Genomic DNA, 59,861 nt, shown 5'->3' on the forward strand with positions numbered 1-59,861 from the left:
CGGCAGTCCCGCAGCCAGAACGCGCTTTGACGGTTTATCCACGTGATGCTGGTTAGGGTGGGATTTTGAGCTCGGATCCTCCAAGGATCGCGGCCTTGTGACCACCAGGGGAGTACAGGCGAGTCCTTTACTAAACACTTCAAACGCAGACCTTGACCAAATGGAGCAAAGCGTAAAGGTCACCTGCAAGCATTAAGTGTCCCCAAATGCAAGACTGGGTCCCCAGGCTGGAGCCGGACGCGAGGGAGGGAAAGGCCGCAGCCAGCCCCGGGACGCAAACCCAGCCGCAAGCCCCGCTCTCCTCCGGCCTCCTCCCCGCCGGCCCCAGGGAAGGAGTTATTCCGAAACCCTCAGGCCCAGCTTGTCCCTTCAGATGGCTCTGCCCACAAGACCGAGGGAGAGAGACCCCGCATACGTAAAAGCTGGAAACATTCGCTTCACCCAGCTTACTTCACTGCCACTCCCAGCTCTGATTTCTGGGAGAGTCTCAGCAGTTCAGTGGAAGCGGAGGATATATTTTGTCTGAAGATAATAAATTTAGAAGAACACGTGTCTTTCAAATAGCAAGTGGAATGATATACGATACTATGATATATGTTAGCTAGAAAAAAAATACTCCCTCCGAATGCATCATCCTCTTTTTGTTGTTACCCATTTACCAGGCAACGGAGCTGTAACGATAGATCAAATAATGTCCCAAGTTATATCCTCACCGAGCCTAAGCAGAGTTTCACAAGCTCAGTATGCTGGGAGGACAGTTACGAAACTGCCAAGAACTGTGCAATGATTGGGAACGCGTTAATTATAAAAATATTATGTATTTACACAGCACATTTAAAGTAATTTAAACATTTGGATTAAAACAGTTGAGTAGTATTCCCATTGTATAGACGAGGAAGTTAAGGCACGACGAAGAAAAACCCCGGCTCAGCACCGCTCGGAGTCAGAGGATCGCCTACCTTCTCGGAAACACAACAGTTCTCATTTTGGAGAAGTCTGAAGGTTTCTGCCTAGGAGGAGAAACAACTCAAACCGAGACAGATCGGGCCTTGGCGTCATTTTACAAGAGACACGCACTGGAATATGTATCACATATTGAAGATTAGGCTCAAAGCAAGACCATCTGAAACGAATCTGCTGGGACAGTTTCGTACGTAAACCGCATCTGGGTTTTTTTCCTGTTTGGCCTCCAGTATCCCTAGCTTTTAAAACACATACACCACTTTTCCTTCCATTTTAAAGGCTGAAAACCGACACGAGAAATGTCTTGCTTTGCAGAAAACAGTCTTCAATGAAGGATGATACCAGCTAAAAATCATGAAAACAGTAGCCAGAGCATAAATATTTAATATAAATCTTTATGATTCTATATACTAGAAATGATTGCAGAAGAAACACAAATTTGTAGAACATGAGTTCTCTTCCAACTGTATTTTACAAGATTCAGCCTATCAGTACAATGACATTTTTGCAAGTATCAAAAAAATAAAGCAAAACAGTATTACATTACACGCTCAAGACAACCAAAATAGTGATGTGCTTCACAAAGTCTATACAAGTTAATCCTTAGCAGACCATCCTTGCTTGCTTCCAAACAAAAACGCTTGCTGCCAATGTTTTGGGTTTTTTTTATTATTTTTTGTATTTTTTTACAAAATCATGACTACCAGCTAAGACAATGATGCACCTATGCTACCCCTCATCAGCCATTTATCAACTCGTTTAGGATTTAAGTAGCAAGAACCTAAGATGCAAATCTGAAATGCCATGGGTTCGGCGTAATCGAATCTTTGAGAACAGTCCCTTAGCGTCTTCGGGGTACAGCGACGCTGTTCTCCAGCTGAACGAATTGAATGCAACCGTTATTTTTCCGGAGAAACTGTCTTCCCGTGTCCCGTGGCTGAGCTTCGGCTCCACGGCAGCTTTGACCGACCTAAGCTCGCGTTGCCACAGTCCCACCTTCGCTTCGTGGTCGGGTGTCGGCGCGCTCGGCTCCCGGCGCAGGCCCGCCACGCGGCTGCACCAGCACCGGCGCCGGCAGAGGGAAGCGGGTGGCGAACGTGAGCCAGGGAGGGAAGGCAAAGTAGGCGAGAAAGCCTCCCCGCGCTCAGTCAGCCCAGGCTGCTGGGGAACCCGGCTGCAATCCCCACTTTGTACTGCTCACAGAACGGATTTTAAAGTCCCTTTTAACTCCAATCCTCGAAACAATCCTTTTGCCTGAAGATACCGACGGAACGCCCGTGATGGATTGCTTCTCCCAGAAAGAGGCGTTTGTCTGCTAGAAACGAAGACGTTTACCTCGCTCTCAGGAGGCGAGGACCAAGAACAAGGAGCTGTGCGCTGCGGTCTGACGCTCGCCACATGGCCTGTGTGACTGCAATTCCTTTATTTCTTCTTGCATCGGTCTTTGATAATGAGTTTAACGAAGTTTAATGGCACGAAACATGGAACTGGCATGGCTGCCGATCAAAGGTACCATCTGTCGTCTTTGCCACATAGATCCATAGAAGTCCAGGAAAATACTGCCTGCTTAACGTAACGCTCTACTTACAGTGGAAGACATTGTTTGAATCTAAGAGTGACTGGTTTCTCTTGGCACCTGCTGGAACAAACTTGTCCAGCTGAGCTGATATCACAGCAGCAGGTATTGCCAGGTTTTTAAATTGACAATAGGTGGTGAATGTTTGCTTTCTGGCCTTCTTGAATTCTATGAAGTTTTAATTTCGCTATCCGTACTAGGTTCATTTCAACTATGCAAGCCTTAATTGTACATTGAAATGTTAGCTTTGCAAAGGTGGGCTTCCAGTGGAACGCAACGGGAGCATCACGCAGCGAGGGGACGAAGAAGGCACAGTTAACTTTTCGAATTCCCTACGCTTCGGCGTACTCGGTGTAGGCCAGTCCTCACTCAGAAGCAAGAGGAACGACGGCAAGGGTCACACGACTGGTTCGGTAGCCACGATTCCTGCGATACAGGCATCTCATCACAGGCAGGGGCTCGCCTTAGCTTTCGTGTAAACTGTGAAGTTACGGATCTCATCATCTGCTTCAATATACTAACGGTACGTGGTTGATTCAAGGTGGTTTAGACAAAGAAGAATAAAGGGTACGATTTGCAACGCAATGCTATAAGGAAGCCAGAACCAGGGGGAAAAATAAAGGAATCTGGGTATTTACTCAGTAGAGTCACAATATTTTTCTGTTTCTGGCCAGCTTTCCTTACTGAACAAACAAGCTCTACTGCTAACGGCCGTTTCGGACTGCGGGCCCGCGTTACTGCTCTGCCGGTGGCAGACCGGGTGATGAGATTTCCACCCGCGCCACCTTCTCCTCCTCCGCTCCTTCCTGGTCCCTCTGCCCATCGGGGCTCGATGCGTTTTCAGCTCGCCATCAGTACGACCGCCCTCGAACTCGGATGTCGGGCAGAGCTGCGGCCGGGGAGGGGGGACGATGTGCTACAAAAAGGACGCTGGCTTCTCGCAGCGAGCGAGAGCGAACCGCTCCAACAGTTCTGCTGCCAGCGGCGGCCGGAGCCGGCCCGCTCCCGCCAGCGCCGCGCTCTGTTCTCCTTCAGCACAGCGCTCGCACGCCTGATCGTTTCTGATAACGCGGTTAAGTGCTTTGTCTAAAGAAGATGTGTCTCCTCAGCACGCCTTTGGTTGATACCGCTCTTGTTTTGGGAGATTTTTAATTAGGTCTCGAAACATTCAGGCTTTCTGATACATTTCAAAAGTAATGATAAAATGTTTTCCTACACAGATGGGAGGTGAAATGAATCAAAGGTGGAAAGGAAGCAAATAATACCGAGGTGAACGCTACTGTAGCTATATAGCAACTTAAACAAAAAAAGATTGAACGTGTATTGCCAAAATAAGTACGAAAGACGTTATTTTGCTGTCAGAACCAAGAATGCTCAAACCTAGAGCAGAATACATATGGACACGTAAAATTAACACACGATTACCATGATCAAGCAAAAGACCACAAATGAAATCATTAAGAACTTTGGAAATAGGATGCTGTGTTTTCTAAAAATACATAACATCGGAATACATGATACAGCTACAAGATTAACTGCTTAAGTTGCGCAATTCTACATTCAAGACTCGAGTAATGCACGTAGTTGAGACTCCCCCGGTTGTCAGTGTCAGTTCTGGTGTGCACAATTTGAGCCAGACTCATGTCAGAGACAGAGTTAAGTCTCACCCTCGAGACTAGTAAGACTAGAATAAAACCTGATGGATTACAACTTTGCTTCATGCAAAGACCGCTTATGCCAGAAGTGTTTGACGTTTTTAGGAACCTACATTTTGAAGAAGGTAGACTCATTCTGCAAAGAAAGTTCAGAATGATAAATACCAGACTTGCAGCACATTAAAATATTAATATTTAATATGTTTACTAAGCAGTCTCTGTTATTTTCGTGTGCATCTATGGAGAGCTAAATCCCTCAATTTACATTTTGATTTCCCTCACTGATCTGATCGTCACAACACAGATACAGCTGTAAAGTGCAATGTATGCTTTGGTTTCCTTAACTAAAGAAAGCACTTTTAGAATGGTTTTAGCCAAAGATAGGACCCACGTGTTTAAGGACATTATTTGAACAGATGACCATCTCTTTTTACAGTCAGAGAAAAGCGATGAACTACTGAACAAAAACCGTTTCATTCTGGTAGACTAGTGAACTTTAAAGCAGTCCTATTATGTCAATTACTTGGAGAAATTTGGAAGAATTCCACATTAAACAAGGACTCGCTGTTAAACTAATTAAAAATCTCAGGTTTAGATTTACATTTTGACGAACAACTAAAAAATAGCTGGCAAACCATGTAGCAATTCAAATACAAGCCGACCGTTTTCAAAATCTATAAATATTTCCAGAACCATCTTATCAACATAAAAACAGGAAGGAACGGGGATGGTTACAGGGGTCACACGTCTGCGCAAAAGCATATATAAAGGTAATGTTATGTACATTTTATTTCAATAAAGACATAAGACAAACAGCGTAAAGATGCCCAGATGCCCTAAAGATAAATACATTTAAAAGATTCTCATTAAAATGAATCTGTAGTATTTCTTTCCTGCAAGCAAAATACCTTTCTTTAAATACAAAAAAAATCAGTATTCTGAATTGCAAATGTTTTCACTTTTTTGCAGAAAATCTGCCATGATGATTTTTTTTTTAATGAATAAGGATTTTCCACAAAACAGGCTTGCTCTACATGCTAATTTTTTTAAACAGTTCAGTGACACAATGTGCTAGCTACATACACAACAGATAATATAGTAAGAAAACACTCAACCTGATGAAAAGTTAAAATCTTCATTAATACACTGGAAAAAGTTGACATAACTCATGCCTTTTAAAATCAAAAATACAAAAATTAAATGTTTTCCTAAAAAGATTTTCCTTATTTTAAGGACTCATTTGAAAATGAAGCTGCATGTAATTTGTACAATAAAATTGTACAAGTAAACAGGTAATATACATAAAAAATTAATTGACATACTTCTCAATTATCAGTTGTCCACCTTTAATTTCCAATACTGTACTTTCTTAACAAGCATACAAAATATCAAACTTCTCTTTAGAAAAAGTGCCGTTCTGTGACATCTTTTACACAAAAACAGTCTGAGCCTGTGGCGTGTTAATGCAGTCGAGAGGCAAAGCATCCTAACTTTTACAAATTATACCTTCCATAAAAAGCCTCCTGAAAAGGAGATTACACACCATTATAAAAATATCAGCCTCTTGCGGTAGCTGCATTAGAGAACCCAGGCTGAAAGACTATTTCCATATAGCATAGAAAACCACTATGATAGCAGACTGCCTGCGGCGGTGGCGTGGGAGTGTACTGTACCACAGGAGTATGCATAGTTACTGCCGGGTACCCTCGCTGTCACACAGAGTCTCAAACTGATTGTAACGCCGAGTGTCACAGGGGTACCGCGGCCCATGCAGGACAGCTTACAATACTGAGCCGCTGCGCAGAACACGTCAGTCTTGGCGGAAACAGAAGGCAGCAGTAATTGGATTGCATCATACCTAAGAGGTGACCGAGCTAGTTCTCCTTGCAAGACCTGCATGCACAGCATAGTCTGAGGTATTCCTTGTCCATCAGTTGTTTGTGCCACTGCAAGATACTGTCTGTCCAGAGTACATGCCATCACAATGGTTTAAAATATTCTGAATATTAGTAATTCTTATATTCTTCTTATCTAGCCAGTCTCTTGATTTTTTGAAAAGATTTCAACTACAGTAGAATATTACAGAAAGAAAATATAAATGCAGGGGTTTTCTTTCTAAATGAAACTTACGTGGGCTAAAACTAGAGAATATTTTTAAACAAATATACAGTATGCAGGCAGACGAAGCAGGAAAACGGCCATCCAACTGTTTAATAAAAAACTAAGAAAATTTGGCTATTTCCAGAAAAACTATGAAGCGCCTCAACTAAAAGGAATGCATAATGAAATTCTAATCTAATACAGGTCAAAAATGTAAAAAGGTTATAAACCTTAACAGGAAAAATAAAACGACTTTTACTGGCCATTCCTGTTGAAATGAGAATCTTAAAAGTAACAGAAAAGTGGCTACAAACCCACTTAGAGCACCGAACAGAGAGAAAATAAGAGTCCATTTTCAATCTCTGTTATATCATAAAATCCTGTGTTTCTACAGGTCAAACTGCTGGTGGCAGAAACAGAATTCTTTATAAACTGCAGATGTCCTGTACATAAAAAAATTTCATTGGAGTTGCACTAGTTCTAAAGACTTTTCTGTTCTAGCCTACCTACTGCGGTGTACTGTATTGTACTGAATGTATCCGATCTCCGATATATAAAGTCTCTTTCTGTAACCCTTGATTATTGTTGGGCACCAAAGATAAGAAAAGCAAGACGGGGTACAAAAATGCAAAATTTCAACAGTAATGGCAATGTTTTGTTTTAGTCCAAAAGGGTCCTGCATTTTCTCCCCCTTCAGTAACTGGACAAAAGGCTTTAATCTGGGGGTAGCAAGTCATGCAAGCGAAATCTGTCTCTGATGTGAGGTCGGACATCTTCGTTCTGTGGGGGGGGAAGAAAAAAGGCGCCGGTTTTAGGAGAACGAACACAGCTATAAATCAGATTTTAACAGGGTCAATTTTCCAACACCCGTATTTTGATGTAACAAAAGATAAGCCACGAATATATGTAATTACAAGAGACTTGCAGAAATAACTACATGAAATTCACAACAATTTAGGAGTAATTCATTTGCATTTTAAGAGTCAAGGCACACATCGCAGCCAATAATAGGCATTATTTAATCTAAATGCCTACAGATTCTCAGTTTCATTAGAACTGATGTTACAATTCTCCATGTCTTGATTAAAAGCACGGTTAGAAATAATGCCATTCTGTCTTTTGCTATGTAAATAAGTCCTTACGCGTACTTGAATTACTGCCCAGAGTATCCTTTTCAAAGAGAGACATACGTGACTTTTAGCAGTTTAAATCTCAGTGACTTAAAAAAATCTTAAAATAGGTGAAAATACTTTAAAAAGCTAACTGACATTTTTGGGTGGGGGGTGGGGAAGAGCCAAAGAAAGGAAACACTCACCAGCTCTACAAGTTTCTCCAGAAAGGGAATCAATTTTAGGAGTTCGTTGTCATTTTTATCCATGAACCAGCTTTCTATAGGAATTCCATTTGAAAGCTAAAGTTAAAAAAAAAAAAAACAACAAACCATCGACACATGATTTATACTTCATTTATCTAAAAATACAACTTGTGAACTAGCATTTTGGGAAAAATGTTTCCAAGCTAGAGTTTATTAATATGTATTTTTCCTCTAAAGTTTGTATTAAAAGTCACTTCCAAAATATCTCCTTCCTTTGCATACATCACTACAAAAATTTCCACATCAAAGCTGAGATAGAAGTAGCTCTAGTTCTGCCGAACGGAGAAGCGTTGGTATTTTGAGGAAATTTTATGTTAGAGCACACAGGGATACTCGCTGCGTACTGGCTGTACGCAGTTGGTGCAAATGAGGCTAAGTCAAACAGGTTTGGGGGTTTTTTGTTCTTTAATGTAGGTGAGACGCCAGAGATCACGCTCTGCCCTTCTTTATCTATACCGTAGGACCAACTGGAATAGTTACATACCAGACTTCTCGGAAAACCTAAACCACTACAACTTCATAGCATTTAAGCATAAGCAATTTTCGCAGCTGTGTGTCATTTCAACCAGCAATTTGTTCTCAGTCATTTCACTAGCATTAAAAAACTAAATCCACAACAGAGTCCAAGCAGCAGGCTTAGCAGACTGGTGGTTTCTTTAGAAAAGCTGAATGAGAAATAAAACCGACTGGTTAGGTAGGCTGTTCGTACAAAGAGTCGCTTCCTTTGCGCTTGATCCGCTCCTCACAAAAATAAGAGAAAAGCAAGCAAACCTGAGCGATTTGTTACAGTTTGTTTTGTAAACTTAAATACAAACCTAAGCACAAAGCTTAAATCAGGAGTTAAATCAAAACGTAGCGGTCCACCGTCTTCCTTCAGAAAGTTTTTTGCCGTATCTGAAAAGTTTGCCGACAGCAGCATCCTTACCTGATAAGCAAAGGCTTGCGGTGAATTGTCAATTATGATCGTTTTTGAAAGATCTCTACCGAGAATGTTTAAATCCTTTATGTAATTTCCTTGTACACAAACACAATGCTCACGGAAAAGTCGATGCCTGTGATTAAAGTAAAATACGAATTAATGAGACAAATTACATCATCTACGTTGCGCAGGGGAAGAGTGAATTTTGCCAAATGTTATCCAGTTTTTTTTCTCTTCCAATCTACTTGGCTCCTTTTAAAGAATCGTCCCCCTTTTTTCCATTTGCTTTTGAGCTTTTTACCGGTAACATTACTAGTTAAAGTAATTTCATGGTAACCTAGTTCTGCAGGCAGTTGTTTGTACTTAAACAGAAAAGCTCAACTCCGATGTAACAAATATTTGTCAACAGGGTCTTGCTTTCTAAGCATCTTTGCAGATGGACTGACAAAGGGACCCTAAATTCTCAAATGATTTTGCAAGGCCCCAAAATCAGAGATTAGTTCTGCACAGGAACCAGTTTATTGGGTTTTATTACCCCTGTATTTTGTCCCAGCTGTTAGAGTACAGGGCCTCCCTGTGCCACTGCGTGCTAGAACGCAGCGTCAGAAGAAATGTTTTCTTTTTTGTGTTACCTCTGTTCGCAATTAACCTATTGCGGTTATTAGAGCTTGAAAAAAGCCTCGAGGCCAAAACATTCCATCAGCTTCTTCCCTTCCCAGTAGTCTACTCCCTTTTAATTTATTACAGAAGAAATACATAGTAAATGGATGGATACACTGAAAGGACTCAGATTAAAAAATCCCAGGAATAAAACTGAAATTTCATGGAATATCAACATAATTATAATTTCAAAATAAATTGTAAACTAGACGGATTTTGAGTTTTACCCAGTCGGATTACAATGCAGTTTCTTTAAGGCTGCTTATATTTTTAAATGAAGTTTTGTAGAAGCTGTACATAGCGTGCTTAATTTCAGCAAGGGGTTGAGTTCCTAATGTTGCTATGGAGGAAAATAAGCCGAAGCCTCGGCAGCGAATGCATTTATATATAGACCGTGAGTCACACGTGTGGCGTGCCTGACAAGGCTACCTTTAGGCTAATGTCAAAACTAATCATGCCTTGATGTCAGCTTTTCAGTGGCACATGAATCACAACTGAATTCATGCATCACATGAATCCTTCTGCCAACTTCTTAGAATACTGTTTGGCTGTATATTTTATTATCTTTTTCCTGTTCCTAACGCAGTTAAAACTGCAGTCCTGAATCACGCGTATTAGGTTCTTGTAAAAAGATTTTTAACGCTACGGATGCACACTTATTTTCTGTGAGTGCAAGTATCTTACTGGTTCATGCATCCCGGTGGGTTGTCTGATTCAGCCCGGCTCAGAGATTCCAATGACTGGAAGTCTTTGAAAGTCCAGTTTTGTTCGCCCGTTCAAAACACAGCGGCAATAAGCTGACCAAAACCGAACTGGGATTCTGTTGCGCGTGCCGCATCAGAACAAGCAGTAAGACTGACTGTTCCTGGATGACAACTAGCGAACAGTTTATCTTTACGCTCTTAAGGAAAATGAGTTACGATGTGCCTGAACTACCAAGTGAAAGCAAGGGATGCAACCACTGTCTCAGTCCAAATGGTAATTTTATTATGCGTGTAAACAAACCCCAGTTTTCACTGAAGAACGTTACAATAAAATGATGCAGAGAAGTGCTTTGCCAGTGCTGCCCCAGGTACAGAATTTATACGGCTCTGACTATAATCAGGTAGAGCTGTTTCCTTCCCCTGCTCGGGATACCCTCTGTAGGGGGAATCCCTGAGAAGGGCCCCCTTGGTTTCAGCCCTCCCACGTAACAGTCCACCCTCCAGATGAGGATAACAGAACAAATCCCATCCGGCAGAATTTCTTTATGCCTTACGGAACTGCTCTTGAGAAATGCCAATCACTTCCAAACAAAGCTCAGTATTAAGAAATGAAAACCAAAACCAACTCTAATACAAACCCCACAAACAAATTATTTTGTGACTGAATAAAAACACGCTGATTGTAGAGATAACTATATAATTTATAATTTGTAAACACCACATCAAGTCCGAATAGTTTAAAAGTAATTTAATACTCATTCATTTTCTTTATTTGTGATGTGTATCCCAAAGCAGCTCAAACACATTTTTGATACCCGAGAGGCCATTTTCCGCGAGCAAGCTAACATGCTAGGGAGAATGAACGGGTACGTTTTCTGGCCACAGACGGCAATGTAAAGCTGCCTGGGCTTATCTTATCACCAAGGCAATAACTCAGTCTCTTCGTTTCTCTCACTCGTAGACCAGACAAACCCACAAAGAATCAGTTTAGTGAGGCACACTGCAATAACAAACATGTCATAACCACTTTCTTCAGCACATTCGGTAGGAAATAGTAGTTACTTTGCTTACAACAGGTATGTTCACAATTTTTTATTTTTACCTGACCAGTTGCTTTTTAGGGTCTAGTATGTTCAATAACTTGTCTGCATACACCTTCTTAGAAGCAGTAAAAAGAATGATCTATGGATTAAAGGGGGAAAAGTAATTATTTTAGATATAAGTATGTGAATATAATTCAAAAAATAAATTCAAAGGTAACGTCTAATTGTTTTTACCTCATAAATCTGAGACATACGTTCCAGGAATTCTCGGAAGAATGGCCTTAACCGGACATAAACCTGAAGCAGAGACAGACTTTATTAAAGATTCAAAATACTTCAGCTAGCACCTGCAGTACTAAGTATCGGTTTGTAAAGATTAGGTCAAAATGAGCATTATGAATAAAGTAAACAGCAAATATTAACTTCCTACGGAATAACGACTCAATTAAACCACTATTAAATTTGCTTGCGGCCTAAGCAGCTATAAGTGAAAGCGTAAGATGATAAAATGAGGCTTAACAATTTTACTGGGAAATTTGATGGAATTAGAAATAATTTCAATTAAAACATAAAAGTTGGACAATCTCTAAAGAAAAAAAGAAACTGGTTGCTTTGACTAAACATTTTGAATCAGCTTTCACCAGCCGGGCAGCATCAGTTCAGTTACTAGGTAATGGGTGCCAGCACATAAACTAAATCATCTTCTTAACAACCTTCTTCCACTAAGAAGTACACATTGAATATGGGGGTGTCAGAAGTGATTTCCATAAATTCAAATTCCACCGGCACAGAACTGCACACATACATAAATTATTCCCTGTAAAAAATTGTAGACTTGCCATGAGAGATCCCAAGTTAGGAGACTCCTGCACCTCTCTCTGATTTAACTCAAAAGACAAGCCTTGGGCTCACATGGCGGCATCTGGATAGATCTGCAGCTTCAGGGCAACGGCCCGACACCACGGCAGATGCGAGGGCACACATCAAGCCCTACTCTATTCCTGTGGTACAACGTTCAAATTCATATTTGAATGACGGCCTGTGTTTGGCACAGATCCGGGCTCGACCTAAACCAACAGTGATGACACATGCTAAGGGGTGAAAACGACAGCCTTATGCTCTGCTTACCTTTCTTTTTGGTTCAGAGATTGCCCACATAATTACAATTTTGAGGAAAGAGTTACTAAAATATCTAGCAAGAGAACTTTTTTTCATTTCAACTCAAAAGTTTCAGCTTTATCAATTTTTTAACAGCCAGGTAGGAATAGGCTTGAATTTACGTTCAAATCACAGTAAATCTTCACAAAGGATTTGTATTACTTGAACTGAATTGTATCGAATTTATACGGGGACACAACCAAGTGACCAGAGGGGAAGAAAAGGGGAATAGTTTAAGTGAATACAAAATTTCATATTGTTAGCACATGCTGCAATAGATCTTTGTCCTTTAAAGGAAGCACGTATTTCTAAACCCATGTGAGTTTCATTATTTAGCTTAAAATTTGGTAAGGCATTTATTTGTTTCTTTCTTAAAGTGTCTAAAGTTCTGACTCAAGTTTGCAGAGTGACCAGCTACTCCAGCAACACTTAAGTTTTCATTCCTTTCCTACAGTAGGAGCAATCATCAAAAGCAGACAATCTCAGCCCGCCTGGCGATAGGACCGCTGCTTCTGGCACGCGGAGATACCTTCGCTGGCTACGCAGACGATGTCCACTTCCCCTCTCGTTCTGGAGAACCCACACTTGGAGGCAGGAAAAAAGCATCCCTCCCATCGGCTATCGAGAACGGTTTGGAGAGACCGCAGCCCATCCTTGCCAGGTTTCTGGGCTGTGTTTAGCCAAGATAACTACCGAAAAGCCAGCTTTCTAAAGACAGAGTCGACAACTGTGTCTTCACGCTATGCCTCCTGACGGCACTAAAATCTCTGTGAAAATGACGCCTCATCTTGCCGTAATAAGGTAGTGAAGTTTTGGTCACAGGCTAGAAGCCGTGTTTACCTTACCCCAGGAACAAATGTAGTGAATTAACTCAGAGTCTCCAGGTGACCAGACACTAAATAACGTTCAGGTTGTCTGTGATTGTAAATTCCATGCAAATTGTTCACTCTGAATGTTTGCTCTGTATCTAGCAAGCATATAACGCAGCCAGCAACCTCCCTAGTTGTAACCCAGCGTTTAAGGGAAGGTAAGTTTTTCTTTGCAAATGCCAAAAGGATTATTCTGTTCGTGTCATCTTTCCTGAGTAAATATTTACTTTATTGTGACCTAAATCTTTCTCTTCAAAACTAAAAAGTAAGTCACAGAAAGGATATTAATGTTCTCACTGCACACGAGATAACAGTGGCTAATAACGGTAGGTGAAGAGGACCATACGTGGTTCTAAGGTTTCTTCAGGAGGTTGATTCCAAATTAACAAGCCTATTCTCTGTTACAGAGGAAACACAGATGTCATTTCAGAAATGGTCCCTTCAACATCTCTTCTACGAACTCCCCTGGCAATCAAAGCAGTAAGCTAAGGTATCTGTTGATATTTCAGCTGCCGCTGATACAAATAAAAACATTTTCTATATAATTTCTTGTTCCTTTCAAATCTGGATTGAATTATATCGGTCACAACGGCCAGTTAAAAGAACTTTAAAAATCATTCAATTAGGTCAGAGGACAGTTACGGCTGCTTGGGTTCCTCACGTGTGCACGCGCTTTCGCGTTCGTTTTTTAGTTTGTTTAGCCTGTGGATAACAGCAGCATCTTTGTAACGTGCTCTGGTTTAGATTACTGCCTCACAGTTGTAAGTGTGTATCTATCTTAATATCTATCTTAATATCAACCTTTCTCTAAGAAGTTCACATGTGAACGCAAATATGAAATCCAGGGAAAACAATTTCTTTGCAGAATATGTATTTCTAATCACGGCTTATACACACACATACAATCTAACAATGGCATCGATGGCAGATTCACCGGTCTGGTGAACCTTACTCTTACGCCTTACTCTGGCGTAAGGCAACCACATCATCACACCCAGCTACGACGAGCTGACACAGAACTCTGGGTAACCCAAGTAGAAGAATTAAGTAACCAAAGTAGAACAAAACGCATCCATCACCCCAATGAGTAGATCTAACGTGAAAGATAATTTTTGAAAATACAGATAGAAGTCTAATAATAATTTTCACCATTTTTAATGACTGAAAGTTTGTCAACAGAGGTAGATGATACAAGCTACTTCAAAGTGACTTACACTCATAAATGCCTAAGATATATGAAAAGCCTCCTCAAAGTTTTTTGGTGGTTTTTTTTTGTTTGTTGGTTTTTTTTTCGCCCCAAAATGATCATCACACCCCGTTATTTCAATGGCAACAAAATCTAAATGTGCAAAATCAAAACTGTCATTCAATGTCTTCCTTGTTCAAAATACAGAGGATTTTAATTCTTCGAAGGAGGAACGGGAAGGAAACATTATTCCTTTCATGCGTTAAAAAACCCCAACAAAAGACACGTGTTCCACTTGGTGTCAAAATCTCTGAAATTACAGTAATGAATTTCAATATACCTGTAACGTATCTCTACACCTGATGATTTTACCATCATTTTACAGGGTGAAAACCAGAGTCAGGTTAGTTACCTTGCCCACGTGAAGCTGCACTTACTGCGCTTCCAAGATAAGCACTCTGCAGCATGGCAAGACCCTCTGTCCGGCCCAGCTGCGTCCACGCACCCCGCCTTGGGGCACGCCAGACGCCAACGCCAGGCTAACCTCCTGCTCCTAGTCCTCCCTGAAATAGCCGTGGCACCGTCTGCTGCCAGGGCAGACGGCATGTGCAGGCAGCCTTAGTTCAGACCGCACGAGACGCACACACGCACGGAGGTGGGTCTTGCTCCAGGCCTGGCAGCAGGCTGGACTTGCCAGGTGAACAAGCCCGACTCATTTCCGACTGGACCGTGTCTTAAGCGACTCAAGATGAAGACCATCTCATAACCAGCCAGAACTGCCTGAAGCGTAGCTGGCCATGGCTCCTGAAGGGACAGAAGTGCGATTCTAGAGGTTCTACTGAACTAAAATTCAGTCTTCCCAACCTAAGACCAGATTTCTTTGCGGATGCTGCCCAAGATACATTAAAGCTTCCTGGCTTTCAGATCTAAAGCTTGATGGCTCTTCTGTTATTTCTGAGAGACAGACAGAGTGGAGTCCATTAGAAAGGGGAGCCGGAATTCACAAGCATCGTTTGCCTCATTCCACTGCAGTAACAAAGTAAAGCGTCTAAGCCGTTGCTGGCAGCAGTAAGATGGAATACATGTAATGCTATATTCAATAACCTACAACTGACCTATGGAGTTGCAGAACATCTTCCAAGGATCACGAAGATCAAAGGGAATTATTCTGTGATAGATCAGTAAAGATGCATTTCAACTGAAGAACTGAGTGAAAACATCTGCCTTTTGACTACGGCCTGCTAATGCACGGAAGGTACCCTTGGAGTGGAACAGGGGGTGAGATGATCTCATCTCTGGGACTTGAAGCCAGCAACAGAAACAAAACCTCTTTACCAAGAAAAAAAAAGGATAAATTTCTTCATAAGATAAGCTGCTTATCTTATTATGTAAAGTAATACAAAGAGTACAAAGTCTAGAGTCTACAGCTGAAGAGCTGAACATTTATTTTTGTTTTCTAGTCAGATGTAAGATAGCACTTAACAGATACAGTATTTAAGAAACCTTCAGTTTTGCAAAGACTGTATTTTTACTAAGTCCGAAACTTGAACACTTGCATAATTTAGAGATTTTTTCAACCGAAAAAACACAAACACAAAATTGTCTCAAAAGCCTGATGCAAGTAAGCCCAACTGTACCCATTTCACAGATTATTTTTTTTATTTTTTCTTTTTAAACAGAAATCAGTAAGCGACTCATCCAAAGGTTTAAAAAAACCTATATGTCAGTGCTGGAATTGCATGGTAATTTTTAAGTTTGCAGGACACTGCTCTGTACTCGGACACTAAATAGTTCTTCTCTTCTGCGTAACTCCGGGTAAGCTGTGAAACAGACCACGCGCACAGTCACTGACACAAGCAACAACAGAGCTGAGTTCCCGGACATGAACCCTGTGCACGACTCAGGCCAGTGGAGTTTAGCTGTATTTTATAACAGACCTTCTAGAACCCCCGCCAATCGAGTTCTTACTGTTGTAGGACCTGACAGCGGCCAGTTCTGGAGCATCTTTTCGAGAAGAGCCTGGTTTCTCATCACCCTATTACTGCAAGAGCACTGGCTTGGTGCCTTCAGACGGGTAAGAAAAGTGAAATGCTATGAACCCAGGCTCACATTTGCAGTATTAGTCAGACAATGTGAGAAAGATAAGATATTCGGTAGGAAAATGAGCACTGAGCTAGGTTCTACTCTTTCTTAAGAAATAATTAATAGATAACTGTCTAATATTTCTGGACAACCTACATCAAAGTGGTACGTGTTTTGCTACTAATGGAAAACATCTTCAGAAATGTCTCTTTCACATCTAGCACTGTTTTCAGTCGGTTATATGATGCAACACTTTATACATAGTAACTTGCTGACTTCTACTTTGCTCAGACAGCTCAGTGTCTGCTTCTCTGCTGCCAGCTGAAATGACTTTCAAAATGAAGTATGGAGATGTGAAATTAATACAGGACAGAGGTGATGGTCAAATTGATAAGCAAAAAAATACATTTTAAACGCTGATAAATAGCTAATTATTGACTAGAAATGCTAAGAAGGGTATGAAATAGCAACAAACTTATTTTCAACTTTCATCACAGGAGAAGATTATTTGTCTTTTTGCATATTATACCCTGGTTAAACATGAACTTAATTGTATCCTTAAAATATTTGTCTTGCTTATTACCTGTTACTCAGTAAGAGGTGACCGTTTTGTCAGTGTCTAGTGTGATGTAAAACCAGCAAAACAGAATACAGTGATCAGGAGAGCGCTCAAAGACAGCGGCCGACTTCCTCGAGGCTGCAAGAAGCTATCGTTCCTTGGCAAATCCAGGCCAGGCTCTAGAGAGAGCCAAGAGAAAACTTACCCGGGACCCATAACTGTACTGTATCAAGGGCTACCCAGCCCTCTGCACAATGCCGTTAAATAAAGCTCTAGAAATACTGTAAGTCACTCTTGCCATTGACTTCAGTTTCCTAAAGGCAAAATCCCGGTTAGATCTCAGCATAAACACACAATCACTAGAAGGACCACGGTTATAGACAGAAAATACTCAAGTCATACTGAGATCTCTTAAGAGAAGGGAGGGGAAAAAAATGAAGCTTTAGTCTTCCTGATTCTGTTAGCCGTGTCAAGAACCTCCAAAGAACTAATTCTAAGGCTCATTCCAAGTTCAGCCTGGAGGAAACTGTGCACAGCTGTCACCAAATAAGAGATAAGATAAACCCACGTTTAAAAATTACGTCAGCTTTTCAGATTCCAAGGGTTTTAATATGAAACAGCGAAGAAAAACATTTTTAAAATCAGGAAAAATACCTGGACAAGTGTCCTTTTAAGGTGCCTGATGACTGGCTCATTCTCCAAAGATACTACAGTGGGGTCCAATACCGTGCCAACTGCACGGTGGGGAAGCTGTTGCTACTCCCAGGTACATCACACAAAAGAACCTGAGAACAACAGCCTGGGTCAGCGCAGCATCTTTGGTAGTGGCTGGAAGAGACTACCTCCTTCCCACGCTTGCTCCTCTGCGGTACCTCAGTGTAAACCACGCACAACTGACAATACCTCCTGAGGCAGAACAAACCCCTACATCTAGCAGTCTCCACAAGACAATCAAAAATCACTCTAAGTACTCAGCAGACTCTCTCTGGGAGTAAAGAGGTAGAACGGGCACTGGCAAAGCCTACAGCAAGGCTAACGACCGAGACAGAAGCTAGTCAATGTCAGGCTCTGAAGATGGCTTCTGTACAGAAAGAAACGAGCAATGTGGACTCGTTTTCCCTACCCAGGGAAGAAAGTTATCAGTCGGTGAGAAGCTGTACCCGGGAAATGACACTGGCTAAGCCGTCAGTGTTCCTGCCTCCACCTGCTGGCAAGGAGAAAGGCTGCTGCTGAAGGTTGCTGCTACAGAGATCACTCGGGCTCTCCCAGCAATCAACGTCTACAGCTGGAATCGGTGACCGACACTACCACGGTGTGGCGGCAATAAACAGTGCTCCACGGAACTTCCAATCCAGGATAATCCACCTCGCAAAATCTGACACCTGCAGTTTATAACCCAGACGGTTGTTAAAAGCCAGACAGTTACTTATCTCTCTTTAAACAAGACGATTACAAGTACAGACAGCAAGAATTAATACGTTAAATAAAATAAAAAGGTATCTATTTTTCTATGCACACTAATTACCTGGTAAATGACATCTTGAAAAAGAACTGGAAAAGTGAGTGCAGCATCTTCTAATTCATTTAGACTACAGTGCACTAATGTTTCATCCTATTGAAAAAAAAAGATGGTATAAAAGAAAGAAAAGATTGTGAAAAGAATGCTGAAAATAGAAGTTGTTTTCTGGATTTTTATGCTCATTTTAAGGTAAATTTATTTAGTCTGGAAGATTTATTTTTGTGCAACTGCTGTCAAGATTGAAGAAGAATTCTTAGCATGAATTATACATTTCATTATTCTTGCAGTTTTTGAAAAAAATCACTTAGAATTGTGTGCTAGGGGCATAACTATAAGAAGATATTTTGATTTTGTGGCTATACTGTCATTCAGTGCAAATCTGATTCTGAATGATCTGTCCATTCATACGACCACTAGAGGACATGCCAACCGATACTGTTCATGATAAAATTATGTTCCCGACACCATTAACAGGGTCTGAAACAACTTTCAAAACAGGGAGACTAAATGAAACTATTATAAAGACAAATATATTTTCTATGAATATTTTAAAAAGTGGATTTGTGCCCTCTAAGAATAAGAATGTTCTAAGAATTAAAAGATTCATTCTTGATCAATCTTGACGCAAGACACATGAAGCTGAATTTTCCTATTTATTACATCTCTTTTTTTTCCACATTGGATTTAGGAAAGCTTTATGGGGACAGATAACTCTTTGTTTCAGACGATAAAAATTGTAATGCTTTTATGCTTTTTTTTTTTTTTAAACAGGATGTTAAGTATTCAACAAATACAGCAAGCATTCTATTCTTGCCACTATTAATTTTTTTTAATGCAGACTATAACTAAAAATACTAAAAATTGTCTAACATTCAACAAGGCCTTTTTGTTTAAAGCAAACATTACCGATTTCAGCAACAAAAAAAATACATTAAATGCTACATACCCCCTGCTTTTGGTATGTGTTTATAAAGATATTTACCAAGTCTAGAACTAATGAGAATTCTGGTGTGCTTCTTGTTTTCAGTGGAAGAGCTGGCTTCCTGTTAAGTTGTTCTTCTGTTAGTGGTGGAACATGTTTGATGAAATAATATCTGAAAAGAATACAGATTTTGCTGTAGAAATATACAGACATTATTTAGCTGGTGATGTTGGAGCCCAACTTAATATTTCAAATATTTAAAGCTGCACAAGAAATAAGTATTTTAAATTGGAAAAAACCCCACATCAATATCCACTTATTTTTTTAAGAGCTTTTGGATTTCATTACCATAATATAAAAATGTCCCAGCTAAAAAAAAGCCTGTCTTAATCCAATACCCAAAATGATCACTTTAATATTTCCAGTACGAACATTAGCACTTACGGATCAAAGACTTCCCAGTCTTCTTCATAGGTGGCTTCTGCATGAGCTGATGAGTAGCCACTGTCTGGAGATACTGGTGCTAAAATTCAACGAAAATGACCAAAACAAAAAATAAAACAAAAAACCACAAGAGCTAGTCTTATTAGTGCAGTTTTTAAAAGTGAAAATTTGCGCTTGATACTTGAGTGCCTCAGACAACAGCGAAAACCCTCTCCCTTCAGCCCCACCCTCTCAGTCCCCACGTTTCCTCTGAAATAGCCCGCACAGCTCCTCAGCAAGCTACCCGAGAGCGTGACGCCACGTCACGCTGCAGCTTCACGAGCCGGCCAAACTGGCAGCGCCCGTGTGACGCAGCAAGGCGTCCACGCAGCCTCTGACGATGTGAACTACCTGGATGTGCATCCCTGCCTAAGAGGCTAGCGCAGCTCTTCCAGCCTGCAGCTCACCTCGTGTCGGAGGGGCCCTTCCGAAACAAGGCAGCAGAGCCCAGCGGAAGGTCGGGATGGACCTGGGGATCACGCATCAGCCCCTCTACTTTGAGGTTAAATTTACCTCCCTGAAAGGAGCCCTCAAAAACCTCAGTACCACTTAACTGCCAATGTTCTGAGGGTCTAGGAGGGATTTAGAGAACTGTTAAGAACTCGATGCTGGCCATCCACAAAGAAGACAAGCTGAATTTTATGGATACGGTTTTTGTCAAAAAAGATGTATGATGAGTCTTTTGAAGAAAATTAATGTAAGGCTCTATGTTTCTCATTCACCTCACCATGTTGGGGTGGGCGTTTTTAATGGCGGGCGTGGGGAGGGTTCAATATTAATAAAAATGCCTTTCTTCTGGAATCTTTGTTTTCATTTGAAGAAATGTTATGAGGTCAACTGAGTTATACCGGCAATAGATGAGACTTGCCAAAACTGTGTCTTTAGTGCACAAAAGAGATTTGTCTATTAAACATGAAAATCAATATTAATACTGTTTGCATGCCCTAAGAAAACGTGACATATTAATTTATACAAAATGCAGGTGCTAGGACTTCCCTAAGAGCACAAATTACACCCAGCTTCAATACTTGAGTCCAAGGCAAGCACACATTTCTTACCTGTAAGTGGTGGCAGGTCACGGTCATTTGTTTCCTCCACTTCTTCTAAGCCGTTGTTGACAGCAGATCTGACCTGCACTGCTTGGCTAGTGTAAGCTGCTCCATTGGTTGATGTTGCAGTACTTGTAGTAATCTCATCTACCTGTTCCATATCAAGCTGTTTGACTATTTCTTCAGCTTCAACAGCTTGTCCTGGAGAATCTGATCCTGATGTTCCTGAATTAAGATGTCAGTATGCTCATGGTCATTATCTTTAAGCTGAGTTACCTATCAGAGTACTGATAGCCATTATTAACCACACAGAAAAAAGTTTCAGAATGCTTGAAGATAGCTGCATTTCATTCACGTTACAAAAATAAGAACCAAAATGAAGACCGTGACGAATGCCTTTTATGTTTGGGACAAGGAACTTAATACCAATTTTTTATTGTCTTCTATTTTTTTTTAAATAAAAGGTACACCGCTAGACACACCTGTGAAAGAAATGTTCTAATGCATATAAACTTATCGCTTCTTTTATTAGTGATCAACCCTTGTAAGAATTAAGGAGCCCTTTATCTGGTAGTAGTAACTCTTGGTCTGTAAATCAGAATGAAAAGTGTACTGCCGCTCAAAACAGCTTTTTCTTAAAAAAACCCTATCATTCTTAGCTTTAACACTATTGGCTTTTTAAATAATACTCACCATTTTTATTTGCTGGTGAAAAAAAATTGAAAACAGGAGAAAATATGGTTCCCAGTAATGTAGTTCGTGGGGGACTGCCAGTGGTAGGATTATCTTCTAATTTTCCATTTTGCTTTACATGTTGGTTTGTCATTTCGTAACTTCCAGCTTCTGTAAAAGAAAAGTTATGAAGTATAATACCATGCTTCTGGTTTTCAGTTACATCCTCTCTTTTATTGTTATTATTTTCACTATAGGAAAGGATCCTCTTGCTCACGGTTCAACTTGGTCGACAAAAAAAATTAGCCCAAGTGTTTCATTTAAAGAAAAAAAAAAAGGGGCTAGCAATTTAGTATCAACATAAAAACAAAATGCCAATTTTCAACACCATCTTAAGTTTAACACTACAAATTAGGAAGCACCAGTTGTTTATATAAAGTATGCTATAGATTAACAAACAATAGAAGTTTAAATCCTTTAAATGGGCTTGATGATGGAAGACAGACTTTAAGATGCTGCGCACCTTTCACAACAACTAGATGTCAGTATCAGCGGGACTCCGCTAGATGGAAACAAGAGAATGTGTCAGTGGAACTCCAGTGGCTGAACCTCCAAACTTCACCAGATCAAGTCCATAATTTATTATTCCCCACATATGTACACACACATATACGCACAAATACAATTATGAAGCAAAATAGTTTTTAGTTGGTATCACCGATAACAAAGGACACAGAAGTAAATAAATCTTCACATTACAAAACATAACACGTAACAATTAAGGTTTTCTATAAACGTGCACGTACAGTAAACTACATCCTAGAACTATAAATTGCCATCTCATGGCTGAGATCCAAGACACAGTTCTGAGACTGAAAGGAAAGAGAAGTTATTTACTTCACAGTACCCAGTCTTTGAGACGTCTGCCCATATGGAAGTAAGCAAACGCATTTTGTGCACATGAGCTGAGAACCTTTTTGTCAGCTGAGCCTGATGGAGCTGCACGAGTACTTCACACTTCCTATCGTTTCTATATAAAACGGAGGGTGTGCCAGCTGCAGCTCGGTGCCTGCACTAACGTGGAAGATTTTAACTCCGAACTTCATATCGCTGTACAGTAACACGGGCTCAGTGCGCTCTACGTGCCTGTCTCAGAACACTCTTGATTTAAGTCCGTCGTTTCTCTCTCGTCTTGGAGCACTGTCTGCGTGCATCACCCTGTAAGTGGGTGCATATCCAGTATCTCTCCAGGAGGGAAAACACGTTAATTAACAGTAGCAAACACTGGAAAAAGGGGTTTCTCCTAACGCCATGTCACACAGACATCTGACGACAACCAAACACCAAATTCTCTCACGTTGTAACCTTTCCATCACTCATTTGGAGCTCTGTCCCCTACTTAGCTACCGATTTTGCAAACCTTGTAAGACTATGAAATCTTTGAGACCTCTGCCTTGCTGACAAACCTGGCAGAAACCAGACAATGGATTCCCAAGTTATCGGGGGAATGGAGAATGAAGGAACACCGACAGGCAACACAATCACATTAAGTCTTGCTTCCTTGGAAGTCTAAAAAATGTTTTTTTTACAGTCAGATTTGGAACCACGGCTGATACTTTAAATGGCATTGACCATGTTATCATGTCATTATCAGAGAGATTCAAAAAGAAACCATTTTCACAGGGAACCGGGCTGTGGAATCTCCACCCTTAGAGATATTCAAAACTTGACTGGACAAGGCTCTGAGCAGCCTAATCTAACTCCAAAGCCAGATCTTGCTGGATCGACACTGCTGTGAGGGGAGCAGGGGGACCGGCCTAGATGGCCTACAGAAGTCCCTTCCGATCTAACGCTTCCTATGGTTCTATGACAAAAACTCGTCTGCGTTTGACAAGTGCTTTCAATATCTAAGGACACCTGGTTACTTCCACAAAGGTCATGAGTTGGGAAGTCATATTTCACTTTTTTTGTGAGAAAATGGGATAAGAGCTAAATCAAGTAATTATCATCAGCTTTTTAGAGTAATAATTAAAAAAAAAAAAAAAAAGAAACTAGTTCCAAAATAGCTGGTCATGTTCTCATATCCAAATTGTTCTTACAAAGATACAGCAGGTGTGTCTGAGATGTAACTGTTGCTTACGGTCTTAGAAACCTTATTTTGGTACTATTAGCTCCGCCTTGCTCTCACTGAAGTCAATCACAAACCCCCTAATAACGTCCACCACTGGAGAAACGTTCTGTGTTAGTTAACAGCTGTAAGACTACTGAATCACTGTGCAACCGCAACAACGTACGATTAGAATATTTACAAACCTCCATTCATTTGACTTTTCCGTCGTACTCGAGAGATCTGTTTATTAGGCTTTTCTCCTGTTTGAGGTGTGGATGTAATCAAGTTGTTATCTATATCCCGTTCAATTCTACTTCTTTTTGCGGGGTTTTCTCTTTCTTCCTTAAAATAGAAAAGGGGGGAAAAAGAAACATACTGAATAGTGCCTCTTTTCTCCACTGAATACTACCAGAAAATGTTAGCTTTTGAGAAAGTTTCACAAAAGATCCATTTATTGTTCCATTTCCAGATGCAGAATATGCAACGTGTATCTGGCCAGCTGGAATTTTAAACTGACGCAACTCAAGGTAAATAGCAAAGTATTGGGAAAGAAAACTGTACTTGGAACTTCAGTAGCAGAAAAACCGTCTCTAAGGACTATTTCACTGGATAGCCAATTGATAAATATTTAAGTGCTACGGAGTTGGGGAAATGCAGAGAGAAGGCAACTAAAATTATGTGAAACTTGATTTCTCTGCCTGTTAAACATACAGGCAGTAAACTGCACAACAGTATCCAAGATGAAATTCACCATGCTCCCTGCACAAAGGGGCTTGCTAAATTGTATACGAGTATGTAACTTGCTGCTATTCAGTCCCTATCAGACAGTACAGGGCAAAACTTAGCTGTTAAAAATGTTGTAAGCAAGGGTTACGACCCAATGATTCTTCTTACCTTTAAGTAAATGACTGTTCTCCCCTGTGGCACTCACACGAATGACACAGAACCAAACATTTTTGCGTATTGTCTGTGCATATGTGTAGGCACACGTGTTTAAGACAGGTTTCTTCCCCTTTTTTCCCCAAAGCACCTACTGCAACTTAATAAAATGGCAATCTGAAATCTAAAGCATGACCATATAGAGTACACTGAAATGTAAGGTGTGAGACAATGCAAAATAAATTGGATTAAATATAAAAATAAATTACAAGGCCACAGACCATATCAAAGTTAATTAAAACTTCAATTTTAGAACTACAATATTGCCTCTCTGGAGCAGCAGTTTCACATCTTTAAAAAGAAAAGGGAAAAACAGTTTGTGTGCTCCAAAAAAAAAAAAAAAGGTAAATAGATCTTTTAGAAAAATTAATCTAAAGCACATAACAGTACCGTAGCTAAAAGAAATACTAACAAACACGGAAATGTATTGACGTCCCTGTCCAAAGACAAGTGAACACCATGATCCCAAAAACTCCCTACTGGCAATATCCTTGACCAACAACCTTGGCGAGAGCAATCTAATTACTACCACTTAGAATTCATAATATTGTGTATACCATAAATCCACATAATGAGGGAAAATGGATGGCTCACTGAACTGATAAAAGAACAGTAAGGCATCTCATCTTGTAGGTCATTTGTTCAAATGTTCAGCACGGGGGAAAAAAATGAGAGAAATTAATTAACTTCTAAAAGCTACCCATCGGCCTTCATAACATGAGTTGTGCTCTCATTCTGCTTTATGGAAAACAAGCGTAGGAACATTACAAAAAGTACAATGGAAGCAGGAAACGTGGCTGATGGTATCGGCAGAGGCATCACGAAGGCGCTAGGTCTGGAGATCCCTTCCATCCTCCTGAAGAGGAGCTGTCGTGATGCGGTGGGAAAGCTCACGCTGCTGTGCCCATGTTGTACTAGTTAACAGCATTCAAAGGTGGAATTAGATACAATGCTACTGTGCTACTTGGTTTATACACTGAAAATTTTATTGCACAGATATAGAATTAAATATACGTATTATATGTATTTATATAACAATCTAATTTAATTCTATGATCTACTCAATTCAATATAACCTATTATTATCAATAATTGTTCCATAAGGAACACGGCAATGTCACACCGACATAAACATACGACTGCTGACCCGCACGGGGCCCGTCAGTTAGCAAAAGACCTCAAGATCAGACCTATCACCGTCCACCTTCGAAGGGCCACGTTTCAGTCTCTGGTTTCTCTAACTACATAGCTATAAGGTTTTCTCAGGTTTTGTTTGTTTAAGGAGTATTTCTAATAAGACATCTTTACAATACCAGATAAACGAGCTTTGACTATGATCGAAATTGTCAAGATATACTTGTTACGAAGACGTTTATTGCCATAAATCCATATGACCTCAGTGGTGATTTAGATTTTAGCATACCCATAAACGAACTACTATGCACGTTGTACGCATACACTATCTCAAAGAGTTATAGCGTTTCCATGGCAGCCACAAGACTACTTTGTTAAGTCATTAGCGCTTTGGAAGGTAGCCCGGCAGTATCAATATCATGCCATGCTAATGCCACTGGAACCACTCCAAGTCCTACTACAGGCACAGGAGGGGACATGAAAGGAAACAGGAGAAAAATGTGGACATTTTATACGAAAAACCCTGTCAAGAAAAAAAAGAACAAAATGTAATCCAAAGATTTGGGAGAGGAAGAGAAGAGGGGAAGAGAGAAAGTTAACAAAACCTTAAAGAGACAAAGGAAAGGAAAACCAGACATATTTCCCTTATCTTAAAATTCCAACGTAAAATGTTTTGCTTAGATTTCAGCGTTTTGTTGCAGCGGTTTTGCAGCCAAAATGTTGCACTACTGAGCTCCAATATAGATGCTGAATGTAAAATAGATTAATTGTCCTGGTTTAATGAAAAACAAAATGTAAGCGGATTTAACCATTTATTTTTACAGAAACATTTCTTTGTCGGTACCTCAATGTTTCTATGATAGGTAACTAACACATGCCACGAGGTAGCAAATTTCACTGTATTTTTGACAATTTAAGAATACGCTGTTACTTTAATTAAAATTATCTCAACTTCAGCTTGTTACAAGCTTAAGTTTTTTCAACACTTAGTTCAAAACCCAGAAAATATTTCTGAATTTATAGCATATTTTCATTTATCATACAGTTAATCTGGGATACATCTCAATTTAGTTATGACTTCTTGTCTACTCTTCTTTAAAATTTACAGCTACATAATGTCAATATCTGGACCGCTGGGACTCAGTGAAGTTTTTTTTTTAGCAGCCAGTTAGCTGCCCTTTACAGAAAAAAACCCACAGTTTTTGAAGCAGTAGCAAGGTTACATTCAGCCTATCAAAGGTGTTTTTTTAATATATGTGTATATATATATATAAAAATATAAATATTTTATATTTATATACATAAAACAATATAATATGAATATTTTTTATATATATATCTATATTAAAAATTCACTCTCAAAACGTACATGCAACAGGTTTTAACCTGTGAAGATTAGTAAAGTTCAGATTTCTGCCTGGATCAAGACAGATGAGATTCAGTGTTTTAGCCCTGACAATGTTTGAGTTTCATCCACTAAGCGGGGGCAGCGTTCACTGCAATAATACACTCCGCAGTCGTATCAATTCCATGAGAGTTGAATTTGTGAGGTTTGACCTTTATTGATTGATGGACTCCTAAACAATTTTGAATAAAAATGCTAAAAATATGCAGCAAACTTATGCTTACAGACTTGCTCTTCTTAGTTGCCAGTACTGGTAATTCCCAAATTAAGGAATCCTTAACGCAAAAATTAAAAATCTACTGAATTTATTAGTCAACATTTTCACAAAGAAATACCTAGGTAACAAATCCTGCGATTTATTGGATTGTCTTAAATACACCTACAACTGACTCCTATAGGGTTTGAAAGTTTGCTTTTTTTTTTCATCTGTTACCTGACACAGCTATCACAAGTACTTCTTGCCTTCCCATTCTTTACAAGAATATTTTGCTTCCACCACATTACACGTGTGTGTTTGTTCTTAAAAGAAATGGTTTTAAATTAAGTTTAACTGAATATAACCCGATTGAAAAACAAAAGAAGAAACCCACTCATGGTGTACCTTGGGTGTGCTTCCTTTAATAAACTTTTTGATTGAAGACAACAAGCCAGTTTCATTTTTCTGTGGTTTTCCTCCGCCAACAGGTAAGCTCTCTTCCACCTCCGAATGTTTCCTCTTTGCTCTCAAAGCACGCTGCGTGTGAATCTGATTCGATTGCTGAGAAGCTTTCCGCGTTCTCAGCCTCATTTTCATGTGTACCACATGTAAAGCTATAAAAGGAAAAAACAAGAATACTTAGTCATTGAAGAAACGTATTAAGCTTCAGATCATGAATTCAAAAAATTATATAACACTGACAGTGTTCTGATGCACTGAGCTTTTACATCCATATATATGGCTTAATTTAAATCAAAGAGAAGAGCTATTTAAGTTAAAGCATAATGTTGGCAGAAGAACAAATGAATATAAGCTGGCCATGGATACATCTAACCATTAGATCAGTGAGGTTTTTGCATAACCCTCCAATCCGAGCAGCAGGAACAAAAAATCTACCTGCTTTTGAGATGAAAAGGATTGTATGGTGCCTGGTGTCTTCAGCGTCAAACGACTAGACTCAATGACCTAGGCAGTCCTTTCCAGCTCTGTGTTCCTCACGATACTTCATTTTAAGTCTCTACATTAAATTTGAGATGAGGCATAAATCTAAATTTGTGTCAAGTGTTCACAGAAGAAGAAATCGCAAATGAGACTATGCATTCAATATGGGTGAGGATATAGCAGCTCAACAAAGGAACCTAAGATTGATCTTCAATACAGCTGTATTTGGGAATAAGATTAGACCACAGGAAGACTCATGCAAGGGCAATATTTATTAAAGCAGAGTAAAAGGCCGTTCCAGGGAATGCGTCCCATTTATCTCCAACCTTCAACTGGACTGCTGGTATAGTCAAATTTGTGCATAAATATAACTGCTTTTCTGGACTGAAGGATATGCCTTCTTCAGTTGACTGAAGCTCCTACCTGGGTTGATTTGAATGGGACTACTCGTGCTTAAAATTACGCATATACTAGATCAGGAGCAGAAAAAAGAAGTAGCAAGAAATCCAGCTGAGTGGATTTCTTGCATAGAAATACTAGTAAGAAAGTAATATGCATTTCCTAACTGAAGTCATGACAAAAAGCATTTTTTTAAAAGAAAAAAAGCATATGCTTATCATGATAGGAGTCAGTCCCCGCTTTTCTGAAGTTCGTGTAGCATGTATCTTATTGCTGAAGAGACAGAATAAACACTCTGTAACATTTAAAATATAAGTAATGTCACAACAGCTATCTCGTTTAGGAAAAGGCAACTGTGGCACCGGTATGATTCACAGACATAGAAATACTGTGCTACTATTTTTCAAAAACAGTCCAAAAACTGTACACAGTTGCATTTGCTCGCAGTCAGATAAATCTCAATCTCAAATGAAAGGGGTTCCAGCTAATGAAGAATAACAGAACCACTGACACTATTTTCAGGAAACTTAGCAAAAAAGGTACTCAATTGGTATTGTCAAGAGTGAAATATTTTAGTTACATATAACGTTTGTTTTAACTGCCAGCAAACATGGGATTTCATTTTCATACCTACACGTCCAGCATTTTCATCAGTAGTTAATACAACAACTGTTTACAGACGGGAAAAGGACAAGTCAAGATTCTTAAATGACTGAAGTAACTACAGCAAAAGTGGACTGATAAGTGAGGTTTAAGGAAAGACAACAGCAACCGTAGCCTAAATTTACAAAACCTGGTTCCTTATAACCTTGCGCCCTCTAGTAACAGAAGCATTAAAACTCCGAGTCCACGAGAGTATCCTTTCGTTATTAATATTTGCAATGAAATTTGCATTTTGTGTAATAGAATCTACTGTATGTGGTAAAAAGTAATGCAGAGAAATAATGAAAAAAATCCCCAAAGATTTTAATCCAATTTTCTGTTCCTACTCCTTGCCACTAGAAAAATAAAAAGATAAAAATAACATTCTTATACAAAGATGTAAAATAAATATGCCTGTTATCGGAAACTGCATCTCAACTTTTCTTTCTAACAAACTGCTGCCAGATTAATTTTTGGGTATGATTTATAGTGGGAAGGATCCACAACAATAGACATATGCTCCTATTGTGCTTCTGTAAAAATCAGGAGGACTTAATTATAAAATCGAAGAAATTATCAAACATCAATGGACAGGATGGTCCAAAGATATCTTAAAATATGTCATGTGTTTTCAGTTCAGAAATATTGAAGAAAGCATTATTTTTTTATCAACATTGTGTCGATTAAATGATGTACTTAAGTTAGTATGACTTACCAAAATCATATTATCCTAGGCGGCTGGAAAAAGAACAATTACATTTAAGGTTTCTCAGTGTTCTTATATGTGGGAGATGAACTAATTCACAACCCTAGCAGGAAATACAGCCCGAGACAGAAAATGGCCATTAAACTTTTAAACCAAATAGTTTAAATATAGCAATGTTTCAAGTTAATTAGTTAGCAATTTGTTGGAATGAAGTTAGAGAAAAACAACACTGTTTTGCCACGTTAAAAATATTCTTAAAACTCTCCAAGGAGCTCTAGTCCTCTCATGCTTTGAAAAGGGGATTTTATTAGCAGTATTATCAGCCTGTTCAGGAATTAATTTGGTTGAATTGTAACTCTCTGAAATTCTTCAATCTGTATATAGCAAGGAGACACATGTCAGATCACAGACAGCAATCTCTAGGACAGAGGAGTGAGCAGAGGAGTGCAGACAGCAGAGTCATAAACACTTCGACCATCCTGGCTTCAACTGGTTTCAAATGGGTATTGACAGCCCCAGCGTGCCGGGCTCCTCCGCATCTCCGACACGCCAGCCAGCCCGCCCTCTGCCATCCACAGCGACCGACCCGTCTTTTTTTGTGGTAGACGGGTTGAATGGATTTTTGTTTGCATTCCTTCCTGCCAGGAAGCCCTGGAAGCCAGGCACAGGAACAGAGCAACGAGGCAGCCTATACCCACGATGGTCCCTTGGGTGCAGGAAACATGTTTATGCTGAGAAGTTGAGGAGAAGTGGTACAAGGGGAATAAAACCAGAAAGATACAGGAAAAAAGGTACAAGAATATGTAATCATCAGAGTAAACTTCTCGAAGGTACTTTAAGATATGGTAGGATGACATGAGGGAACCTAGTAGCCTGCTCCTGCTCCCTCCTCATTTCTTTCCCACACTCATTTCAGCGTTTGTCTCCTCCTCAGAAACCAGGCTAGCTCACTGAGCTAACAGGAGAAAAAAATTACTTCATTTTTATGCCAGTTAAATGAGTTTATAAAGGGAATCGATGGGCATGTGAGTAATGCAACAGAGCAGGCGCTGGAGAAGAACACCCAGCACACCTCGCGCGTGACGCAGCTAGACATCCCACAGCCGACTGCGCCGGCGTATTCTGGAGAGCTGAACGGGACAGAGGTCCACAGATGGAGGGAGGGAAGCTGGGAGTCACGAGAGGCTCCATTCCCAGAGCTCACTGTGACAGAGCACAGGGTTCAAAGCGGCCCCGATGTCTTGGAGCAAACAGGTAGGCAGCGTGTGCGTGAAGCCAAGCGCGCGGTACGGAGCGCGGTCAGTCCCACCAGCTGCAGTCCAAGAATTCCCTGATCTCTGTGACATCTGCCAATGCCATCACAGAACCGTTTAGGTTGGAAAAGACCTCTGAGATATCGAGTCCAACCATTAACCCAGCACTGCCAAGCCCACCACTAACCCATGTCCCTAAGCACCACATCTCCCGGGCTTTTAAATCCCCCCAGGGATGGGGACTCAGCCCCTGCCCTGGGCAGCCTGGGCCAGGCCCTGACAGCCCTTTGGGGGAAGAAGTTTTTCCCAATACCCAACCCAACCCTGCCCCGGCGCAGCTTGAGGCCGTTCCCTCTCGTCCCATCGCTTGTTCCTGGGGAGCAGAGACCGACCCCCCCGGCTCCAGCCTCCTTTCAGGCCGTTGCAGAGAGCGATGAGGGCTCCCCTCAGCCTCCTCTTCCCCAGGCTGAGCCCCCCCAGCTCCCCCAGCCGCTCCTCCCCAGCCTTGTGCTCCAGCCCCTGCCCCAGCCTCGCTGCCCTGCTCTGGCCACGCTCCAGCCCCTCCATGGCCGCCTTGGGGTGCGGGGCCCAGCGCTGAGCACAGCATTCGAGGGGCGGCCTCACCAGTGCCCAGCACAGGGGCACCATCCCTGCCCTGCTCCTGCTGGCCACACTGTTCCTGACACAAGCCAGGGTGCCACTGGCCCTCTTGGCCACCTGGGCACCCTGCTGGCTCATGTCCAGCGGCTGTCGACCAGCACCCCCAGGCCCTTTCCCGCCGGGCAGCTCCCAGCCGCTCCTCCCCACGCCTGCAGCGGTGCCGGGGGTTGCTGTGCCCCCAGGGCAGGACCCGGCCCTGAGCCTTGCTGCCCCTCACCCCGGGGCCTGGGCCCATCGACCCGGCCTGGCCAGGGCCCTCTGCAGAGCACAAGAAGAGGATACCCTAACCTCAACACCAAAGCCTGGGCCTGAGCATCGCTGTTTGTAAGCCTTTTCTATACAGTACTGCTTTTGTGTCACTCATAACTGTGGTCGCAAGTTAACCCAATCACAGGAACTAATTGTCAATCATCTGTGCTATGAACTCTCTGGAGAGGGTGTATTACACAGAACTGAAATAGTCAGGACTCCCTAAAATATGTATATTGAGTATACAAACATATACATAAGTGAGATTCTTAATTCTCATTTACCGAGTTCAAAAAACTCTGAAAGGTAAGAAGAGAGTTACACTGAACTAGTTCAAGCTTTTGATTGACAATGGATAACCATTTACCATGGGGAATTAGGAATTAAGTAAACGAACACTAAAATATAATGGGATTTTGAGTATATTCAAAGATGTAAATCACATTCATTGAAATGTTACTTATACATTGTGAAAAACTGGAAAACACCCCGCAATGTGACTTTATACAACAGCAGTCTTTTAAAATATTCTGGTGAGAAATCTAAGATGACTGCCATTTCCCGGGTAGGAATTACACGAGACTATACTAAAAACAAATGTGTGTAAAAAGGAATTAGACAAAATTGTAAAACATTGAAAGAAGACTGACACTAGCGAAATTCCAATTTGAGAATGAAGATATTACTTAAAATTTGCTGTACTACAAGATGCCTGATTTTTCTAGAACTGAAACAAATATTAGGCAGACAAAAGATGAACCAATTTAACGTTTGTCAACGGTGAGTATGTATTTATCCAGCAAGGAACCATTCAACTCATCTATACGCTATTGCCAGAGAGTTCCTTGGCTCATTTCACATCCTGGGTATCAAGCCTGGGGTTATAAATATCTCTAATGGACTTAGCAACAGTTACCTACAATCCTCTCAATGACAGAAGTTTGCTTTCCTAATGCTCGATACATTTGGCAGCGGACAGTTTTTGCTTGGATTCTATTCGTGTTTCTTTTCTGAAACAAGCATAAACCAGACTACAATACTTGACACACTCTCTCAGCCAAAATAATCAAGTCTAAACATGTGCGCGCATTTCCTTCCTCAAACACGTACAATTCGGATTTCACCACAGCGTGCCGTTCGGCAAAGAGCCTGACTGCGTGACCACGTATCTGCCCTAGCCGCGTTCGGTCCGGACCTCGGCTGTGCCAGGGAGGCGCGCCGAGACAAGCAGTCGTAGCGTCGGCTGCACGTGGGATTACGCTGAACAATCCTAAGCAGTTTTTGTACTTTAATTCTCTTTTCAGCAGATTCTCTTTCAGGGGCTTGCAGCTCAAAATCCTCTCTCTGTGCCATAGTGTAATTCCTTCACATCGTGAAAAACTGGTACTAAAGTATTACTGCAACATCACGAACCCAAAGTCAAATAAATACATTAACAGCAAATATACTGAACATTTAAAGACTCAAGCCATGTTTCTGCACTGCATACATGTCATGTTTAAACTCTCAGAAACCCCTTCTTTCTTGAATCCCTTCTAGGTCTATAATAAACTCAGAAAGTGGGGGGAAAAAAAAGGAAAAAAAGAAAGGGAAAAACCTCATTCTTCAGAAGAGAAACACATGGCAAAAAGGGACTAAACGGAGTTCCCATTAAACAATTTGTGAGACAGGAAAATAAGAAATGAAAGAGCAATTAAAAAGCAGCAGCTGAACGAGCTACAGCTGCAGTAAATTCCCCATTTTCCTGCGTGTCCCCCCACTAAGTTGTCAGGCTCGCTACCCTGTAAATACTGTTGTTATTCCGTGGCACAGGTACAGTGTACCTACAGGAAAGAAATTCCTGTGAATGACTCATAGTTCTAAATAAGAGCATGCCTCCATGAAATTTTCAGTTAGGGATGATTTATTTTCCCACCGCATACGGTACTACCGTTTTATCTATTTTTCCCAAAACTATTAAAAGGAAAATTAGGTGAGGCACATATAATTACAGGGTTTAAGGCTTTTTGATACAGGAAAAAGTTTAAGATGGTAAAAGAACAATAGTGATGAACAATAGGAAGAGATAACTGACAAGAAAATTTAAAATTATAGTGTTGAACGATTTCTACATTTAATTTGGCACTCAGTAATACAACTGAATTGCCACCACTGAAAACTATATATTCCAAGCCTGAACACCAGAAGAGCTCTAGAGGATTACGACAACTCAACACGCTATGTCGGGGTCCTCAACATTTTTTACACAAGAAAGCTTCTGCTGCCACAGATTATATTAAGCTCCTCTTGTGGTGCCGCAGACACCTCCCTTCCAAACGACAGAAGTAAGCCAAAAAATGCTCCCTTCTCTCCGAGTAACGGTGCCCATACATTAGTTTTTGCCATCGTGAAGCTGATGACCAGTGAGTATGAAAAACTCACACTTCGAAACAAAGCGTACTGAAAAATGTTGTGGAATATATCCGACCTTAACAACCACAATATTCTTCCTGCATTACTTCCACAGCGTTTCTTGAAATATTTTTTACACAAAGCCAAGAAGGCAGTAAATTTTTTTTACCTTTTTTTAGATTTTGAGCAAAAGTGTCAATGCATGCTGTTTATGTTGTAGATACAGATGGATACGTGACCAACACACACAAAGCTGTCAAGTGTCACCAAATTTAACAGCTGTGACAACTGATGCTGGGCTTGAATTTGTGAGCCACCAGTGGCGGGTTCAGTCTCCCACTGTCCACCAGCTCAGATAACGCAGACCTCACTGCTGAGAAAATGCGGTCATTTCGTTCAAGTATTTCTGGACGTACAAGCTAGATCGCAGTGGGCAGATCCGCAGAAAGAGGAACCACGGACAAATGTTTTCTTCAGTTTCCTTTTAAACAAATAATACCAGTCATATTTCGTCAGCACATTTCATTACTGCGATGTGACCCAGATTTCAAGTATGAAGAAACATCCCAACGAGAAGACGTGTTCACTGAGCTGCCCCAAGTCCGTTCACGTGGTCCTAGTGATGCTTTCAAGAAACCTAAGATCTCACGCTAGCGTACAAAGGAGCCCGAGTCACCACGGGAAAGGGACAAAAAGCTGATGAGCCCATGCCTGGTGGGGAGACAGAAATACGGCACAAGTGATAACGCAAGTGAAATGATATACCTGTCTGGACTCACAACAAAGTCAAGGAAAATGACTTCTAGATAAAGTCTTTCATCCAGACAGGCCCCAAAGCACTTTACAAACTTCAAGGAAATGCTTTTTGTTAGTTCAAAGATGTTGAGACTTTTCCCCCTCAAAGACTCTTGGCCTTTCTTTAACCAACTTATTTTCCTTCCCTAGAAAATTACTGCAATTTCACGTTATTCCAGCTGCTGTATTTCGTATTTTGCAACATACTGTATAACTTGTCACTCTTCTCAAATCTTCCAGTGCGTTTTTCTGCAACTGCCTCCTAGAGAGACAACTATTCACTAGGAAACCATGATTCAAAGAAGTCTGGAAGTAGTGCTAGTATAGTGTAGGTAAAGGCAAAATAGAAAGACAATGTTTTCTAAAAACAGCAAAACACACAATATGTACTATTCAAATGTTGGTGCTTGGTTAGGAAATCTGGATAAATGTATAAAGAAACCACAAGTTCCATCAAAACAATAGCTAGCAATTATAACGATCAAAAATGCAATGCAAATGGCACCTCTAAATTTTCCTTGTTTCATTGGAAGCACCTTTTATTCTCCTCCGTATCTGCCAGGTTACTAAGCCATTTCAACCCGAAATAAAACCACGCTCAAAACCCCTGGGTTTCAGTCCCCTCGTTTTAACCGTGATTTTTCAGTACGTCTGCCTTGGGCTCACATACATAGTTCTACGCTCCCAAAGCTTACGCATCTCCCTAAAAGAAACATTTTCTTAGAAAGATTTTGCCAAAGAATGAAGGCAGCTTTTTGTAATTGGCCTTAACAGAAAATAGATTCTCTGCTACTTTATTTTTCTGCTCTAGCAATCATATTTCTAGGCACCATTGTTTTGCCATCGCTTTGCTAGTGAGGCTTTGTTTTGATTATACTATATGCGTTTGGAACTGAAAGTTTATTCCCTCCAGGCCAAGACATTTTTCTCTTTGCGACTGAGGGTACACGCTTGTAATTAGTTCAGTGTTTTCAGTTTGGGTCAGGCTACTAACCAACAAAGAAAAACGGGAGAGCTGGGTTAATCATGGAAGAGTTAACCTCAGAACCCCAAAATCCGCTGCCGAAGAAAGACACCGTTTACAATCTCTGATGTTGCCAAGACAAGAATTTTACATTAGTCATCTTCAGATATTGTGGGGCTCACCAATAGCTGAGACGTTTTGAAATCAAAGTTTGCGGTGCTCGAGTTTTAAGCGAGCGGATAACAAATTCCACTAGAACCAGCGCTGTTCCTGTTGAGGTTCTGGAACGGACCAGCTGTCTTTAGACATATTAGGCTCTCTGGACATTTAATCCATGCTGCTAGGCACACAGGGAGCCTATTTTTGGAAGTCATCTCCCTCTTGTTACAACCCGTGGTATAGCCAGGTTGCTAAACACTTCCTGAACAGACCTTCCAGGATGTTGTCCGACCACAAAAAAATCCCAATGAGTTACTTTTTTTAATTGTTCATCTCATCCGTATTAGTTACCTTTTTAATTAAAAAAAAAAAAAAAAATCAAGACTATTAATAAGCCCAAGTAAGTCTGTGTTGGACTATGGAAGCCGCGGAGTAACTCCTGTGTTTGTTATGAGAGGCTAATGATTTCTGCAAAGTCTACACAGCCAAGAGAGCTGCGTTTTGCTTAACTTCACCAGAAAACCTAATCTTGCTCTACTTCACCTTAGTCTTCCTGTGGGATCAGAACCACAATCACGTATTCCACAGGACTTTGTCGGGTTGCTATCTTTTAAAAGGCTAGATAACTTTTTTGGCTGCTCCTTTGGCCTTAAAAATAGCAGACTATTTTTATTGTAGGATAAAAACCTCTATAATGATAATATGACTCTTATTGCTCTGGAAAACACTTTTTCTTGGTGCACTATATAGCTTCAAAACCTTTAAAAATAGTTTAAACTGTACTCTCTACCTGGTAAGGGGCTGCTATTATGTTCTTCTTGCACCTGGCTTTCCTGATTTAAAAATAAAAAATAAGAAATCAACCAACTCTGTTGTTAAAAATGGGGAAAATGCCATCACAGTCAAGATTTTTATCAGTCACTGTCCATACAAATTTTAAACTAAACATTTTCCATTACATATATGTGCTAATTTAAACCTGACTTTTTCATAGCCCATTCTGGCCTATTTCTTGCATGGAAAACTTCATTCTTACAAATTTCAGACTCTGAGATTAATTTGCTAATTTGTGCATGTACCTCAGTTAAAACTGATATGAAAAGAAGCGCTAAAGTTTTAACAGCTTTACTAATTTGTGAGTGATATTAGGTTTTTACATATAACCTTAAAAGCATAATATTAAGACATTATGAACTTGAATCTCATTCCCTTTCAAAAACTTAATGAGTTGCAGGGACCTGTCTGATCCCTTCACAACAAGGCATTTTACATATTTTCTTTTCTTTCATTAATTTTTTTTTCCTATTTTACTTTGGGTGAAAAATCCACAAGAAAAAACAAACCTCATTGGCTACTCACTGGAAAGTTATAGGAAGTTTCTGGTCAATATTCCAATAATACAAAGTATAATAAGCACAAGTTACCAACAGCAACAAAAGTTTCCTAAGCCAAAACTGATCTGCACACCCACTATAATGTTTCCATTCTTCTTTGATTCTATCCCGAATTTCACTTATTTATTTCACAAGCTGACCGCCTCCAGTTTGGTCTAACGTATCTCTGCCACTTTAAAATGCGTGAGATGTAATGAAATAATAACTTTATGGCTGTAAAGTAGCAGATATGGCTCTGTAAACAAGCAGGGAATTGCTCTGCTGGGTGAGAAGATAGTGTTTGTCTAGTGCCTCACTTTGGGAAGTTCACATCTGAGAAAAAGGTAGGAGCTATAGAACTGTTAATGCCAGCGTTACTGATGCCGTATGGTACAGGGTTACATTCTTAAGAAAAACCATGCAAAATCAGCTAGCATTTTAGTACGCCTGGCAACCTGAGAGACTTTTTGAGTCAGAGAAAAGGGAGGTTGCACTCCTGTATCAGGGTGGCTGGATTTTTTTTCCAATCATTCCCCAGTACTGGGAGCAAACCTAGCCTCTCCGTCAGGAATCCCACAGAGTAAGAGATGGCCATGCCACGTTCCAAAGCAATGCAAGTCGTCTTGACAGGGGTTAATTTATTACATTACAAAGCAGTTCCGTTATAATTTGGGAGAATTTTCCAGATACTGAGGAGACCTAATTTAACTTAAATACCCAACTTAATGCAAATTAACTTAAATATCAAACAAATACTTGGAGAAAGTTAGTTGTCACCTTTGTGCCTTCGATATATAGGACAGAGCACACAATACATTTCACTAGAGGTGCTGAAGAAACAACTGAGCAAAATCATGGAAGAGTATTCCTGATACTTATAAACCTTTTGATGAAACTAGAAGGAATGCTTTCTCATTTCCATACCTCCTTCCTCTCCCTCCCTTCCAGCTCAGTAGGTGCTTTTTCGTTGTGCATTATGACCAAGGAGGGGTGTAGGAGGAGAGGGAAAGAAAAGGCGGGCTACAGTTCAGTGATGTTTTCTCCGACAGTAAAGTCAATTTAAGGAGCTATTCATTCCTCCACCGACGGTGCCGTTTGCTGCCTTTCAGCATGTAGTTGCAAGACGTTAGTTTTTGCAGAGCAGCTGGCACAGGGAGTTCCAGCCTCCCCTTCCCCGGCACAGCTCGCTCTCACCCGCACGATGGAGTTTGCCGCTCTGACAGGCTGCGGCTCCGTGACAGCCTAAGCCAATCTAATTGCTGTCATACTCCTGCACCCTCCCCGAGGCAGCTTTGGCACTCGGCTAACCCTCCATTTAGCCATATTTTTAGGCCAGCTTAGTAAACTGAAATGTTTCAACACAGAATCACAGGAACAAGGGGTGGAATAAAAACATACGACTCCTGGCAGGGGAAAGGATAGCTACAGCAGTAAACCAGCAAGCCCAGTGCGTGGGGTTAAAGCACTGTACCACGATCACCACGTATAACTACACAACTTAACACAAGCGTTTAGCTGTCAGCGTGCTCTCTGGCACAGGCACCAACGGTATCAATGGCACAGCGTTCTCCCGGACGGTGCTCGGGAACAGCACAAAGCAATACTCGGGAGAGGGCTGTTCCCTCCAGGCAGGGCAGAGGAGGTCACCCTGATTTGGAGGAAGGGAGCTGAGCTGGGAGGATGCAACCTGTGCCACGCCGCTTGCCCTCCAGGCCAAGGAACACACCCTGGCCCACTGCGCTGCCTGGTCCGCCGGGCTGAAGCAGCGAAGAGGCCGTTCTAAGCTGCTGGGGAACCTCAGCCTCAGCTGCTCCAGTATCAACCAAGAGACTGGCTTTTGTGTTGATGTGATCACTGAAACTATTCAGGTTTAAAATCTTCCTTTTATTTTCTGGCACGTTATTTTAACAAAGACCATCCGGCCACAAATTTTTAAAGTAACAGTATTTTATGTCACGGGTTTCATTTGCTTATTGTACTCTTCAAAGGGCTGTATTCTTTAGCATAAACATTGATAAGCTTTTTCTATTACAGTTGATTTTTTTTACAGCCTGGTTTCTAGAGAAAATAAGGCTTATGCAATTGCACTGTCCATAACTGTCTGTGTGTCTGTCAGTCCTCCCCTGGCAAATGTGGAACCCACTGACCAATATCAACCCAATTTCACAGAGGGAGAGAAATTCCAAACATACTAGAGTTCCTACAAGTTTTCTGAAAAGCAAAAGCTATGCAGGTAAGACAGACCCTTTTAACATCCCCAGTAAGCAAAAAGACAGCCACAGCCCAGTCCTTACCCCACATCCACTCTGGCTACACACAGACACGCTCCACACCTTCTCTCCTTTCCTAGCCTACCTCTGAAAAAAAGGCCAGCTCCTCAGCAGAGACAGGGCAGAGAATGACCAACCACGCATTCTGCGGCCAGCTCGGCCAGCGAGCAAACCCAGCGTAGGCACTTCAGGCACCAGGAGGGAGAGCAAACAGGAGGTGCTGTGGCTGGAGGTGGGGATACTTGACATGCCGTGGATAGAGAGTCTGGAGGTATTACGGGAGACGAGAGGGCTGGGAGGCACAAAAGAATACCAGTCTGTGGGAAAACAGACCTTATCAATGCCGCTGTTCAAGAAACAACACAGAACTAACCGGATTGTTTTAGCTTGCACTCGTGATTATCTCGTTAAGAAGAATTCTCACTTATGACACTTACAATATGACAATAAAATAACACAGAAACAGCGTTTGAAGAAAAATGCTAAGCACACCATTCATGTAAATGGTTAACATCTTTTGTCCCTGAGCACTACAGTGGATCAAAACTCCTACAGAGTAATATCTGTACGTTGGGCGGGGGGGAGGGGGGGGATCACTGTCTTCTCATCCTTTCAGTATCATATATGTTATAAAACAGAACTTAGGTTTTTAAACTCTCTTTGAACACAGAGGATAAACAAAGTCCACCCAGATTAGTTTAAACAACCATCTATTGCAACCCGAGTTAATTGAGCAGACTTTGTGCAGGAGCAGATGAGGAGCGTCCCTCCAGCACAGGGAGGAGAGCGGAGCCGAGCTATGGGACTCCGCTAACAGGTGAGCAAGCATCCCTTCAGCCACTCAGAAAACCCTGTACAGATTTTACCTGGTTTGCTTCTATCCTCTGGTGGCTGACTGAAGGCTCTTAACCCTCTTTTACAGCCTTTTCACATCAGATTGGTCTCTTCTTCTGTCAACTGCCGTGTGCTTCTCACTCCTTTCACAAGGAGCTTAACACAAACAAAAACTTTGAAAGTGGCATAGCATCTTCTGCCCTCTCACAGGGCAAGATAGCGCTTAACAGAAAGCTGCACCAGTTTTTTAGTGTGGATCTCATATGAGCTTTTGAAACAGATCTTTCTCATCATCCCGTTTATAGTGCTTCGGTTCACGTAACAAAGCAGCCTCAGAGCAACTCATACCAACTGGAGTCCTCTGAAACTAAACTGGAAGGTACACTTCAGCCACTAAAGGACACGGGACCAGAGCGAGCCAAAACCTCCAGAAACGCAAACAACATGGACATCAAGTCCCCAGCACCAACAGGCTCATTCTACAGGTCTGCTCCTATTGCACCACACTGTTTGCCAGATGGAGACCGACAACACTCTGAGTAAGCTGACAGAACACTAGCAGGTTTATCAGCATAGTTACTTTAGTTTAAAAATAAAACTAAACCATCAAACAGAAAAAAAGCCCTTTACCCTAGTAATTTTGACAAAATATCAGCTATCTGCAAATGCAGGCACAGAGCCTTTCAAATTCCCAGCAACAAAGTAAATGGCACATTAACAGCTAGGCATACTGCTTTAACCTTACAGCACCTGAACTAAAAGGGAACAGAAAACACATAAAGAGGAGAAAGAGCATAGAGCAATCTTCTTGAAATAACTTTTCAATTTAGAAAGCATGGACCACTGATGACAAATGTTTATTTTCTAATCTTAAACTATTTTACGGTTTGGAACCCTATTATGTTAATTGACTCAGGACATTTTTATATTAACTATTAATCTTTAAGAATGAACATTATGAAACATCTTCCAGGTACATAATAAACCAATCTTCTATCAAAACAGAATTATTCTCAAGTAAGTCCAACAGGGTAATCAAGCACAACAATTAAGCATCACACCTCTTCACCTGAAACTGTATCTATACAGCCCATTTTTCCAACTGAGCTCTCGAAGACTTTCTCTTAAGAGGGCAAGTAAGCTTGCTAGTCCCTAAGCAACACAAACCTAAGGAACTCTAAATCCAGTACTTACAGTTGTCTAAGAATATCTGTTTAAGAATACAGTTGTTTCAGAATATAGTTAAGAAATTAAAAGTATCAAGATGACATTAACTTGTTTTCTCCTTTAATAGTCATCGCTTCTGTCTTGATAAGCAAAATAAACAAGCTCTTCCAAGCGTATTTAAATTGATTTAATTACAACTGCTTGGTCTTGACAAGAGTTTAAGGTGCCAAATAAATTGAGCTAGGTGATTCAATCAAATATACTATATTTAAGTCTAGTATGCACGAAGCCCATAAGTACCTTTAACGTTTTTGTAGATATTTCTGCTATTTATAAATTACCCCCTTTACTTCTCGTATACTTTTCTACCCTCTGGAAACAAACCTGGAAACTTCAGTTCATACTATGCTTCTCTTTGGCAAACACAGAAACAACATAACCGTTGCGCACGTAACTACTAATAACCAGCTTTCCCTTCTCCTCTTTCTTTCTTTCCTAACTTCTGACAGACATTCTTCTTCATCCTTTCTCAGACACGCACACAGACAACAGACACGTAACTGCAGCACAAGCAGCGTGGCATGGTTAGCCACGTTTTCAGAAGAGAACGAACTCAGCCCTCACCTGCAGGATTTACCTCCCTCCCAGGTGGTGGATCTCAACCAGCTGACCAGGCATCTCACGACAGCCCAAAGGCATTATTTCATATAAAAGGAAGCCTGCTGCACCTAAATGAGCTCCCCTAGGATAGTAAAATGAGAGAAGTTCTTGGGAAAGGGAGAAAAGAGAAGCAACTCAGGTAGCGTTATCTCATATGAAAAGGGTATTGGAAAATGAGGCGAGGACAAAGAAGACTATAGAACCTAGCTGTTACCTCGAGTCAGCCCGCTCCTTCCGCAAATAGCGAATACTTCAAAAACACCAGCTAGGAGATGTAAACTACAGAAGAGCGAGCCTAGAGGAAACTACAATGGATGAAGCAAAATCCCACCACAGGGGGTAAGAAATAAATATACCTGTATTAGACTCTTTGCTCCAGCACCTTCAGCCCCTGCATACTAAGCAGAAGATACCGAGTACCCTTGAAGCGCTATCTAGACTAAGAAAATCTCTATTAGACTGTGTCTAAACCAGAAGCTTTACCAGCACAATGCTACCTGTTAAAAATGGGAAAGGAAGGGGGAAATAATACTTTTCCCTAGTCAAATACAGCTAGGGTAACAAGCCGCCTGGTGAGTGTGAACACAACTCGTGCTGGCAAAAGGAACCCCTTTGTGCAGGGGTTTTACCGCTAACTAGCCTGGTACTGCTGTGCCAGTAAAGTCCTTGTGGTATAGTCTAATCCTTAGATTGAATTACCTGCCTTCCTCTAATTAGCACCTCCTAAAATATAGGGTGAACCAAAGCAATCATGTTTTAGAATGGCCTAAAGTAAACGGAGTTATGATTTAGACTGAATCAGTGCAGCTAAAGCTAAATTGCTTAGAACAACTGCTCTGATTTCATCCGAGTTCCTGTTAATTTATTAACTTAAATTAGCTATTCCTAAACATAGCCTAAATAAAGACAGGTTCCTTTTCTCCATATGAGGCTTCGAGGATGCTAACGTGCCCTACAGTATCACCTTCCTAGCCTTACTCTGCTGGTAATGACACTCCTGCTGTGTTGCCACCGCATGTGTTTATATATATAAAATAATTTATTTATAGGTAAATTCTAATCCAAATGTTTTAGAGTCTTAGGGTTTTTTTTCCTCCTACTTACACTTGGTATATTGGCAATGAATAGTAGGATATATTTTTTAGCATTGTGCTACTTTAAGTCAGTATGCAGGCTTATTTTCCAGACGCTGTGGAGTTAACAGCTCCTTTTAGTTAAAACTTATTTTCATGATAATGTTACACTTAAAGTTACACTGCTCTAATAAATATTATGAATTCAAAACTAGAAGTGTTTTATGCCTTCTAACTAGATTCCTCACCCAACAAAAAGGAAGTCTGAATTCAGACAGGAGTTAGGACTGTCAGGGATAGCTTCAATTTCCATCATCTCCTTTATACGCAGCTCTGGCATCCACATCACTTAGTGGACAGAGGATCCTCATCAGGTCTAATGCAACAGATAGGCGACTTCCGAAATGTTGGCTTTAGGGTTATTTTTAGCTAGATGCACAGAAACCTGATTGATGGGGCTGGACTCCCATAAAACTTTCCCCATGGGGAGCTGTATTTTTTATGTCACAATGCAGCAGAGATCAATGCGGCTGCGGAGTTAATCCCGTCCACCAGCGGCTGCACGTTTCCCTCCCCTTGGCTTGTCCACGGTATTACGACCTCAGTCCTACCATAAATACTAACCCATCAGATAGGGAAACTGAGGCAACAAAGGACCTGTGTCAGACCACACACCTGAGTGTGTTGGCAAAGGTGAAAACACACTTCAGGCTGATATTCAACTCCTTATTTTCTTACACCAGACTGTCCTGACAAGTGTTTTCCTTGGATCACGAGGTACGGGGAAAGAACTCCTTATTTTCCATAGTTAAGAGGACCTTAATCAAAGTAATTACTGAAACTGATCTGATTGGGAAGTAATCTATTTAGAAAAAGTTAAGACTGCCAACTGGGATGCTACTATCCAACCTCTGAAACTGATTGCTTTAGATGTGGATGATTTCACACTTAATTTTTCAAGTGCTATCGAAAATGTCTTCACCTGTGAATGTAAAATATTTATTTTTCTACAACACTAAATAACGGCCATCTAGGCAACTCAACATGTAAACAACATGTTATATTGGCTTTCGAGTATCTCGGTGTATGTGAGTTTCCCCTCCAAGCAATCAGAAGAGAGACACCGCACTGCAGCTCACACTGCACTTCAGCAAATTAACCTGTGTTTAAAGTACTCTGTAGGGCCTGACACTGTCACAATCCCTGCCTGAGATAGCTACTCCTTTTAAACGAGCTTGTAAAGAGCTTACTGTTCCCTTACAGGATCAGAGCAGCATGATTCAATTTAAATATTCTGCCCCCTAAAAACCGTAATCTGTTATGAATTTGATTAATCAACTGTGCACTTACGGTGCATATTTGCATTTTTTGAAGACTTAACTGGGATGTATAAACATCAAATGAACTTTTCATATACAATAGATGAAAAACAATCTTCCATTTAAAATTTACAAGAGATTGGTGCCAACACTTTAGTGGTAATGTAAGCTGCCAGCAAATGAAAGAATTTCATTCAGACTTAGTCCTTTGCTTTCTGGGCTAATAAGAGTAAGAACCACCATATCCGATCTACTCACGGTAATGAACCAGAAAGGCACTTGTGTGAGGGGAACGCTCCCGAGAAAGCACGGAATAGGGATGCAGTCATGGGGGGGGAACACGACAGCCTTTAAATCTGGGATAATTCTAATAGTCCCATGCTGATGTTCTCAAAGTCCAAACCCCACGATGCATAGGAATTGGCTCCCCTGGGGAGACCAGGCTGAAAACACATGGATGGGGAAGAACTTGTGCAGGGCTTGAACGGGGAAAAGCTGCAAATCCATAAACTGGAAAAGGCAATTTTAGAGTTATATGATTACACTGGCTTCAGCTGTGATCTTGAAATTATCATGATGATGTTCTGGAACTTCCAGTTATTCCTTCAAAAGGGCAAGAAGTCTCAAGCACATTAATTTAAAATTTCTGCCAAATTCCAGTCCTACTTGATACATCCTGCTTTTACAGACTCGCAGAACGGTTGAGGCTGGAAGGGAACTCTGGAGGTCATCTTGTCCAACCCCCTTGCTCAAGCTTTTCTTGCAGGCTCTTGCCAAAACAGTTCAGCATGACTTTCAGTATTGGTTCTTAGAAAAATGTGCAAGTGCTCCAGGTTATTACTCCACTTACACCTATGAAAAAGTTTCTTCCACGGGAATGAAATATTTGCATAGAAAGCTGCCAGAAGAGAAAATGCGATTCTTAAAGTCTTCTGCAAACACTACTTTTGTTGGTGTCAACCTCAGCAGCATTACAAGTGATCAAAGAAAATAAAAGCCAATACAGTATGGAAAAACTTTGTAAGATGAAGACTGAGTTTCCTTTTGAATTCAGTAGAGTCTTTTTTTTTTTTTTTTTTAATTGGTTAATGCTAGCCAGCCTGCAACAGTGTCACATCAGTGTGCTGGGGAATCAACATAGTGGAAGGAAGTTATCAACACTCGCGGTGGAAGTCTGAAGATGGAAAATCACCTTCAAATTATGAAAATGCATGTACAGCTCCAGCCTATGTGGAATGTTTACATCTTTAGAAAGATGATCTAACTGTACCATTAAATCTCTGGGACAGACTGACAAGAGAATTTTTCCTTTAATGAAAGAACTTTCTCAGATGAAACAGGAATGTCAGCTTTAGTGCATACTCCACTGACTGGAACGGGATCAAGTCTTAACTAAGTTCCACACAATGTTTTCAGGGGAAAAGCGGAGAATGTTTTATGGAATTTAAGTCTGGATTTGGCTTGCATCCTAGAACATATATCTTGTTATGAAAACTGCTGAAACACTTTTAAGTGGGCAAGCCACAAGTGTCCTTGGAGCTATCCAGTCAACTGGAAGTCACACAGGCAAAACCTCCTAAAGTAGAAAAGCTTGAAATTGGAAAGGGGGGGGGTGAGGGAGGGGCAAATAATCTTGGAAGCATATCTGTTACATAGAACTGTTCGCTTGTGCCTACAGCATGAAGTAGTTACAACTTGTTTTCTGCTATTGTCACAGATCCAGTATGTTACTCTAGCTAAATCATAATCTCTTCCTGCCTCAGTTCATCCATGTGTAAACCTGGTTTGCTCTTACCTTAATGTGTCATGGGGCTTAATTAATAACACTTAGGTCCTTTAAGCCCTCTACAAACATTAACTACTTCTTGTAACGACTCTCCAAGGTATTATTATCCCCATTTTACTGATGGAAAAATGGCAAAAGAGGTGACTTGCCCAAGGCAACAGAGTAATAGCTACACTCAGAGATCTTCTTCATGGACTACTGCATTGTAACGGTGGAAACTTATCAAAAAAGGCAAAATCAATAAGTGCAATCTCAAAATTACTTTTAAAAGTGTACCGTAAGCAACTGGAAGACTATGAAAAACCCCCACCAGAAACAATAAGCTTGGGATCAGGACAAGTGCTATAATCATCACCGCAGAGGAAGAAATACCCTAGGCAGATTTAGGCTAGAGCTCACCAAAACGGTCACAAAGAAATAATGAGACCTGTCCTCTCATGTGCTCCTAAGTACCATGAAATTGAGCAACAGGCTTGTACGGTACTCTCCAGTAACACAGAAGCGAGCAGATAATCAATGTGGTACGCAACATGCTAACATCTCACGCCGCGTTCCCAGCACCGACAGGGAATGCCAATAACGGGTTGAGATGGCGGTGGTCCTGCCCGCCACCGGCCGGCGCACCGCGGCCGCCTTCCCCGGCTCCTGCCCTCACAAGCGACAGCGGACGAAGTTGGTGTTATTCCCCGCTGCCCAGCCACGCTGACACCCTTCGCAGCAGCCTTTCGCCGCCCGGGATCCCTCGCCCGGGCAGCCTGCGGCGTCGCGCCGGTGCCCGGCATCCCCCGGGGAGGCAGTGGGGCGGCAGCCCCCCGCCGCCCTCCCCGGCCCCCCGCGCCCGGAGCCGGTGACAGGCACGTCCAGCGCTGCCGCCCCGGCGCGGCGACAACAGCGGGCAGCAACAGGCGCGTCCTCCGCGGGAGCCAGCGCCGGGCACGGCCCGCCCGTGTGTGGCAGGGGCCGGGATGCAGCCCGCGGAGCTACGCCCCCTGAGCCGGCCCGGCCCGGGACGCGCCCCCGCCGCCCGCCGCCGCGCACAGCCCAGCCCCCGCGGCGCCCACCGCCGCCCGGGGCGCGGGACGGGACGGGGCGGGCGGGACGGGGGGCGGCGGAGCCTCACCGCAGGCCTCGGCCTAGAGGGGGAGGCGGGGGGTGTCAGCGCGGGGGTGACAGCCGCGCCGCCCGCTCCCCCGGCGGCCGGGGGCCGGCCCGGGAGGGCTGCGGCCCCGCTCCGGCGCGGCCGGGGCTGGCTGGCCTCCGCGGCCGGCGAGGGGAAGGTTGAGCGGGGAGGGACGGGGTGCCTCCGCAGGCAGCGGGGCGCGGAGCCCGGCGGGCGGGCGGGGACGCGGGGCGCAGGGCCCCGCCGCGGGGCAGGCCCTGAGGGGAGGCTCCCGCCGGTCACTCCGGAGCGGCCACCCCTTGCCTTCCCACCTGATCCCGGGCTGGGACCCCGCGCTGGCTGAGCCGCCGCGTCAGTTACCTGCGGGTGCGGGGTGCCGGGGAGGCGGGCCCCCGGTGTCCGGGTCCGCGGCGGCCGGGCCGGGCCGGGCCGGGCCGGGCGGGCGCCGCTGTGTTTACACCGCCACCGGGGCTCCGCGCTCCGCAGCCGCTCAGCAGCCAGTCGCCATTTCCCGCCTACCGACCTGCTACACCACACGGAGGGACCCGGATGGGGAGAGGGGCCGCCGCGCAGGCGCAGCCCGGCCGGGGGAGGGGGGCCTGGGGACGGCGGCGCCGGGGCAGGCCGGGAAGGAGGGAAGCCGGGGCCTGGCGCGGGGAGCGGCGCCCCGGGGTGGCGGGGCCCGGCGGGCGGGCGGAGAACGACGGGCCGCGGCGCGGCGGGGGTGCGGGTGAGGGCCCGGCCGCCGCTTCCCCGGGCCGGGAGCCGCCGCCAAGGGGCGGGGAGGCTGCGCCTGAGGCGCCGGAGCCGAGGCTGCCGCGCACGGCGGAGGCAGCGGCCGCCTCGCTCTCTTGGCGCCGGGCCGGGCCGCCCGCCGCGCCCCGAGGTGAGGGGGGAGCTGCGCGGAGAGGCGCGGGGCGGCGGCGCGAGCGCCCGAGGGGCGGCAGAGCGGGGGGGGGGGCGGCGGCCGCGGCCCCGCCGCGCCCTGGGCTGAGGCGAGGGGGGAGCCCGCCGCCGAGGGGGGCGCGGCTGCGGGAGCGGGGCGCGGCGGCCCCCGGGCCCCGCCGGCCGGGGAGCGGCCGGCAGCGAGCCGCAGGGCGCCCGGGCTGCCCGCCCGCGGTCCGGCTCGGTTCTGCCCCCGCGGAGGAGGCGGGCGCGCCGGGACAGACCTCTCCCGCTGCGGCCGGGCGCCGCTCGGGGAAGCCGCTGGGGCCGGGCGGGAGCGCTTCCCCGCGGAGCGGAGCGGCGGCGCGGCTGCGGGCGGGAGTAGCGTTTTGCTGCGCTCCCCGGGGAGGAGGCGGCGCGGCGGGAAGGGCCGAGGCGGGTCCGCCGCGGCCGGAGGGGCGGGCGGGAGCCCGGCGGGGCCGCGGCCCCGGGGGAGGCCGCCCCCGGTCCCCGCCGCCCCGGCCGCCCCCTCCCCTGCCCGGGGGGCTGGCGGCCTCGCGTCCCTCCTGGCAGCCTGAAAAGCCTCCCCTGGGCCGGGCCGCTTTCAGCGGGCCGCCGGCTCCGCGCCTCGCCGGTGCCCTCTGGCCGGAGCCGCCGCCGGTTGGGCTGCTGGGCGGGTGCAGCTCTGCCTTCTCCTGCAAGGCGTAGGGCAGTGCTGGTTCTGTGGTTTGAGTCTGTGTTTTGAGGCGCCTGTGGAGTCTCGTGTGAAGCTTTATTTCCACTTTCTCTCTTTTTTTCTTTTAAGGCAGCCCCTTTCGGTGTGAAACGTTGAGGATGCTGCATGCTTTAGTATTTGAATGACTTAACGAAGCAGCTTGACCATCTCATGCAGTAAAGTATAAGAGGATGTAGCGAGGTTAGATTTGTAATTTGCATCCTACTGAACTTGTAGATCTAATTTTTCTTTCCATTCCTGGTCACCTTTATCCACCAAGCTTTTTAAACAGAAGTCTTCGGTTCTCAGGTTAATACGTGTTATGATATTAGGATAACCTCTCAAGGTCTTGCTGAAAATGGAATGTTTTTACAAAAACGGCTTGTATCCGCATTTTCCAATTTAGCAGTAGGCAGAAACCCACGCAGATATCGTGTTTTCTTTTTCTAGTACCTGTTGACTCCCTTCTTAGCTTTTAAACCTGGATCATATTATAAAAGTCCCAGCTCTCTAGTCACTTAAATATTTATTGGCTTGTTAAACTGAACCACATCTGCTGCTGTGGGGCCAAGATTTGTTTTAGAATTCTATCACAGGACTCTAGTATCCGTTAGCAGAAGCCATTATAAAGCTAATTTTACCATAGTTTCTTCATTGCCTTTTTATGACCTCTTTTCTGGAAACAGTGTAGTCCTCATTCAGAACAAGTAGCCTTATTCCTTCAGAGCACTGAGGTATTTCTAAACACACTCATTAACCGTAGTACTTGAATATTTTTTGTATGATCAGCTGTGAAAAAGGTTAGCTTGGACATGTTAAAACTTAATTAAGATTGTTTGTCAGTCCATTAAGAGGAACTAGTATGGCAAGATAACTTTGTGATGTCTCATAGTACAAACCCAAAAGGACATTCACTGATACTTAGAAAGTGGGAGTTTTGAAAAATGGTAGGTGGAAATACTTTTTCAAACCATGTAATTAGAATGAAACTAGCTGCCAGAGGAAATCATTCAGCAAGATTCAAAGCAAGCAGATATTTGTATGAATACCAAGACGGTCTGGTGCCTTTATAACGAAAGCCAAAAAAACATTCGGAAGAGAGATTAAAGCATATGACTCAGGGTTCAAACTAATCTTTATGGGAATGACAACTGTACTTTTCTGTGTTGCAGAATATTAAAATATGTCTTCCACAGCGGTCTTGTGCTGTCCTCGAGTTGCCGGGTTCTGTGCCGTGTCAGGGAGAGGGTATCGGACCAGCAGGATTGTGAGCTTTGCCACGTGTCAGGTGGGAATATGTAAAGTCATATTGCTAATTGGCGTTGCTGTGAAGGCAAAAGTTCAAAGGTCCACCTGCTGTAACCTGTTCCCCACATTAAAATGTATGCCATGGAAAGAGCATTAGCTCTGCCTGTGTGTAAAATGTAAAAAAGCTAAATAATGCCGTGTCTGCCTGCGTACACATGAGGCGTCAAAAGCTTTGAACACGTATTCGGTTCAAAGAAAAGGCTCGTGTGTTGGCAGCGGCGGGTTTTTCCCCCGACGGTGGATTTCAGGCACTCTGTCAGACTGAGATAATCTAGGTGCGTGTTTTCTTCACCTTACAGAGGAACTGAAGGAAAAAGAATGTATGGTTGCCAGAATGTTGCACATTCTTGAAATGCTATATTCCGAATGTTCATTTGAAAGGCCATTCTTCATATTTTATGATTTCCTCCCAGCTCTTTTTTTTCCTAAGCCTTGCTGATCCATTAGCTTTGTGTTTATAGGCTCATTTAAAATGACGTGCTTTAGAGTGACTTCCCTATTTGCTGTAGAGATTAAGTATTGGCGAGTCCACCGGTGTCTCTTGGTAAGCTGTTTCAAATATCTGCAGTTAGAGGTTGTATTTCGTTTCAGGTTTGAGTTTAACTTCCAGCTATTGGATCTAACGCTTCTCAGCAAGATTCGTAAGTCAGGCACTGATGGAGTTCCTCTTTCATGTGTCAGGGCCCACGTGTAGGGATCAGGTCATCCCTCAGAATTCTGTTTCATGAGCTAAAATCCTAAATCTCGCCTTGTGGGCTTTGCCTTGTCAGGGGGAAAGGTTTAATTCCCTGGATAATTTTTTTTGGGGGGGAGGGGGCTTTCTTTAAGTTCTCTCTAGTATTTCAGCATCCTTCTTGCAGATACCACTTGGCATTCTGAGCACAGCAGTTCAGTCCAGTTTATTTTGCCAAAGTGAAAACTACTGTGACGTGACTCAGAGATCGTTGTTGTATAAACAAAAAAAATCTTGTTGGGGTTTATATTTTTAAAATTACCTATTTCCAATAATTGTTGTTTCTTTTGCTTATCTGAAGGGAATAAATTTTGTTTAATAGGTAAACAGAACCATGCACTTGACTTAAATGAGAAGCAGCGACCAGGCGATGCTTGCTCCTTCATGCCTAGACGTCTGTGATTCAATCTGTCTGTCCAGGAACAGCTACAGACTTGCTGTTCTCGCTGCTGACACTTCAGCTGACAGGAATCAGCGTTCATATGGTACTGTATCCCCCACAGAAACAAAGGCAAGCGCAAATCTAAACGAACCTTTATTTATGTTTGATCTAGCACAGTGCATCATTGAAGATTGTCGTGAGACAATCCTCTAGGGATGGAAACACGCATCCACAAGTGGTCGAGTCTCGTTTTAGGAAGTTAACCTACAGAGTACCCGTACCAGCAGTCCCGCTGTGGCTACATGGGGAGAGTTTGATACAGGTTGAGGGATGAGGGTATTGTGGTTTCTGTATTGGCGTGACGTTCTTGCATAAATATCATTGCCCTGTTCCTGGCTGGCTTGAAAATTCCACTGCGTTCTTGTACCTAGGTATATATGTCCCCAGTTGTTTTTGGTTTTTGTTTTCCTATTTTATTTAAACCACTGCTGCACTAGAGAAATACGGCCTCCTTAGTCCTGGAGTCAGCTAGAAAGCTCTAGCTAGTGCAGAACACCGTGCTGTTTCTCCGCAGTGATGTAAAGCACCCAATCTCACATTTTCTAGTTTATTGCAGCAAGATTTTTGATCCTATTAAGTATTCTGTTTTTTCTCCTCAAAGAAGGGTCTCCGGTTACTTAAAGTTTAACTTAAAGTTAACATAAGTCGGGTCCCAGGGTACTTCAAGTGCTGTATATATCCTGGAATAACGATTGCAATTGACAGCTAGATTTATGGCATGCTGAAATTCTCCGTAATACGGATAAAGCAGAAAGATGTCCGATACGGAATTTGTTCAGAGGCTGGTGTTGAACAGTGAAACGGATTCTGCTGAGAACTTGGGACCTCAAAAACCTCGCTTCAAGTAAAATAGCATTTTTTCATCCAGCTTTTCTCCAATATGCAGACAAAATAGTGGTATTAAATATATTTGTATACAAGAAAACCTTTTATGCACTCCATTACATATATTTCTTTGCCTTGGGAACACGTAAGAACATTCTGACAGCTGTTAATCAGTTTTGTTGATTCACTGTTTTGAGGATATGCAAGCAATGTTGGTAACACACACCATGTTTTGAGCAAGGTTAATGACGGACTGCTTGTACCAATAATTGTATTGCTGCTACCTGAGAAACACAGTTTTAGGGTAATAAAATGTCATGAGTTCAAATAAAAATTTGAGCTTTTCTTGTGGCGTATGGAAGTTGAAGAAATGACTTTTTTCATGCTTTGTTGGGGTACGTGGCAGTATGTAAATTCGTTATTTGCTGTAAGATATTCGGGAAAGAGTGAACTCGTGGAGTGGAGGCGAGTTCTCCGCATACCGCCGGCACGCGCCCCACGGGTATTTGTTCAGGCAAATCCACGGGAGTTCGAAGCGAGCAGTGAGCGGTTATGTGTGCAGGACAGTGCCGCCTCGGTGGGCGCACCATGAAGTGACAGATAAAGACCTGGCTCCTTCCTCTTTTATTATTGGCTTGGCCGCTGGCAGGTCATATATTGAATTGGGGGGTGGGGGGAGGTTTAATGTAGCATTTTATAACCGCGTTTTCAAAAATTGTTCATGCAGCGGGTCTACTGCATGTATTAACGCTAAACGGAAGCAGAAGTGCATGACACCGTGTGTAAAGTCTAGTCAACCTCGCCTGTTTTCCAGGCAAATCGTGCTGTGATTCACTGAAAACATTTGATGTTCTATTGCAAAATACTTGCTTACAGGAGATCTTTGTTCTGCAGGCTTTGGATTTTTCACCGTTTATGATTTTGTCTATATGAAAGTGTAAAATGATAACATTTAATAAAATACTTACACCATTAGTTATCTAGTATCTGTTTTCATCTTGTCACTTTAGTCTTCAAAGTATCTTAAACAGAATGCTCTTTGCAGCTATTAAAATCCTGAAAAATGTGGTGATTTTATTTCATATAGAGCTGGTTTTTACCTTTTGGTGAGATGCTACCCATCAGTTTGTTTGGTTTTCCTAATGTTTAAACTAAAACAGGTTCCTCGGCGAGTCTTAGCTTTCGTGGGATCCGTGTGACTTTGAGAAAGCTTTAGCAAAGCCTGCGTACTGAAAACCTACAAAACTGGACAGCTGGGAGGAACTAGAATAAACGGCGGTGTTTCTTTGTCCGTCGTAGGCGCCTGCGTTTCTCGCGCTCGTTGAGGCCATCCTTCAGCCGTGGCAGCAGAGTCGTCAGCTCGCTGTTAATTGTTTTCCCTCTGTTTGTTGCAGAGGTGCTTGGGATTTATGTGGCCGTGGCTACGCCGAGGTTCTTCCCGCTAAGCAGGATAAACACCCCTCTCATTTCACACTTACTAGGTTGGAAGACTGAATCAAATCATCTTCAGAGGAGAATTTAGTCTTCCTCTTTAGTCTTTTGGGGGGGGAGAGAGAGAAAGGAACATGGAAGCGAGGAGGAGGGGAGGGAGGAAGGAGAACAAGAGTGGCAGAGAGAACGTTAAGTGAATTCTGGTTGGGTTTGTTTTTCCCCTCCTCAACAAGCTAAACTTTTACCAGCTTCAAATTTCCTGTATGTCTCTGAGGTATAAGGGAGCACTCGTATTTTAAACTGAAACAAAGATTTATTCTCTGATTTTTAACCACCTAATTGATTTGAGCTGTCTGTAATGGAGTAACAGTTGCATACGCCTTGAAAGTTCATATCCCATCTGTATGCTAATGCCTCTTCAAGTCAGATTTCTCTTCAGGGCTGGGCATAAAAACAAAGTGCCGCAATCACTTGCTGGTCCAAAATGACTTGGGAATATGTATTTTCTCACTTTAACCTTGGGCAAAACGTTTTTGGCATCGCAGCATTCATTTACATGGACTTGTGAGTGCTTTTAAAGTATTGCCTTTTGTAACGGGGATTTTCAGAGTTTGGTTATTTATGCAAAGCGTATAGGTGTTTTGTTTTCTTGTAATTTTGCATTTGAAATCTTTAGGAAATGGGACAATTGCAGGAATTTTCTTGGTCTTTGATATGGTATCAGCTCTCGGTGTGTGAGGAATCCAGTATTCTCCCAAGCTTCCTCCCCGAGTTGTTCGATGGTAATGAGTTTCTCTCTGCGCTGTGCTTTGAAGCTGTAAAGTGTTGTTACTCTTTAATTAAAAAATCGGCGGAGATCACCGCGTTTAAGCGGATGCAGATAATTCACGATACATTCAAAGCAGTTCATCCAATAGCCCTGCTGCCACAGTCTGTGTTATATTTTTAATTACCCGTTATTCTACTGGATGCCAAAATCTGGGCTTTGCCTCTTGTCGCTGAAGAAGGAAGACGTCCAGACGTCTGCTGTCCGGCCGGCCGGCGTTGTACCTCTACACCCAGCACCACGGGCCGCAGTTTTTTACCTCGTTTCACCCACGCGGCTTTCAGGGTTCAAGTAAGTTTTGGAGACGGACAACGGAATGATCGCAGGGGTTCCTGAACACCCGCTTCACCCACCCTAGCGCTTCTCGGTTGACACCAGCGCGCCTTCAGCCAGCACGGAGATGCGGTGGGTGCTCAGGCTGCTTCCTGGGAGCTGGCGGGCGCAGCGGTAGTCGCTGCACGTGGCTTCTGGAACGGCGCGAGAGGGAAGCAGGAGGGGGTTGCATCACATGGAAAACTTGCAAATACGCCTGCGTGTTCAGAAGAGAAATGCTGCTTGTCCCTCTCTTTTTGAAGGACGTATCCATTTCTTCGATGGAAATTGGTTTGCTGGGTGCCCTTACTGAGGAGATCCTAAACTGGGCCCAACCAAGGGATCTCAGCAAAGCAAGACCTGAACGGATCCAGTCGTTCACGTGGCCGGATTCATCCCGCCGCGCTGCGGGCGCTCAGCCTGGATCGGGAGCCCTCGCTCAAGTATTCGTGGCAAACCGGAGAGTTGAACTCCACGCGGAGGAGCCCGTTCCTTTCCCTGAGCTGCGGTAAGAAGCCCAGAACGGGCGCTTCGCAGCTCATCCTTGCCACGTGCCTCCAGTCGGGGAGTAGGAATCAACGCCTTGGCACCAGGCGCCGTCGGCTCGGGGCTGCCAGCGGCTGCTGCGCGTCTCTGTCTCTGTGCTCCGGATAACTCGCTTTCCGTTTCGTTACAACTTTGGGTATGATTTTGATTAGTAGATTGAAAAATGAAGTGTAGGGAATGAAATGGAGAATGAAGTCTTTGGGTTACCCCGTAATAAAACTTCTGCGATACGATGATGTATTGCAAAATGACGTGGATAATTCGGACTGTGTGTGTGGTCACTGCTAGCCCCGACAGCGATTCGGGTGTCTACTTCCAAAGTATAAATACAAAAGGCGAATTTATCACGTTAGGATGTTCCTTATGTTTTAAAAGCAGGTTTTGTAGATGCTCAAGAAGTGGGTCTCGATGCAAGCGGCCTTCCTGCGCACTCAGTCACAGCTCTGCACGTTTGAAAAACGCCTGCTAGACGCAGCCCAAGGTCATTTGTTCGCTCTTGTCCGATTTCCTCAGTTTTCTGTGCAGATTATTAGCAGCTGAAATTCTGCACGCTCGGAAATAATCCCTCTCTCATCCTTGCGCACAGGGCTGTGTGTGTAGACGAGATGCCAGGAGAGGCAAGAACGCGGCGCTTACGAAGCAAGGGTCTATGACCTTTCTGTTGTAATAACCGATGCCCCCAGTCATGGCTCTTAACGCTTAAATTGGGTCACAAATGTTGAATCCTCTGCTGCTTAATGTTTTCATAAACCCCCACTTTCGGCCCCTTTTGCCAGATAAGATTCCCAAGCTTTAATTTTAAAAAGTTATTTTAATTTTTATCCCGAAGGGTTCTGTCTTGGCTGAAGACGCTTGCACTGGCTGCGCCCAGGGAAGGGGGAGCGGTCACTTGTGCTGCCGGGAGCTGCGGCTCCTCGGGACCAGCTTGGTGGCCGGTAGCCACGCTGGCCTCTCGCAGGGCAGAGCTAACGTAAGGGGCTGGGGCAGAGGGAGAGGCCAAGGTTTATCGGCAAAGGTCCTTTTCGCTCCGAGTGGACCGTTCGCTTCAACCTTGTAACCGTGACAGGTTTTTCGCTTTCCAGAATACATGATGCTTCTGAGACAGACCGAAGCTGCTGGCCACCGGCGTCTCGCGAGTTAATGCCGGTTGCTCAGACGCAGATTGGGGAAAAACAGAAAGTAAATAGATTTTTCGTGTCGCTTTTGAATAGTGCTTTTTCCCCGTAATCCCAAGTCAGTAGGAAGCCCATTTTCCCGTGACTACATTTAACCCGGCGTGGTTATGTGTTTGCCGGTTAGGTGAGGGTGGAGCTGTTGTTCTTTACGGACTTCAAAAGTAAGCGTAGGGAAAAGAAGGAACTGATCAGAAATCATTCTAGAAAAAAATGGGATAACTGAAGTGATTTTAGTTTCTCGGTACAGTCAAAAGAAAGTATGCTCCGTCTCTTTTATCAGCTGATGCTTTTTTTTTTTTTTCCTTTTTTGTCCCCCCTCTTTTTTCCTTCCAATTTAAAGAATTGTATTAAAATCCAGCTAACGTGGCTTCGAGAAGAGCAGCGTGCCGGGCTGGCTGAAGCGGCTGCTGATACGTAAATCTGGTCTGCGTTCTGCTTCAAGGAGGGGCTTTCTCGCGGGGCGGCGGCGAGGAGCCGGCGCTCGTCCTCGCCGCGCTCACGTCGTCTCGCCAGGGACGCCGCCGAGCGCTTGGCCGTGCGGGACGGCGGGGTGACGGGAAGCTCGTAGCAGCGCGTACGGGAGCGGGATGAAAAGGTGCGGGAGGGTTTGTTGGTCCTACGAGCTGCTTTTTTCCGAGAGACTACTCCTTCAACGCGTTGCCGTGTGGATCGAACGTTATTTACACCAGGATTTTGGTGAGCTGCACGCTGCCGGAGCTCCCTGGAGATGCTGTTTAGAAGGAGCTGGGCCGGGCCGACATTTAAAGATGCTTTGTTTGATTTTTCTTGTAAACCAGTTCCACCAAATGTGAGAGCCAGTTTTATTTTGAAGTCTAGCTGGTGGTTTCAGGGAAGCAGATGTTTAAGTAGCTCGCTCGCTCTGAAATGTGTCAACGTTTTGTGTGCTGCGATTTCCATGGAAACAGGTATTGGCTCAGCAGAAAAGGCAGAGGGATTTCAAAATCGCATTTTAAAAAACAAAATCAAGCTAGGTTAGTCATTCTTCTTTTTACTCATAAACACCGACAGTGGTGCTGAACAGAGCCTGCCTTTTGAGTAGATGAGGTGTAGTCACACGAACCGGCAGATCAGTGATTAATATTTTAAATTAATGTTTTTTAAAAGTGAGCTGGTGCTTGGCAGAACTTTATTAGAAAAACAGGCATTTAATGCGTTGTTCAGCGCATGCTCTTCTACGTACTCGAGGGCAATCCCCGTCCTGTCACTTCTTTGGGCCTCCACCTCCGTCAAAAGAGGTGAAACGGGGACTGGACGAGAACGACGGATTTCAGCTAGGTGGCAAAGGACGCTTTTCTCAAACAAATACAAAAAGTGGCGCATGGAACACCGCACGGATGATTTGTGAGTTTGTACTCTTTAGGAGCGTGTAAAAATGAAGCAAGCCCCATTTTTCTGGGCTACTTCGTTTGCCTTTGGGGACGTTTGCTTTAGGAACAGCCTGCTTACAGCCCAAGTCGTCGCCCCGCTTCAGCGTTGCTGCGGCATTAAAACATAGGATTAAACCAGCGGGACTTGTTGCTTCCCAGGATGCTGGACAAGGAACAAACCCACATGGAGCTGAGGACGAGGAGCTCCAGGAATTCCTGAAGGATGAAGATGCCTCTATTTATTGTCTTCCATCTTCAGCTGGCTATTCAGACGTTCGCATTTATTTTCCAGCCCAAGCAGCGGTTAGATGTGAATCAAAGACCCCGAGTCCTCCGGAGCGGCGATCCCAGCCGCTGGAAGCGAGGCGGCGCGGGAGAGGAGCTGCTGCGGAGGGGAGGAGGAGGCAGGAGAAGGCAGCGGCGCGGGGCTGCGGCGTCCGGCTGCGAGGGAGGAACCGGCGGGAACGCGGTCCCGAAGAGGCTGCTGGCGCTGCGCGGGGAGGAGGAGGGCGACGAGGCGAAGCGGCAGGGAGAAGCGGGGCCGAGACGGCGGCACGGGACCGGCTGGGGCGCGGGGGGAAGCCGCAGCAGCCGCGTCTGTACGCGGGAGGGGAGATGGCTCGGGAAACGGCCCTAACGGAGCCACCTACAAACAAACGGGAAGAAAAGCAAGGAACGTTGCTCTGAAAGCACTGGCAGGTTCCCAAAAGAACACAGAGCTTTTTTTTTTTTTGTTCCCCCGCTAAAGTGGAATTTGTTTGACAGAACAATTCCCCTTAGAAATAAAATTCTTTAAACATTGGATCACTAAATAATGAAGGGTGAAGTGCTTCGTGACCTAAATTAGATGCCTTAAAAGGATACCCACCACGCTCAAACTGTGTTTCTACGTGGGCTATACTTAAGCCAAATATTTTCCCAAAATACAGAGGCAAAACAAGCCTACAGTTCACGCGTGCAGTTCGCTGTCCAAGTCTCCCAGCGCTTTTCAAACAGCAAAAGGCGACATTTGCCGGTTGTCACAACTTTGGGGAGTGCCGCGGGCGCATCGGGAGCGGCGCCGCTCGCGCTGCCCGGGGACGCCAACCAAACCGGCGATGAAATCGTCCTCCAAGCCAGGCAGGCACGTCTCCTCCGAACTGCACGGCCCCTTCCTTGCCTGATCATGAAATACGCCATCAAACTCTGGGTACCAATTGCTCGAGGAATGGAACAGAAAACCACGAGAAGTAAGC

General features: G+C 43.3%; 1 protein-coding gene across 3 annotated transcripts; it reads right to left on the reverse strand.

Moving 5' to 3' along the window:
* Positions 1-4,035: 4,035 nt before the first annotated feature.
* Positions 4,036-48,567, reverse strand: CTDSPL2 (CTD small phosphatase like 2). 3 transcript variants are annotated; one of them, XM_082321909.1, is made up of 13 exons: positions 48,401-48,567; positions 27,684-27,892; positions 23,808-23,946; positions 21,516-21,665; positions 20,832-21,047; positions 19,735-19,813; positions 19,351-19,462; positions 18,375-18,461; positions 11,230-11,292; positions 11,055-11,134; positions 8,595-8,721; positions 7,610-7,705; positions 4,036-7,074 (listed from the first exon to the last, which is right to left on the reverse strand). In XM_082321909.1, the coding sequence occupies exons 2-13, from the start codon at positions 27,873-27,875 to the stop codon at positions 7,009-7,011; spliced, it is 1,407 nt and encodes a 468-aa protein (XP_082178035.1). In that variant the 5' UTR covers positions 27,876-27,892; positions 48,401-48,567; the 3' UTR covers positions 4,036-7,008. The 3 variants fall into 3 exon arrangements, 2 of the variants coding, with proteins under 2 accessions (XP_082178035.1, XP_082178036.1); XM_082321910.1 differs by lacking the exon at positions 48,401-48,567 and adding an exon at positions 28,176-28,296; XR_014229198.1 differs by lacking the exon at positions 4,036-7,074 and having other exon boundaries at positions 7,687-7,705; positions 11,060-11,134.
* Between the last annotated feature and the right edge of the window lie 11,294 nt (positions 48,568-59,861).

Source organism: Platalea leucorodia (assembly GCF_965183815.1).
Source record: "Platalea leucorodia genome assembly, chromosome: 9".
Taxonomy (NCBI): domain Eukaryota; kingdom Metazoa; phylum Chordata; class Aves; order Pelecaniformes; family Threskiornithidae; genus Platalea; species Platalea leucorodia.

What these genes read in the sequence shown, in the direction of transcription:
- CTDSPL2 (XM_082321909.1), bottom strand. Translation starts at nt 27,875, where the DNA reads ATGAAAATGAGGCTGAGAACGCGGAAAGCTTCTCAGCAATCGAATCAG. An exon ending in TGACCTGCCACCACTTACAG is followed by an intron (nt 19,814 to 20,831) that starts GTAAGAAATGTG and finishes GTTGAATTTTAG; the next exon opens with CACCAGTATCTCCAGACAGT. An exon ending in TTCAAGATGTCATTTACCAG is followed by an intron (nt 11,293 to 18,374) that starts GTAATTAGTGTG and finishes TCTCTGCTTCAG; the next exon opens with GTTTATGTCCGGTTAAGGCC.